This window comes from Nicotiana tomentosiformis, chromosome 6 (genome assembly GCF_000390325.3).
Source record: "Nicotiana tomentosiformis chromosome 6, ASM39032v3, whole genome shotgun sequence".
NCBI lineage: Eukaryota > Viridiplantae > Streptophyta > Magnoliopsida > Solanales > Solanaceae > Nicotiana > Nicotiana tomentosiformis.
The window spans coordinates 114027864-114099952 of record NC_090817.1 but is presented as its reverse complement, the minus strand read 5'-3'; the positions used below and the strand labels follow the sequence as shown (position 1 = coordinate 114099952).

The window sequence follows — 72089 nt, the reverse complement described above, 5'->3', positions numbered from 1 at the left end:
CGTACTTAGCAAAAATATCTAGACATTTTTACATTTGAAAAGGTGATGAATTAAGAAAATATAAAAGATGGCTAGAGTATAGATCCATCAACTATTTTATAATAGCGTAAAAGAAACTAAGCAAACTAATACAAAGAAAATATAAATCATACAACTGGAAAGATATTAACCAAGTTGGACTAGGACTCAAGAATAAAGTCTATAGAAGATTGAATTCAAAAAGATAAATCTAAATCATGCGAAAGGAAACATATTCAATACATTGTAGTTTGTTACTCATAATCACTACAATACCTTATCTCTTAGCTTGCGAGTGAATGTGCTGGAAATAATTTATTTTCAATAGGAGTAGTATAATATGTTTGGGAATTAGGATTTTGAGTTTAATTACTTGTTGGCTTGTAACTGTTTTCATAATTCCAAAACCTAAGAAAAAATTTAATGCTTTATTATTTTTAAAATTAATATATAAATATACTTTTCACATGTAAATTATTTGGTACGATTCGGTATTTTTTTGGTTTATTTTCATAAAATAAAAAACCTACACTAATTATCGGTACAGTTATAGATTTATATAAAAAGCTATGGTTTTATTAAAAGAAACCTAAAAGTCGGTTCGGTATGGTACGGTACGATCGGGTTAGTCAGTTTTTAAATATCTATTGACACCCCTATCTAAAACAAAAGGATCTCAACCAAACTGAAGGCTTGTCTGAAAATTTACTAAGTTGCCACATCAACCATCATTAGTTTCTGTATCTAAGCTTTAAAAATGAGAATCAAGATATTTAAGTTTTAATGTAAATATAAATAATTTTGTAACTGAGTTGTGGTGAAATTTACTTATTTAGAAATAATATAAAAGATATTTTTCAACTTGCAAATTTTAAATACTAACTTATTATTTAAGAAAATATATTTTGATTCTCAAAATACTAATAGTATTATTTTTTTTGGGAAAGGAGGGAGTACTTCTTAAGTGGGGAGTAGGGCTTCTTGTGTTACATTGTAAAGAACAAATAATAACTGCATAAATAGATATAATTCAAAGTTTGTACATAAAGTTGTATGGGTTGTTTTTCTCTAAAAGATTTGATCAACAAAATTTTCTGAAAAATTTATGTGGCCGGAAGTCTCTTTTCTAAATAAATTGTTTATGGGACAATTTGATATCGCCCAAACTCACACCACTAATTTAGGTTGCGAGGCGGTCAATGCAATAATAAAAATCCAACGCTAGTCGGGGTCGATTCCACATGGAGCTTAATGTGGGATTAGGTATATACCTAGTGTGAATGTATGACGTGCCTAAGATTACACTTCCATATTTTCAATTGTTGTTTCTACTTCTACTTTTACGCTAATGCTTGTAATTGTAAAGTTAAGAGACAATATTTTTTATTTTGGTTGTTTTTCAAGTTATAAAAGATCTAGGGTTGTGACTTCCGCCTAGTTGGTTACCTAACGGATTTAGCTAGGGTCGCAACCCTAGCTAAGGATTTAGGTAATCATGGAAAATGAAGAAATTAAAAAAAGAAACTAAGATAAAATGCATAATAATTGATTAAGGAAAAAAAATTTAATGTTTAAATGCTAAACTAGTACAAAGTTACCCAATACAGTAAATAAAAACGACTCTGAGTATTCAGGTGCACCCAACTTAACCTAAAAATGATAAAAAGATCTATTTATACCCAGTTGAAAATATCTGACAAAATTACCCTTGCGAAGGTTGTGCGGCCGCACAATTATGTGTGTGGTCTGCACTTTGAGATTGACTCGTCAGGTTGGCTTTCTGTGGTCGCATAAAAGTAAGATGCGGCCGCACTTCCTCTAATTGTGCGGACCGCATATTTCTGAGTGCGGCCGCACTCTTGCTCTTGGACTGGATCTAGGCTTCATTCTGCGGACCACACATTTATGAGTGCGGCCGCATTTTGGCATCCTACGGCCGCACAATAATAGTGTGGTTCACACATCTTCAAGCTCCCAAACTACAAGTCTCTGAATCTAGTCTTCTGCGGGCGCACAATAATTGTGTGGTCCGCACTCTGTGAAGAAATTCTATCAGTGCATCTTGAGAGTTTGCGGCCGCACGCAGTATTGTGCGGTCCGCACTGTAGCCCTTTTTGCCTTGTTTTGGTTCTTGTCCAATTTTACTCCTTTTTTAGTTGATTTTCACTCCTTTGGCTCATTTTCCAATATTCCTGCAAGAAAGTATATTTCATTAGTTCTCGGGAATACTTTAAGCATTTTTGAACTAAAACGTAAGTAAAAGAGAGTAAATAAGCGGTCAAAATCCCTATTTATCACAATTCCAACCAAAAAAAAAAAATTCAACACTAACCAAACCTTTATCTTGCACAGAAAATTTCTTCAAGAGATTTTCTTAAACATTGTCTTTTTTTTTCAACCCCTATTTTCTTTGCTTTTTTTCTTCTTTCTTATATACTTTTAAATATTTATTTAGTTTTAGAAAGTTATAAAAGCTAATGAATAGTTGAGTATAAGATTGATCCATATGTATTTCTTAGCTAAAAAATTAAAATTAGATGTATAGCAATTCATCGTTAGTGTACGAAATGAATAAATTATGAAGAAACTAAGAAAGTAGGGAACATACATATGTGTATAAAAGGTAAAAGGTTTTATTTATGCAAGGTGAACATGGTTATAAAACATGGGTCAAGTTGGGTTATGACCCATTGTGTAGCTCATCTTAGCCCAGGTACACTTTGGGATGAGTTGGGCAATGACTCATTTATTAACTCAGCACATCTTGACCCGCCTAAATTCAGCCCAACCCGCCTATTTGACGCCCTATGTCGCACCTATTATTTATTACAATGTTAGTAAATTTTTACACATAATTTATAGTCCGCAACGAAAATATTGAGTTCAGATGAACCTGATGCTATGATGTTGCATCTGCCTGACTCCAAGCATCATGATCATCATACAACAATGTATTCCATATTAAAAGTTATAAAGCAAATAAAACGTTCTACTGTAATATGTTGGAGCACAACTTGCTAACTCAAAGTTGTTTTTCATTTGTTTATTTGTTCTTTTATAATTTGCTTAATTACAAAATCAAACTAAAAAATATTTTTGTCATTTATCATGATTTATGACTATATCAAATTAATCAATCCCCGGAAAAATTATTTTTGATAAGTTCTCCGTGTTTGCTTTCCATCATTGATATATATATATATATATATATATATATATATATATATATATATTAAATTTCTTCTCATCCAACATGACTCGAACCCATAACCTAACGGGCGTGGGTGGAGGTGCTTAACCAACTAAGAAAGCCTCGCTTGTCTTGATATTGATCATTTTGAGCTACATGTCCTTGCTTAAATTGATCCGAATGTTAAAAGGACTAACTTGGATTATGCCCAAACTGGCCCTTAATGAGCAATATATGCTTAACCCAGTCAAACCTAGAGTTGTTGGATAGATTACATATGATTATATATTATAGGCCAAATACCTGTACGGGCCCTTAAACTTGGCTCCAGTTTCCATTTAGACACTTCAACTAAGGCCAGTACCTATTGTACACTTTAACCTAATGGAATATGTATCTATTAAACACCTCTCACTCACTTGGTTTAAACAGTTAAGTGCGTGTTGTTCTTCGGATGACTTGGTAAAATATCAAATTAAAGAGTGACATGTGGCTGCTCTCATTTTCCTTTTTCTTTATTTAAGGCTAAATAATCCAAATTGAAAAAGATTTACAAAAAAAATTAAAAACTCTACTCCCCCTTCCCCACACCAAACTCACCTTTTCCAGACGGCCATTTCTTTTCCCCTCTCTTTTTTTTCAAGTTATCAGCTTCTTCCTTGCCCATTTATGTTTCCATCTCTCTCTAGCCATGTCCAAACAAAAAACATATTGTTTTCTTGGTTGGAAATTTTTCATATTTGTAGATGTGCAGCTTGGCCGTAAAATTTCACATTTGGACGGAAAATGTTGATGCAGATGCAATAGTATGGTTAATCTCTATGTTTGCAATTGCAAAATCAAGTCCAAATTGCTTGTTTTTTATGTCTGAAATTGCTGGATTTTTCTTATTGGATGATTTTTCTATGTAAAATCGGATCGATATTACAAGGTTGATGTTTGAAATTGCTGCGTCTTTTCTTGTTGGGTTTCTTTTTACAAAATCGAGTATTGCAAAATCTATTCGAGTTTTCTTGATTATTTTTTGAAATTGCTGAGTTTTTTCTTTGTTGCTTTCTCTCTGCAAAATGGGTTTGACTTGTAAATAATTCAAATTTAAAGTGAATTTTAAGGTGTATCTCTGAAATGAAAAAGTAATTCAGATATAAAGTTTAACATTACTGCAAATTCGAGTTTGAATTTCAAGATTTATCTCAACCTATTTTAGTATATCATTTCTGGGTTTTACTCTTTTTTTGGCATGCACGAAATTCTTTAAAGTGAATTGATAAGTTAATCAATATTGGAAGTGAGATGAATCTGTAAAACGACTCAGGAAGAAATTAGGAGGAAAAGAATCTTGTGGTAGATGGAGGTAGCGATGGAGAAGATGAAGGAGAAGAAGAATAAAAAAATTATTTGAAGAAGAAAACAGAAAAAAAAATACAGGCCAAACATTTCTTCTTCACGCGCCGAATTTTGGGTACAAATCACACATCGTGCCACCTAGCATGAGGTGTTTAATAGGTACATATTATATTAAGTTAAAGTATACAATAGGTACTGGCCTTAGTTGAAGTGTCTAAATGGCCAATGTGGCCAAGTTTAAGGGGTCGTATGGGTATTTGGCCTATATTATACATATATTATATATCCATCTGACTTAATTTAGTTTTGTGGTTGGATGATTGGCTATTTAGATTAATAGCCTGTTTGCCCAAACTTTTTTCTTGGCCAAAAGTATTTTTTTGTCAAAAGTATTTTTTTCCCCTCAAAGTTAAGGAGTTTGGCCAAGATTTTTGAAAGAAAAAAGTGCTTTTGAGTAGAAGCAAAAGAAGCAGAAAAAGTAGTTTCTCCCCTAAGTACTTTTTTGAAAATTACTTTTGAGAAAAATACACTTAGAAGTACCTTTTAACAACTTGACCAAACACTAATTGTTGATCAAAAGTGCTTTTCAAATTAATTAGCCAAACACAAATTATTTCTCGCCAAAAGTACTTTTTGAAAAAATACTTTTGAAAAAAACACATCTCAAAATAAGTAGATTTTAAAAGTTTGGCCAAACGTGCTATAATAATTCTTCATAAATTAATTGGACAACCCTAGTCCAAATTGAGTGTGTCGGGTCTTCAAAATATGTTATAGGCCCAATAATTAAAGCCAATCAGCATCAACTTGACAACATGAACAGACATGGCGTTTTCCTATAGCTTCTCTACTTCACAATCTCGGTAAGACAAGTGCCCCAGAAAACGAAAAGAGAAAAAAGATGAAGCTCTCACTGAAACTTCAAGACCAATCTCAACCCCAAAACCACCAAAAACAACCACAAACTCACCCTCTTCTCCTCCGTGCCAAAATCCCCATTTCCATTTTCAACCTTCCTTTCCTTTCTTGCTTCTCCACTACCACCCACCACCCTTCTGATCTCTCCCTTGCTCTTGCCACCAACTTCTCTTCTGGTCCCACCCTTAAACTCTCCTACTCCACTGCCTCCCCTACCGCAACCACCCACCCCACCCACCCCACCCCTCCTTTAACTCTCACCCTCAAATCTGGAATTGGGGTTTTTGGGTCTCCCAAGAACTCACCTTTAGTCATTTCTGCTAACTTTTCCTTTTCCCCTCTTCAACCCAATCAAAATCCCACTTTTACCCTTCTCTTCAAACCCCAATTGGGTTCTTTTTCACTTCGTAAAAGCACTACTTCTGACCCGGATTCTAATTCTAGTGTTGTGGGCAAGCAGAATGGTGATGGGAATTCATTTGGGTTTGTTCCTTTGGAGAGGCCATCTAGTTTTAAGGACTTCTCAGTGGAGGATTATGCTAAAGATTCTGTCTTTAAGGGGATTGCTGTGATGGCTAAAACAGAAATGCCTTTGACGAAAAGTGTGACGATGGATTGTCGTTGGGGTGTGAATTTCCCTAAGGATTTGGGGAACAGGATGCCGTTTTTAAGTGTGAATAAGATTGGGATTAAGAGAGTTGATGAAGTTAAGGAGGTGAAGGAGAAGAAGGACGAGAATTTAGGCGAAACGGAGCTGTTGAAAGGTATGTGTTTTTGGATGAAAAAGGAGCTGGAGATGCTGCAGAGAGAGAATAGAGAGATGAAACATAGGTTTGAGGAAACTACGATGGGGACTGCGGTTAGGCATGGTGCTGGTGAGAGAGAGTTTGTAGGTGTGCAGGTGGTTGAGAATTCGAATTCAGGGGGATTTGAGGAGTGGAGGAATAGGAGGAAGAGTGGGGGAGAGAATGCAAAGAAAGAGGTGAAGAAGAATGCTTCGGATGGGAATCGGGCTAGTGATGTTGAGAGTGAGTTGCAGAAAGCTATTAGGGCTGCTTCTTCAACGTGAGGTTTGAATTGTCTGCTAATTAGCTCGAGTAAATAGTTAATGATTACTTTCTTTCCTGGTATGCAATGTATATGTGAATGAGCTTGCTGTAACTTAAGCGTGATACCTATCTCCTTCAGGAGGGTTAGATTGTTGAGGAATTTATAGTTTTGCCTCTCTCTCTCTCTCTAGATTATTGGAAAGGCTTCAGGTCCTCCTCTTGCAAGTACAGTTTCGAATTCTATATAGATTTACGATTGGTTTTCCATTTTATTTTCCTTTTAAGTTCATATAGAAGTAACAAGAACATCTGAATATAAACTGAGGGATTGTAGTTGTTTTGGTTTTTTGGTAGACTTAGCATATTTTCACTCGTAAAATTGGGGGAAAAAAGGAGCATATCAAACATGAGCATGCTTGTAAGACAAGGACATAAGCTACTAATATATGATATTGGGAGTACTAAGTAAAGCGAAGCTGATTTTTATGGTAAACCAACTTGAGGAAATGTACGAGATTGAATTACAAGACAATAAGATGTTTGTTGACTAAATCTACTAGTTGCGAAAACAAGTATTAGAAAATGTTGAGCTTCATCTTCATTTATTCCCTGTTGGAAAGCGATGTGACATATGTATAGTTGAAGTATCTATACCTTGCATTTAAGTATTTCCTATCTCTTAACAAAAAGCATCTCTTTTCTCGTTTTTGTAGTAAATAGAGATGACTACATTTGCTTCTTTGCTCATTCTGTTTGTGAGTTTATGTAAAGCCTTTCATCATGCATAGATTTCTATTAACAAAAAGTAGTACCTAAACATTATAATAGTAAAATAGATTAGAAGTTCAATTGTGGGCTCATACTATGTCTATGCTAGAAAGATATGGGTTTGATTGAAAAAATAAAGGTTTAGGATGAGATCTCTCCTCACTAGAGAAACACTAGTGGCTTGGATCAGACAGCTGCTAACACGCAATCTCTGTATGGAAATTCCGCATCTTTTCATTTCTGAAATCTTCTTTGCTACCAGCTTCTGTCTTTCGTTCCCTTCTGTCTGTACCCTTTCTTTGTTGTGCAAATGGGTAGGTACTACAACTCCAACTGAACTCAGAAATAACTGCAGTCTTGTCCCAAGCAACCTCACCCTACTCTACAGCCGATCTCCCCTATGCAATACCCTCCCACTTGTTGGCCACCAAGTCATGTGGTGACGCCAATGTCCTCTTTCAAACTATGGTCATGTGTAAATACGTTGTGCCCATACCATGACCAAATGAGCCAAATGTGTTTAATCATGATGAGGATATTAGTTTGGGATGTGCAAAGATCGCAAGATTGATGTTCAAGACTAACCAAATACCAAATTCCTTGGCACACAACAAAATTTTTAGCTTTATTTTAGTGTACTACTCATGGGTACGTATTTCTAAGGGAATGTTAGAGTAATTTCGAGTATGTTAGCTGAATGGTGGATTTACTTTTCTCCTACTTCCTACAAGTGGTGGGGCAAAGGGGATGGAATTCCATGTGAAGTATCGCTTTTGATGAAGAAGTTGCAAATTAGTAAGAGCCACAAAGGATTGGAAAGAGATTGGTATTCCAACAAGATGGAACTTGGTAGATCATTGAGACTTTGGAAGTGTTCCTCTCATATTCTGTATATTTTTCTCTTCGTCATTCTTATCTACTTCTCCTATGAGAAGAGTGATGTCTAATCCTATTCTTCTGAATTGCTTTGGGGACTTGCATTTCCTGAGTGACTGATCTCTATTATGAAAGCTATTTGTGGTACTCAAATAGATCAATGGTCCAGCTCCCAGAGACTGCTTCTAGCATATCTCCTCCTGACAATATGCACTACTCCTGAATGTTTTCCTGAATTCAACAGGATTGTATTACACATAAAAAGAAAAAATAACTTGTTTTTCATTTATGGCTTGGGAGTAATGCTCCTGAACCTGTCATTTGACGAAGAAAGTTTTTTTAGGAAATTATTGTATACCTCATTGTTTATCCGACCGTTCTGTCACTAGGATTTCGTGCCATATCTCGGCTAGCTTCATATTTGCTTGGATAGAAGAAGTGCACTATTATTGCTGCAATAATTTTTATGAAACTTTATGAACTTTGTGTGCTTCCGGGATAAACTTCTCTATTATCAGATGCTCCTGGGGGATTGCTTTACCATTGAAGACTGCATAATGCACTTCTATGAAGATCATGCCACTCTGTATACCTTGCAATGCTTCACCACCACTGTTTCTTTTTCCATAATTGGCAGCCTCTTGTTTATTTTTCTCCTCTTTGATACCAAGTTCTCCTTCCCACTTGCCTGTGCCCATGTGCTAAAATTGTATTTCTTGGGGCTGTGAGTATGTACATATCTGTTGTTGTGGCTTGTAGAAAATGGTATTTTGTGTAGTGATTTTGGAAAGGTTTGATAGAGGAAGGGTCAATCACTGCTTTGAAGCATGAAGTGAGAAGACACGAGAGATATGTCCTATATCAATAAGCTGCATGTTTCAATACCAAATCTAAGCTATTGCAAAATGTGCTCATTTCGAGCAATTGCAAAACTTGACCAATTCTTCCATTGCACTTTGGACGCCCCTTCACTTTTGAAGTTGTAAACTTAACATATATAAAAGTTTGGATATGCATCATGGTAATTAACGCTTAAGATGGTATCAATAAAAAAGAGATCAATGCCAGTTTTAAAGTTATGCAAGTCTATGAGAGATAAAAAATGTACATCTTGAATTTCTTGCTATGTATGGTTGTCGGACACTTGCACACTGATCGTCAGTGCTCGTCTAGTTGTTTCTTTGTTACGCACAACGTCGGTACTCGTCCATTTGTATTGTCCTCAATAGAATGACTTCAACCCATCGGTATCTTTAAACTATAAATACATGAGGTGTGTTTGCCCATTAAACTTTTATCGCTTAAACTACGTTTGATTAATATACATTCTTAATTTCATTTGTAATTTAATTGTGCTAAATTAATCTAGTTTGATGTCAAATCAAGAATACACTCATTGTATTTATCCGAATTTCCGTTGCATATGAGCCATTAAAGAAGGAACTGTTTTCTACTAAATGTTTTTTCAAAAATACATCTAGCTAAGAGTAGAGTAATTTCATCCGTCACATCACATTTCTCGGTGGTTTTTTTTTGGGTGAACTTCGTCAGAAGAGCTTAATATTTAAAAATTTCATCCGTCACATCACATGCTTCGGACAAGATCCATGCCCAAGGAAGATTCATCCCTCAATATATATTTATAGCAAGATCCATGCCCAGGGAAGATCTATCCCAAATATATATAATATCAACTACGCTCACTGTGGGGGTGCAGACTCCGGAGAGGCTCTTTCAGCCCAAGCGCTATAATAGCCAGATCCAGGCATAAATAAATAAACATAACTATCACTCAGAATCTCCAGTCTCTCGGGCTCTCAATGACATAAAAGAAATTAACCCGACATGATGATATGAAGTATCAATGAATAACAACAGAGACTGAGATATGATATGCAAGTGATAGATGTGACTGAGTACAACATTGTAAATTTAAACAAATAGTTCAACAACAATACGACCCATGTGGGTCCCAAAATATATCGGCGCGTAGCCAGATCATTATCTTTAACAGGAGTCTCGGTTCAATTTCTCTATCATGTGAAGGATGTGCGGATAATGACATAAATCCACGGAATCAATTAAGTCATAATTCCTATGATGCACGCTCACACACCCGTCACCTAGAGTGTGCGTCATCTCCAAGCAATTCATACAACATGTAATTCATGGATTCATACCCTCAGAACAAAGTTTATAAGTGTTACTTACCTCAAACCGTGTAATTTCTCATTTCGCTATGCCCTTGCCTCGTGAATTGGTCTCCGAAAGCCTCGTATCTAGCCACAATTAATCTGATTCAGTCAATACAAATCATATGAATTTATTCCATATGAACATACTAATTGTTCCAACAAAATCTGAAATTTAACTCAAAAATCGCCCGTGGGGCCCACGTCTCGGAACCCAACAAAAGTTATATAATATGAACGGCCATTCAACCACGAGTCCAACCATACAAATTTCACCAAATTCCGACATCAACTCGACCCTCAAATCTTAAGTTAAAGTCTTTGAAGATTTCTACTATTTTTAACTCAATCTTTACCCATTTGAACTCAACAATCTTTCCACAAACCTTATTGGTATGTGTATGTATATTTAATACTCTCACACCCAAAAATCATACTCTTAATCACCCATATTTTACTCCAAACCCGAAATTGAAGAATTGGGGAAAGAAATTCTTACCTCTTTGAAGCCCTAGCAAGATCCTTGTGAAATCTTAAAATCTTGAATAAGAATTGATGGATAAATGACTAAGTCTTCACGTTCTCTCTCTAAATTTCTCTCACCTTTCTCTAAAATATCAGATGAAATCCCTCAAAATGACCCCCAATAGTGTTTTATAAGAATGAGGTCGGATTTATAAAATCAGAAAAATTAAGCCCCGAAACACACTCCGCGACCGCATATGCGACCGCATAACGCTTCTGCGTCTCGCAAATGTCCGCGAAATGTGGCCTCCGGAACTGGGCAAGGCTGCCTCAGTCTGCAGTCGTTATGCGGTCCGTAGACCTGTTCTGCGGGCGCATAATGCACCGCAAACTTTCCTCCACACTTGCCCCACTCCTGATTCACTCTGCGGCCATTATGCGGTCCGCAGAATGATTCTGCGACCGCATAGTGGGCCGCAAAAATGATCCTTTTCTGGCAAAAAATTTCCTTTACAAAACCTTTGTACTAATTAATCTAACTCGGCACCACAAAACCTTTTCAACTTAAGTTTTAAAGCTTGGAACTAAGCTTTTCAAATCATTCTAAAATCTCACCAGACCCGAACCAATTACCCTGGCAAGTCGAATAACAACCGTAGAGCATAATTTGATCAGTAAATGAAAAAATAGGGTTGTAATACTCGAAATGACCGACCGAATCGTTACAAGTCTATAAGCATATATGGTGCTTTTTCTCTTAATTTTATCTTATTTGATTACCTAAATTTTATTCAATAAATAAAAAAGGACTCATTATGCAATTCAACCCTTCATTTCTACAAATGAGATTATAACTCTAACACTTATTTTTATATAAATAAATATTAATTATAGACGTATATGAAGAAGATGTGCATAATGTGTTGGATTTTTTAAGTAATGCGTGAACATGAAATGGAGGAAAAAATATATTTGAAATGTTTCTTTTTTTACAATGGAGCTTTGTCCTTCACTAGAAAGGAAGAGAAAGAGGGGTGTTCCTCAAACAAACTTATACCGATTGTATCATCATTGAGTTAGTTCCTTGTTTTTCTCATTTTGCCCTTTCTTTCATAAATAATAATACTTCTAATAGTTTGACTATATATATATATATATATATATATATATATATATAGTAATATTTTGAAGAAATTAATTTTACGATTGTTAATTACAGATACTGATTACTTATTCATTTTAAAAGATTATGTTTGGATCATATTTGGTTGAAGTTTGAAAATTAGTATTTAAGTTAAATTTGAAGTTGAAATTATGTTTGACATGAATTTTACTTACATAAGAAGTTAGAACTTTTGTGAGGGAAACATTACTTCCTTTTAGATACTCAAACAAAACTTTTAGGTTCAAAATCTTTTTATTTAAAACTAAAATTAAAATTAAAATAATAGATAAAATTATAAAATAAATATTGAATTGCAAATAATGTGTGTCCAAATGCCCTTATAACTGAAAAAAATTCTTAAAGTATGCATATGATTAAAAAAATCAGTATTTTCCAATACAAACTTTATAATAATGATATGAGATAAACGTGCAATGCACGTTCAGAGAGACTAGTATTATTATAAAAGCATGAATACAATGTCGGTTTACAAAAATAACCTTATAATAGTAAGCATAATAACTCATAATAAAAGAACATAACCAAAATTCTAGATATTAGCCTTATAATTCTATTAATTTTAGGACATAATACTACACGTTAGGAATTCTACATGATTATCTTTAGGAATCATATTAGTATAATTATTTCTGGGCTGTCTAATTCGTATAAAATTGAACAAGTAAATATTTTTAGTCATTTAATCATATTACTTTTAGGATATACCTCTTAAAAATTTCTATTACTAATTTAATTTGAAAATGTATTATAATGTCGTATTACTAATTTAATTTGAGGATGTATAATATTATCCAAATCCATTTAGAAAAATGAAAGCCTATGTTATTATAAAAGTATAAATACAATATTAATATATCAAAATAGCCCTAAAATATTAAATGTAAGAACTCCTAGGAAAAGCACATAACTGCAATAGCCTATTTTTGGACTACAATACCTTATATGCTAATTTTAAATATTTAAGATTTTAAAATTAATAAATTTTTATCTATTAAATTCTTATTAAAAATGCCACAACCCAAAATCTCACATGTCGTGATGTCGCCTATCTCAATACTAGGCAAGCCGACAAACTCAATAAACCACCATATCCTTGAAGTTTGAAAATATAATATTTAAATTCAGCGGAAGAAAACTCACAAATACAGATATAAACACTCCCAAAATACGGTGCCACTGAGTACATGAACATCTAATATTAATACAAGTATAACTGATAAAACACTATTTGAAATTATAGGACAGTACAATAACTGAAGGAAAGAGAGCCAAGGTCAGCGGACGCCAGGCAGCTACCTTGATAGTCTCCAACTGATAGCACTCTGAGATCTAACAGTCGCCATATCCGGGAGCACCTGGATCTGCACACGGGGTGCAGAGTGTAGTATGAGTACAACCAACTCAATAAGTAATAAGATTAACCTTTGGGCTGAAAGTAATGACGAGCTCAGCAGGTACAGTCCAGTATAAAAATAACAATATATAAATGTAAGCATGTTTTCAAGTTCAATAGTTACTCTCAGTACAAATAAAATAGATCAATTCTGAACAATATGAGGAATATGACATCTCCGTATCTACATGCCAATGTACATACTGTATGTGATGCACCTTAGTGAAAACTCTGTGTACTCACAATCTAAAATACTCAGTCACTCAGTACTGTATATGGTCAATCCAGCCCAGGGAAGATCCATCCCAAATATATATATATATATATATATATATATATATATATATATATATATATCCATCAACTAACAGTCAGTCACTCAGTATTGTATAAGGCCAATCTAGCCTAGGGGAAGATCCATCCCCGAATATCAATGATTCAGACAAGATCTATGTCCAGAAAAAATTCATCCCTCAATATAAATATTTCGGGCAAGATCCATGCCTAGGGAAGATCCATCCCTCAATATATATCTATGGCAAGATCCATGCCTAGAGAAGATCCATCCCATATATATATATATATCAACTACGCTCACTGTGGGGTGCAGACTCCGGAGGGGCTCCTTCAGCCCAAGCGCTATAATAGCAGATCCATGCATAAATAAATAAACTTAACTGTGAATACCTAATTTTTGACCACACCCTGATTCTATACTATTTTAGTGTAAATATTTTTTCTAGGTCTAATCCTGATATTTTAAACTTTTATTTTATTTTTAATAAGTTTTATTTGAGAAAAGTTAAAAATTACAAAAACAATATTCACATACTTATAGTATAAATCTTATTCCTATTTATAAAGAGAAAAAGAAAATTTACAAAAATATATGGTTTCTTTAAATTAGAATTATAATAAATAAGTTAGCTTAGCTTTAGTATATTTTGGGTGTTATTTAAATTATAGTGTAAATATTTAGTTTGCCTATATTATTTTAGTCTAAAAATTAGGTAGTTAATTTTTCTTATCTTTATATTTTATCGTTTAAAGAAAAACAAAAAGGAAAACAAGAAGAAAAAAAAAACTAAAATAAAACCAAAAGATTAACTCATATCTAATCTAACTGATCACTACCTACACACATCACTCCTCATTTCCCAACCCCCTTATCCCAATTTCCTTCACATACACACACGATTCCCCCCGTCCCTACTCTTCTTTTACCATCAACACACACATTCTATATATATAGCTCACACACTTCACAAATAAGAGGAAGAAGATCTTAGAAGAAGGAAAATAACGTGAGAGAGAAGAAGAACGAAAAGGCTGCTTTCTTCTTCAATGTTAGTTTCCATCTCTATTGTAGCAAAACCCAGAAATTTTCAGCCATAAAAATTCCATAAATCGAGCTTCAACTCCAACCCATATCACTAAATATAGCACCTTAAACCCACCTGAAATTAGTGTTGATTTCCGTTCGAAGTTACAGTCTTGAGTCCGTCGTTGGGTTGTATCATCAAATTTCTCATGTTCGTGATTGTTCGGCGCGTTCTGTCGAGAATTGTTATATTATAAATTTATCATGTTCGTGATAAATTTGTTGAGGTTTTAATTTTTAAGATGAAAAAGTCTTAAAATGAGGGTGAATGAGAAATGGAGGGAAAATGAAATTTTTGAGTAAAATTTTAAGTTTCCCCCTCTTGACAATGAGACATTGTCCCATAATGGAAGAAGAAAAGATTTTTGGTGGGTATATATATAATTGCTCTTCTTGTAACTCTTAAAGAGTTAAGAAGAAAGCAAGTCTCGCGCCGTCGTCGTCGTCGCTCGGCTTCGGCTTCGGCTTATCAAATTTATTTGTTAATAGTAAATATTAACGTAAGATTATCCGCATTTGTAACGGATATTTTTCAATCCGTGTATTGACCATTTGGCAGCCGCCTAATGCTCTTCCCACCATGAATGTGCTTGCTCCACAAACAAGCTAATGCTTGCTCCACCATGGAGAGTGGACGATTGGTCTTCTTCAACACTGGCTGCTATATATATGTGCAGCAGCTGTTGAACAAAGACACACAACACAACACACAACACACAAGACCAAGAACTCAACATACAATTGGCTATACATTGCACTCCTTCCTCTCAGAACTTCCATACGTTCTTCTGAGTATATACTCCTTCGTTCTGCATTGTTTTTAACTTCAAACAAAGCAACTGTAAGTGTGATTTGCTACCGAACTTTGTGTTCGCTGAAACACTGGGGTTTGAAGTACCGCTACACCAGTGTGTTATTCGTTCTATCCTGGGAGGAAATAATCCATTACCTTGGGTACTAGGAGGGGATTAAATTCCTTAAGGAAACACTGTGAATTCAGTGGGCTCGAATTATTTACTGTTTTATTACGTAAATTTATATTTTGCAGAATTAGAATTATTATTTACAAATACAGCTATATTGACGGGAAACAAAATTACCATCGATATCTTATTGAATGTGTTTATCTGTTTGTTTGAAAGCTATATGTTGTATCGTCCCTTCATCGTTGATTATCTTTTTGTAATATAGATATTTTGGTGTTATTGCCTACATGTGTGCTATTGCCTACATGTGGATGATATGCTGATAATGAGTAGTGACATTGCCAACATAAATGCTACTAAGCGTATGCTTAATAACAAGTTTGATATGAAAGACTTGGGAGTTGCTGATTTAATTCTGGGAATTAAGATCCATAAGACTCCTCAAGGTCTGGCATTGTCACAATCTCATTATATTAAGACAGTACTTGAAAAATTCAAGTACTTGGGCTTTAAAATTGCAAAAACTCCAATTGACGTAAATCTTGCATTAGCAAAGAATAAAGGCCAAAGCATATCACAAATGGATTATGCTCGTGTGTTGGGATGCTTAATGTATATCATGAATTGTACACGACCAGATATAGCTTGTGCTATAAGTAAACTGAGTCGATATACGAGCAATCCAGGTCAATCTCATTGGATGGCAATGAAACGAGTTTTGGGATATTTAGAACATACCCAGAACTTTGAATTGCACTACAGTAAATTCTCTGCGGTGATTGAGGGATACTGTGATGCAAATTGAATCACTGGTTCAACTGATTCTAAGTCCACGAGTGGATATGTATTCACTATTGGTGGAGGAGCGGTATCTTGGAAGTCGTCCAAACAAACATGTATTGCCCGCTCTACAATGGAGGCTGAATTCATAGCCTTAGATAAAGCCGGTGAAGAAGCTGAATGGCTCCGGAATTTCTTGGAAGACATTCCATTTTGGCCCAAACCGTTGGCACCAATATGCATACATTGTGATAGTCAAGCGGCAATTGGAAGGGCTGGGAGCGTTATGTATAACGGTAAATCTCGTCATATACGACGAAGACATAAAACCGTTAGGCAATTACTCTCTAGAGGAATTATCACGATTGACTATGTAAAGTCAAGTGATAATGTGTCGGATCCACTTACAAAAGGCCTAACTAGAGAGGTAGTTGAGAAATCATCAAGGGGAATGGGGCTATGGCCGAGAACAAGTCATTGTGGCGGTAACTCTACCTAGAAGACTGGAGATCCCAAGATCTAGGTTCAAGGAGATCAAACAAAGTCATTAATGACGGTTCAACATTGTCAAATAAAATTTTAGTCCGTTCTCGTGATGAGACAATGTTCAGTACCAAGGATAAAGCATTAAGGCTTTTTAATGATTTCTAAATTTGATACGGGGTATATCAAATAGTGTATCTACAGGATGACACGTTTAGGAATCACCTATGTAAGTGTGAAGTGTTAGCCGCTTCAAGGAGAACTTTGTAAGGCCAGTTCTCTACGCACTTATGAAACCAGGCGGTGTTCATGGCTGAAACGAACACAACAATGAGAACCAAAGACGGTTAAGGGTTGATTGTGTGACTTATGGTTGTCTAGGTATACACCAAAGATCGACGGTTCAAAGATATCAAATCTACCGATTGACCGAGTATATCCGACATAAGTTTACTACGGAAAGTTCAAAGGAAAACCTACTTATCCAGATGCGATTAATCCTTGCTTGTAAATCACACAGTTTTTTCATGCATACTTCCGTGATATAGCCATTCCCCATTCATGTGGGGGATTGTTGAGGTTTTAATTTTTAAGATGAAAAAGTCTTAAAATGAGGGTGAATGAAAAACGGAGGGAAAATGAAATTTTTGAGTAAAATTTTAAGTTTTCCCCTCTTGACAATGAGACATTGTCCCATATTGGAAGAGGAAGAGATTTTTGGTGGATATATATATAATTGCTTTTCTTGTAGCTCTTAAAGAGTTAAGAAGAAAGCAAGCCTCGCGCCGTCGTCGCCGTCGCTCGCTCGGCTTCGGCTACGGCTACGGCTTCGGATTTGAATTTGGATTTGGATTTGGATTTGAATTTGGATTTGGTCAAATGATCGATTGATTGATTAATTTTTTGGACCAAATTTATTTGTTAATAGTAAATATTAACGTAAGATTATCCGCATTTGTAACGGATATTTTTCAATCCGTGTATTGACCATTTGGCAGCCGCCTAATGCTCTTCCCACCATGAATGTGCTTGCTCCACAAACAAGCTAATGCTTGCTCCACCATGGAGGGTGGACGATTGGTCTTCTTCAACACTGGCTGCTATATATATGTGCAGCAGCTGTTGAAAAAAGACACACAACACAACACACAACACACAAGACACAAACTGAAATCGCTCAACAAATTTGGCTATACATTGCACTCCTTCCTCTCAGCATTTCCATACGATTTTCTGAGTTTCTACTCCTTCGTTCTGCATTGTTTTAACTTCAAACAAAGTAACTGTAAGTGTGATTTGCTACCGAACTTTGTGTTCGCTGAAACACTGGGGTTTGAAGTACCGCTACACCAGTGTGTTATTCGTTCTATCCTGGGAGGAAATAATCCATTACCTTGGGTACTAGGAGGGGATTAAATTCCTTAAGGAAACACTGTGAATTCAGTGGGCTCGAATTATTTACTGTTTTATTACGTAAATTTATATTTTGCAGAATTAGAATTATTATTTACAAATACAGCTATATTGACGGGAAACAACAATCTTAAGGAATTTAATATTTATTTCTGTATTTGTAGTATTCTAATTATTCTGCAAACTAAAACCTTTGTGGTTTGTGTACTCCCGTTTTGGAGAGTTAAGCCTTCGTGGCGTTTTGTTGGATATTAAAATCTACGTGATTTTTTACTCCAGTTTGAAACGTGTATTAAACGTTTGTTTGTGTCATTCTTTTACAGAAAAAATGACGACTGAAAGCGAAAACCAAGTTGTTCCGATGGTGACTGCCAACGCATCGACAAGCCGAACACCGGCGTTGGCACCGGCAGAAAAACCCGGAAAATTTTTCGGGATTGATTTCAAGTGCTGGCAGTAGAAGATGTTCTTCTACTTAACTACGTTATGTCTACAGAAGTTCATCAAGGAAGATGTTCCTGATCTGCCAGATAAAACTCCAGAGAATGAACGCTTTCTCGTGATTGAAGCGTGGAAGCATTCTGATTTTTTATGCAAGAATTATATTCTTAGCGGACTGGATGATAATCTGTATAATGTATACAGTAGCGTGGAGACGTCAAAAGAATTGTGGAATGCGCTTGAAAAGAAATATAAAACTGAAGATGCCGGGATGAAGAAATTCGTTGCCGCAAAATTTTTGGACTACAAAATGGTAGATAGCAAGTCTGTTATTACCCAAGTCCAGGAATTGCAAGTGATTATTCATGATCTACTTGCTGAAGGTCTTGTCATCAACGAAGCATTCCAAGTAGCAGCAATGATTGAGAAGTTGCCTCCGTTGTGGAAGGACTTCAAAAATTATTTGAAACACAAACGAAAGGAAATGTCCCTTGAAGATCTCATTGTTCGGTTGAGAATCGAAGAGGACAATAAAGCTGCTGAAAGGAGAGGCCGTGGAAATTCAACAATAATGGGAGCAAATATTGTTGAAGATAACAAAAAGAGGAAGAAGGCTTCTGGTCCGAAATACAACCCAAGCAAGAAGCGGTTCAGTGGAAACTGCTACAACTGTGGGAAAACCGGACACAAATCTACGGAGTGTCGTGCTTCGAAGAAAGACAAGAAAAGGGGTCAAGCAAACATGGTAGTAAAGCATGATGATGTTGATAACTTGTGTACCATGCTTTCTGAATGTAACTTGGTGGGAAATCCTAAACTGTGGTGGTTTGATTCAGGAGCCACTCGCCATGTTTGTGCAGTTAGAGAAGCTTTTGCTACTTATGCTCCTGCTGGACCCGGAGAGACAGTTTATATGGAAAATGCTTCAACAGCAAAAGTTGAAGAATATGGGAAGATATTTTTGAAAATGACTTCTGGCAAGGTCATGACTTTGAACAATGTCCTTCATGTTCCCGAAATGAGAAAGAATTTAGTCTCTACTAGACTTCTTGTTAAGTACGGTTTTAAGTGCGTTTTTGTGTCCAACAAGGTTGTCATTAGTAAGAATGAAATATTTGTAGGAAAAGGTTACCTCACCGAGGGCCTTTTCAATCTGAATGTAATGGTTGTGGAAAATAATAATAATATTTCAGCTTCTTCTTACTTACTTGAATCAAATGATTTATGGAATGTACGTTTGGGTCATGTCAATTATAAAACCTTGCGGAAAATGATTAACTTGGAAGTACTGCCTAAGTTTGAATGCGAAAAATCAAAATGTCAAACATGTGTGGAATCTAAGTATGTTAAACATCCTTATAAGTCAGTTGAAAGGAATTCAAATCCTTTAGACTTAATTCACACAGATATTTGTGACATGAAGTCAATACCATCTCGCGGTGGAAAGAAGTATTTCATAATTTTTATTGACGATGGTACTCGATATTGCTATGTTTACTTACTAAATAGTAAAGATGAAGCAATAGACGCATTCAGGCAATACAAAAATGAAGTTGAAATGCAACTTAACAAGAAATTAAAAATGATAAGAAGTGATAGGGGTGGTGAATATGAATCTCCTTTTGAAGAAATATGTTTAGAATATGGAATTATTCATCAAACAACAGCCCCTTACACGCCCCAATCTAATGGGATAGCGGAAAGAAAGAATCACACATTAAAGGAGATGATGAATGCGTTATTGATAAGTTCTGGTTTGCCACAGAACTTGTGGGGGGAAGCCATTCTTACGGCTAATCGAATATTAAATCGAGTGCCCCATAGCAAAACACAATCCATTCTATATGAAAAATGGAAAGGAAGGAAGCCCAACTTGAATTATTTTAAAGTGTGGGGGTGTTTGGCAAAAGTGCAAGTTCCTAAACTCAAAAGGGTAAAGATAGGACCGAAAACCGTTGATTGTATTTTCATAGGATATGCGACAAATAGTAAAGCATATCGATTTCTGGTTCATAAATCAGAAAATTCTGACATTCATAATAATACGGTTATAGAATCAGATAATGCTGAGTTTTTTGAAAATATATATCCGTATAAAAAGGAATGTGAGTCGTTTGGTGAAGGATCTAAATGACCTCGGGAAGAAACAAAAGAAAGTACATGTAATCAGGAGGATGCAAAATGTAGTAAACGTCAAAGAACGTCTACTTCATTTGGACCAGATTTTGTGACTTTCTTATTGGAGAATGAGCCTCAAACATTTAAAGAAGCTATGATTTCTTCGGAATCATTGTTTTGGAAAGAGGCAGTCAATAGTGAAATAGAATCCATATTGAACAACCATACATGGGAATTGGTTGATCTTCCTCCTGGAAATAAACCTTTGGGTTCTAAATGGATTTTTAAGAGAAAAATCAAAGATGATGGCACTATTGATAAATTCAAGGCAAGACTCGTAGTCAAAGGGTATAGACAACGAGAAGGTCTAGACTACTTTGATACATACTCTCCAGTTACAAGAATTACGTCCATACGGATGTTAGTAGCATTAGCTGCAGTGTATGGTCTTGAAATTCATCAAATGGATGTTAAGACGGCCTTCTTAAATGGAGAGTTGGAGGAAGAAATTTACATGGAACAACCTGAAGGGTTTGTGGTTCCAGATAAAGAAAAGAAGGTATGTAGACTTGTTAAGTCTCTTTACGGACTAAAACAAGCACCCAAACAATGGCATGCGAAATTTGACCAAACAATGTTGTCAAATGGTTTTAAGATAAATGAATATGATAAATGTGTGTACATTAAAAATGTTCCAAATCACATAGTCATTGTTTGCCTATATGTGGATGATATGCTGATAATGAGTAATGACATTGCCAACATAAATGCTACTAAGCGTAGGCTCAATAGCAAGTTTGATATGAAAGACTTGGGAGTTGCTGATTTAATTCTGGGAATTAAGATCCATAAGACTCCTCAAGGTCTGGCATTGTCACAATCTCATTATATTAAGACAGTACTTGAAAAATTCAAGTACTTGGGCTTTAAAGTTGCAAAGACTCCAATTGACGTGAATCTTGCATTAGCAAAGAATAAAGGCCAAAGCATATCACAATTGGATTATGCTCGTGTGTTGGGATGCTTAATGTATATCATGAATTGTACACGACCAGATATAGCTTGTGCTATAAGTAAACTGAGTCGATATACGAGCAATCCAGGCCAATCTCATTGGATGGCAATGAAACGAGTTTTGGGATATTTAGAACATACCCAGAACTTTGAATTGCACTACAGTAATTTTCCTGCGGTGATTGAGGGATACTGTGATGCAAATTGGATCACCGGTTCAACTGATTCTAAGTCCACGAGTGGATATGTATTCACTATTGGTGGAGGAGCGGTATCTTGGAAGTCGTCCAAACAAACATGTATTGCCCGCTCTACAATGGAGGCTGAATTCATAGCCTTAGATAAAGCCGGTGAAGAAGCTGAATGGCTCCGGAATTTCTTGGAAGACATTCCATTTTGGCCCAAACCGTTGGCACCAATATGCATACATTGTGATAGTCAAGCGGCAATTGGAAGGGCTGGGAGCGTCATGTATAACGGTAAATCTCGTCATATACGACGAAGACATAAAACCGTTAGGCAATTACTCTCTAGAGGAATTATCACAATTGACTATGTAAAGTCAAGTGATAATGTGTCGGATCCACTTACAAAAGGCCTAACTAGAGAGGTAGTTGAGAAATCATCAAGGGGAATGGGGCTATGGCCGAGAACAAGTCATTGTGGCGGTAACTCTACCTAGAAGACTGGAGATCCCAAGATCTAGGTTCAAAGAGATCAAACAAAGTCATTAATGACGGTTCAACATTGTCAAATATATGTGCAGCAGCTGTTGAAGAAAGACACACAACACAACACACAACACACAACACACAAACTGAAATCGCTCAACAAATTTGGCTATACATTGCACTCCTTCCTCTCAGCATTTCCATATGATTTTCTGAGTTTCTACTCCTTCGTTCTGCATTGTTTTAACTTCAAACAAAGCAACTGTAAGTGTGATTTGCTACCGAACTTTGTGTTCGCTGAAACACTGGAGTTTGAAGTACCGCTACACCAGTGTGTTATCCGTTCTATCCTGGGAGGAAATAATCCATTACCTTGGGTACTAGGAGGGGATTAAATTCCTTAAGGAAATACTGTAAATTCAGTGGGCTCGAATTAATTACTGTTTCATTACGTTAACTTATATTTTACAGAATTATTATTTACAAATACAGCAATATATTGACGGGACTAACAAAATTACCATCGACATCTTATTGAATGTGTTTATCTGTTTGTTTGAAAGCTATATGTTGTGCCGTCCCTTCATCGTTGATTATCTTTTTGTAATATAGATATTTTGGTGCTATTGCCTACATGTGTGATAAATCTGTAACTCACTGGATTTTCCATCTTTGTTTAGTTTTGTAGTATTTATGTTATTTTAGACAGATTTTGATAATGAAATGTAATGAAGAAGAAAAAAAAGTTTTTAAGACATTTTATCTAGCTTTTTATACATTTCTTACTTGAACCAATAAAGCTATTGTATGGCATGGATATAAAAGGACGTGAAAAGAGCATGAATATGAATTGTTGTTTGATAAACATATGTAAAAGTTAAGTGAATTGGCTGGAGGTATATCCTTCCGTTTTTGTTTGATGTACTACTATGCTTATGAACACATGCTTTTGTATTGCGAAATTTATGGAGTTTGTCTCCATATTGTTTGTTTGGATATAGTCATTAAGTTAGTTTCTGGGTTAATTAGCAATTGGAGTACTCGAGTGCCTACATGTTAAGAAAGGTTTGTTAAAATTGAACAAGTTGTTGTTTGGTTTAGTTGGCGTAGACACAAGTTTAGTAGGCAATGAACTTTTGATAGTTAATTTGAATTAATTGGGCCAAAATCAGAATCATTGGGCCCAAGATGAATAAGCTAGTCCATTACTTATAAATTAATAGATCATCCGAATCCTTCTAGAATAGTAAGATAAATGAATTGGCTAATAATTCCAATAACCGAATCATACCATTTCTATCCATAATAGTATCCATAAATCGTGACCTTCACAATAATTTCAAGCTTAGGAATGAATTACTTTAAATATGCTAGAAAAACTTTAGATATACTTACAATATTAGCCCATGTGTTCATACCCGAACCTTGGATTGATATGTTTAAATAATAAAAGGATCATGTACGCATTCCCGCGTCTTGATACATTTAAATTTATAATAATTATGTTTAACCATGTGTACATTCCGTACCTTGGTTTAACATCTAATTTCAAAGAAGTAACTTGTGTGCGTACCTCATCTAGGTCAAAGTAATTAATAAAATACAATAATTAATTAAGTGGTAATAGACACATCACAACCAGTAATATACAAGCATAGCCAATAATTGATTTAAGCCTTACATAAGTCAATAAAAGCGACCGTGCTAGAACCACCGGACTCGAGGGATGCCTTACACCTTCCCCTCGGTCAACAAAATTTCTTACTCAGTATTCTGTTTTCGTAGACCATAAATAAAGAGTCAAAACTTCCGTTTAATAAGGGATTCAAATAAAGGGTGACTTGGAACACCAAAACTCAATTCCAAGTGGCGACTCTAAATAATAAATAATTCCTTTTCAAAACGTCACTTTAATTGGAAAAACTCTTCTAACTCAGCCTCGTAATAGGGTTGCGGGGAAAAAAAGAGGTGTGACATTAACTATCACTCAGAATCTTCAGTCTCTCGGGCATCAACCCGACATGATGATATGAAGTATCAATGAATGACAACAGAGACTGAAATATGATATGCAAGTGATAGATGTGACTGAGTACAAAATTATAAATTTAAACAAATAGTTCAACAATAATACGACCCATGTGGGTCCCAAAATATATCGGCGCATAGCCAAATCATTATCTTTAATAGAAGTCTCGGCTCAATTTCTCTATCATGTGGAGGATGTGTGGATAATGACATTTATTTAATTATGCAACTCCACGGAATCAATTAAGTCACAATTCCTATGATGCGCGCTCACATGCCCGTCACCTAGAGTGTGCGTCATCTCCAAACAATTTACACAACACGAAATTCGGGGATTTATACCCTCAAAACCAAGTTTAGAAATGTTACTTACCTCAAACCGCGTAATTTCTTACTCCGATATGCCCTTGCCTCGCGAATTGGTCTCCGAAAGCCTCGTATCTAGACACAATTAATTCGATTCAGTCAATACAATTTATTGGCATTAATTCCATATAAAATACTAATTTTCCAATAAAATATAAAAATTTAACTCAAAAATTGCCAATGGGGCCCACGTCTCGGAACCCGACAAAAGTTACAAAATCTGAAAGTCCATTCAACCACTCCAACCATACCAATTTTACTAAATTCCAACATCAACTCGGCCTCCAAATCCTCAAATTTTATTTTTAAATCTCTAGGTTAAAATCCCCGATTTATACCTCAAACATACATAATCTAGTCGGATTATTCGATGATAATTCAATATTATGGTGTAGAAATGATCACAAGTAACTTACCTCAAGTTTTTCGTGAATTCTCTTTGAAAATCGCTCCAAAAACCGTTCTTGAAAGTCCAAAAATGGCAAAAACTCGAAACCCCTTCGAAATGTATACTGTCCAGGGGTTCCGCACCTGCGACTCACTTAGTCGCTTATGCTCGTCTCGCAGGTGCGAGAAACCAACCGCTTTTGCGGTTTGCCAAGGCCTCCACTGCCTCCGCTTCTGCGTGCTCGAAGTCGCTTCTGCGGGCTCGCATTTGCGAGGCTCAGTCCACTTCTACAGAGCTTGCGCTTCTGCGCCCATCCGTCTGCATCTGCGATCACGCAGGTGCAGAAATTTTCTCGCACCTGCGACCATTGCCTCACAGCCCCCTGCCCGTATCAGCGTTTACCAAGCTCGCTTCTGCGAGCTCGCACTTGCGAGCCAAATTCCGTATGCGCGATTGCATTAGTAGGCAACATCAAGTTTCAATTGTTCTAAGTCTAAATTTGATTTGTTAACCATCCGAAACTCACCCGAGACTCTCGGGACTTCAACCAAAACCAACAAGTCCTAAAACATCATACGAACTTAGTCGAACCTTCAAATCACATCAAACAAACGCTAAAACCACGAATCATACCCCAATTCAAGACTGATAAACTTTGAAACTTTCCATTTCTACAAACGACGCTGAAACCTACCAAATCACGTCCGATTGACCTCAAATTTTACACACAAGTCATAAATGACATAACAGACCTATTCAAATTTTCAGAATCGGATTCCGACCCCGATATAAAAAAGTCAACCCCCTGTCAAATCATTTTCAGGACATGCGTCCCTAAGTCCAAAATCACCATACAGAGCTATTGAAATTATCAGAATTCAAATCCGAGGTCATTTACACATAAATCAACATCCAGTCAACTTTTCAACTTAAGTTTTCAATTATGAGACTAAGTGCCTCATTTCACTTCGAATTCCTTCCGGACCCGAACCAACGAACCAGTTAAGTCATAAAATAACTGTAAAGCATAAATTGAGCAGTAAATGGGAGAACGAGGTTATAATACTCAAAATGACCGACCGGGTCGTTACAAAAAATATGTAGGAAGGTTTAATAAAATCAATTTCATAAGAATCCTCCGTATTGGCAATATATTACCACTACATAATGTCCAATACGAAGAAAAAATAAAAGTAATATTAAATAAAATGCATAAAGAGTTGAAATTGAGAAAAAAAAAATCCACGATAATATATTTTTATATAATATTTGAACTATTTTACTACTCAAATAGTAATATTTTTTTAATCTTTTTTTCGTGTAATATTGAAAATAACCCAATTATTAAACAACAACTAGGAAAATATTTAAGAATATAAATATGTGAGAAAGAGATAAAATGGTTGGTAAGAGTCAATACCACTAATGATTCTACAAATATAAAGATCTAAAAGTGAAATGTCATATCAATCTTTTACTTTTTTAAAATAAAATTTATGGTGGATAAAATTATAATTAAGATTAAATATTCAAAACAAGAGACGAACTAATATTAAGATCTGAATCAACATAGAATAAATTATTTTTATGTTAAAATCAAATAATTAAATTTTTTAATTAATTATTTAGTAAGAAAATCCAATTTAATTATTTTTTAAATTCATCATATGAGTAAAATTCTTAATTCAAGTTAAAAAAAAAACTTAGGGTACATAAATTTATTCCATAAAAAAGCGTTAGAACACAAAGTAAAAAGGTTAGTATATTATTAAGAATCAAAATGCTATACAAGTGTATGAGGAAGCACAAGCAAAACTAAATCCTAAACAAGAACAAGTTTTCAAGACTATATTATAAAGAGTCGAACTCTAGTATAATGAGATTATTCTTTGTAGATCCTCCGGCGGAATCGAAATAATATTTCTATGTCATGCATTACTTGCAAATATCATATCAAGAGGCATGACACTCTTAGCAATAATAGTAAGTGGTGTACCAACAACGATGTTATTGTGAGACCACCCACTTTAGATTTGATATACCTCTTCAAACAACTTAAATAATCATCACAAATATATCAAAGCAGAGCAATGATGCTAATTTTATAAGAAAAAATAAAATTGATAATATGGGATGAAGCACTTATGGTTAAGTGTCAAATGATCGAATTAATTGCCATAATTCTAGAGATATATTGGATATTAATGAATCATTTGGTAACAAATTAATGGTTTGAGGGGTGATTTATGTCAAGTACTACCAGTAGTTCCAAAATCGACAAAAGTAGAGACTGCAAAAGCTAGCTTGCCAAAGTTATACTTCTTGCCTCAAACGAAAAAGATTCAACTGACAAGAAATATAAAGTAAGAACAGATCCCGTATTCAATGTCTTCCTGCTTCGTGTTGGAAACGAAGAAGAGTATCCAATAAACGATGATTTGGTTCTTTCTGAATACTTGGTTATTAATCTCAATGGTAATAGTAGTGCATTTAATAAGAGAAATATTTCTATCATTAGATTAAAACGTAATTTGTGCATATCACATGATAGAATTAAAAAGATATCTTAGCTAGCATAAATGAATATGTTAATCAACAAAATAAAATGTTGATTGTAAAATTTTATAGTAAAAATAAAATATTTTTCAGTTTTTGAATCAGCAGAAAATGATACCAATAATTACTACCAAGAAGAATACTTAAATACTTTAATACCAAATGGCCTTCTACCATACATATTTGTTGTCAAGTTTCTTATTTCTTACGTATGTTGGTGTTATTGTATATATAAAAGACTAAGTTAAAATTGATCTTCCATTGTATATAGATCAATTTTGAAGAAAAATATGCATGTCATGCTACTGAAAAACTTAGATACGCCGAATTACTTATGTAATAGCACACAAATAGTATATAAAAGTTTTGACAATAACAACATACATGCAAAAATTATGATACTGGTTAATGTGCTTCCCAGTATATTCTTATCCCTGAATTCAACTTTCGTCTTCCGAAACTAAGGAATATCCTTTTAAATTTGTTTGAAAATATTTTTAGTATGTTTATGTTTTACAAATATAATAAATAAAGCATAAGGACAAACATCCTAAAAATTAGACTATATTTACCGCAATATATTTTCTTGCACGAACAATTGTATGTTGTACTTTAAAGTGGGATATCAAGATCGGCAACAAGAGTTGTGGTTAAGGCAGAGCAACCAACGCATTAGGAGGAAACATACACAAAAAATATTGTCCACAAAGAACTGTTCGTTAAGATACCATCACATTAAATACTTTTAAACTATAATATATAATTATCTAACAAAATTGATCATTTGTGTAAGTTTTGATGATGACCTTTTATTTTTAATTCATGTATGATTATTGTATTATTATACATAAAATTTCTCTCATTAATTAAATATTACTATTCTACGTGCAATAGATACTAGTTCATATTAATAAGAAATAAGTACTTTTTTAATTAGGATAATTAATAAGTTAAAATAGTTGTACAATGAAATCAAAAGCTGGTAAGGTAATATGAGAACTTAAAAAGTGATTTACTGTTATGAAACAAAAGGTGAAGGTGTATTTATAGGTGTATTTATTTTACTTTGCGGGAATTTGGACAGACAAAAGTGCAGGCTGCGTACCCACAAAGAAAAGTTGGGATGGCAACGTCGACGTCGACCGGCAAAACCGGCAGCAGCAGCAGAGATGGGTCAGCTAAAACGATGGTAGCTGATCAAATCACTCAGTCTATTCAGTCCACTTCCAATCTCCTCCATCTCATGCTTCAGTCCTCCCCATCTCAGGCACTTCCTTTTTTTTCTCTCTCTTTCAAATCCGTCATTTTCTAATAATTAATTATTAATCTGTTTGTTTGTGTTCTTGTAGCAAGTGATTTATTTGGTTTTTCCTCTAATAGCTAAAGTGTCTTCACGGATATGCCCAAAAATGCTATATGCAGCTCCATATATAATCAAGATTATAGTTGAACTTCAAGGCAATAAGCTTCTAATTAGGGATTTTTGTCGAATTACTTCCAGCTTTGCTCTATGTATCAGTGTATATTTTACCTCTATTGTATTGTCCCATCCATTTCAATTTATATGACACTCTTTTCATTTGAAGACATTCTAAGTTGTATGATGTCACTCCGCTAAGAATATTGTTCTATATAATCTTTACAATTCTCAATAATTCTAAATCATTTAAAGTTTTTGATCGAATGTTCTGGGTTAAGAATGTTTAAATAGATTGTGGCCCTAGTGTCTACCACGTGTCTTGCTGATAGATTTCTCGATGTTGGTTCAGGCAGAACTGATGAAGCTACCAAAGACTCTTTTTGCTAAGACACCTACAATCAAGAATACAGAGTTGGTATGCAGGACCTCATGTTGTTATAATTTATGAGTTTTAATTAAGATGAACCCGGAGGAAGCCTTCTATTGCTTTAATTTTACTCGTTGCAGGTATTGGAGCAGTTGCCTCAGGTGATTTCAGCATTGGATGCTCATATGGAAAACGGGTTACAAAGGTAAGCCTTTTTCGCCCATTCACGGCATTACAAACTAATGGTTGATGAAGTTACCTTGTTCTTTAGATTTTTTCTTTCAAAGTAGACTTTACATGCATCTCGGTGTTTGTACACAGTTTCAAGGCTTAAATGATCCAGGATTGATTGTAATTGGTATGCTGATCACTACTCAGAAAATTTATTTCCGCTAAAAAGTATACCTGGCCTTTACTTCAGAAAAAGAAAGTAGCTTCAGGGTCTGGAGCTAATTAGGTAATGCTCCAATGGAAAAGTTTACATTGAACAGCTCTCTTTGTAGCGCGAGAGGAAGGGATAAGAGGAAAGATTTGCATTATGTGTAAAGTCTAAAGAGAATGAGATCTTAATATAAATCAGTGCTTCTAGTCTGTTAGGGTTGCATAGAACCTCATCTTTGCAAGTTAGGCATTAAGATGTGATTTACAACTTTCTTTCAATAAATTACTCCAAACTTGCATGGACTTTCACATTTTTAACCATTAAGGTTTGTGTTTAATAGGGTAAAGTAGAACTTTTGCAGCTTCAAAAAGAAATTCAAGTTCTTAACTATCACAAAGAAAAATAGAAAAAGAAAATTAAGGTTCTTTTGAGATTTAAAAGTAGAACTTGAAGCACCTAAAAGAGCTTTTGAAGGTTATGGTGATTGGCGGATAATCATGATTATTCTGTTTTCCTATATTTGGTTTGTATGTTGAGAACTGGTAGAATAACAACCTGAGTGTTGATATTGAGGATCTAATACTTTGGCATCATTTAACCGGATAACTAGATTTAAAGATTACAGTCTTTCCATACTTGTAAGCTTCATAAAAATCTAAAGGATGAAGATTAATGGATAGATGGAAGAAGATGAAATTGACCACAGACTGCACATCAAGCTTCTGAGTAATACATTTTTCTTTCCTTTAGCCGGAATATGGTTTGACTGACACCAAATATTTGGCATAACCGGAAAGGTGAAGGTTGATCTGTCAAGTTCTTCATCTTCTATATTTCCTAGTATGGTGCAATTTCGGTAAATTTTTGTTTACATTGTAAACGGAGAGTGGCATACTTCATTGGCTGAGATAACTCCTTAACAGATATGTCCAATAATAACTCCTTAACAGATATATCCAATATTTGAAAAGGAACACTTTGATCAATCTTGTTCATGCTATTGTCAATCCACTTTCATTTTTGAGCTTTGTTACCATAGTAGTTACTTTGAACCATCTTTAGGGCAAGTTTTAGTGCAATTCCTTGTATAAGAGATGATTATCAGCTAATGATGATGAAGAGGCGATTCAAGACGAGATCAGATATCAGTCTATTTGATGTTAGTTTAGTCATACTTCCATATTGGCAATGCAAATTGCTCTCTTTAAGATGGAAGAATCGTTCTTCCATAAGTCAGTTGTCTTTGATCACTCAATTTTCAACTGTTCTCATGTCAAAGTTAATGATTGCAGTGTTCCGCAGCTGAAAACTGTAATGCAGCTGCTCTCAAACATGGAAAACGGCCAGCTCAAGACCTTATCTAGGGCTCAAGCCACACAGCAGGTATTAGAAACTTTCTTACCCCCCTTCCCCCACCCTCAAAAGGGAATCCCCCCACCCCCCACCCCACCCTGCCCCGGCCCCACCCCAAAGAGGTATCCTCACTCTCTTGTTGGATTATCATTCATTCATATATTATGGGGTTTATCTAGTATTACAACTGAAAAACTACCTAGAGTCGACATGTGTTAGTTTAGACTTTAGACCATTACTGGCACCTCTTTAGTTATAGCTTACTATGGTGCGAAAGTTCAACCACTTAATTGCTTTCAAATTCTTTGTTTACTGGTTGTGAGCAAAATTCCTAACTACCCAATTGCATGAAAAATAAATTTGTGGTGACAGGATTGCACAATACCGTGTAAGTGAGGTCCTTCCGACATTAACAACAAACCCAGTATTGTCCCACAAGTGGGGTTTGGGGAGGTAGATAGTACGCAAACCTTACCCCTACAGTGAATGTAGAGAGGTTGTTTCCATTAGACCCTCGTCACGAGGAAAAATTAGAATAGAGCAGTAGCAACAAGCAGTAACGAGAACAAGATAAAAGAAAACAAGGCGAAAGGAACAACATGTAGTGATAGAAATCTACAATATTAGAATACAAGACTGCCACTAATAGTACTTTTGGTGTTCTAAATTTATTTATTTTAGAAGTTCCATGTCTATGAAGAACCTTTTTTCATTTTTAATTTGTTATTATTTCTCTTTTGGTCAAGCTTGTGCTGTAGGAGACCCTTACGACCTTCCTGGGATTATAGTTTTTCAGATTTCTGGGAGTGATTCTGTTTGATATGGTATTTTTCTATTTTGGATTTAAACTGCTTCAGACATTGTCTCTCGAGCATATACTCTTTAGATGATTTATTTCGAGAACTAGGACAGTGACTGACTTATCTCTTCCACCTATATTTTCAGGAGACTGAATCAGTAAACCAATCTCCAGAAACCAGCTAACATTTTTTTGGGATGATGCAATAAAACCCTGGAACACTGGTCAAGGTTATAGTCATGCTATCCTGATACTTAAATCTCGGATATAAATACAGACTTGGTTGATATCTTTCACCAGTTAGCAGAAGGACTCTTAATGCTTCCGCTCCAGCGATGGTTTGCTTTTAACTTAGAGCTATAATTGTGTGTATACTATATATCCTAGAATTAAACTGAAATTTAATTGCTTTAGTACCTTGGCAAGTAGCAACTTTTAGTTTTCGACTGTAAGCACTAGTTTTTGCTCATATAAAATTTTGGTATTATATTACAGGTGCTCATGTAAGAATAACTTTACTTTCTGATCCGTCAACAGTGTCTATAGTTCTTGTCATTTCTTGTCATCTAAAATGCTCTTTTACTTTGTTTTCTGTGATTCCTAAACAACTTCGTTTGGTCATGCTTTTTGTGATCAATGTCTGCTGAGAAGTGATAAGTTTGTCTCGGTCATGGTCTGCATTGAATTCCCCACATCTTTGGGATCAAGGATCACATACTACTGTTGGATCAAATAATTTTTTTTAGCATTAGCTGTGTTTGATATGATCGAAATTATTTTTATGTGAGAAGTCTTTTGCTGGTGTTTGGTCAGCAGACAATGTTTTTCAAGGGGAAAGCGTTTTCCTTCATTTATGGAACGAAAGTTATTTTCCTACCAACTGTTTGAAGTTTGAACTTGCAATTTCACCTGCTTCAAGCCTCCAAATAATACTAGACATTGTTATTAGTCTTTAATACTTGAAACTTCGCCAAGATATTATTCAACGTTTTTTTGATAAATAAGATATTACTCAATTGCTAATACTATTATTAGTCTTTAATCTATATATTTTTTTAAAATTACTTTATAGGATAATATATTTCATGGAAAGCATTTTTTGTAAAATATTTTTCATGAAAATTGTCTTCTGTTGTAGCAAAAAAGTTTCTTGGCCTTTTATTTTAGCATTTCATTCATAAAGTTTGTGCGTGCGTATTTATTTTTATTGACATCTTAAGCCAGAGATGCGCAATAAAAATCACGTGAATTAATCGAGACACTTACAAACTAATTTCTTCCCCACCTTTATGAAAAAAAAACACAGATTTGAAAACAGTAATTACAATGTGTATATTTTTGACAAATAGGTTTTTTTCACAAATTGCAAGCCAAAAGCCCTTTGCCAAAAGCCCTTTTGTGGAACATTTGGAATTGTGAGCACCCAATTGCACTTTTGTTCCAAACATTCCCCGAAAAAGTAAGTGAACCAACACGCAATACAACAACAACCCAGTATAATCCCACTAGTGGGATCTGATGATAGTAGTTTATACGCAAACTTTACACCTACCTAGGGTAGGGAGGCTGTTTTCGATAGACAAATAGATTTTTTCCACAAATTGCAAGCCAAAAGCCCTTTTGTGGAACATTTGGAAGTGTGACCACCCAATTGCACTTTTGGAATAGTGTGTACGTAGGCTTTGTCCCTACCTAGGGTAGTGTGTACCAGACCTTATCCCTACCCTTGGGCAGAGATACTATCTCCGATAGACCTTTGGCTACCTCCCTTCAAGAAACTCCCCAACTTATTTTTGAAATTACTCGAACTTACAAACTCTTGATTAGAACTGGAGCGTGCTCACCGCTCCAGCAACGAACAACACGTAGTACTTGAAAATAAAAGGACAAAAACACGTTATATCTTCTTTTTTATTTCCTTAAAAGAAAGCAACACGTGAAGTAGTGCTATATAGCCACTATATAGAAGAAAGATTGTTGTCACTATCAAACCTAGGAGACAAAATCATCTGACAACAAAAGCAGCCCCACACAAATAAGAGAAGCAAAAACTCGGCGAGTCGACCTCTTTCTTCCTCAAGTCTCAACTGCCGATCCATTTCTGATTTTGATGGCTTCTTTAACTTTGCCATCGTCTTATTCAACTTCCCTCTCTTCTTCCTCTACTTGTCTCTTCTCTTCTTCTTGCTCCTCTCTCAGACTCAGACACACAGCCTTCGTTACCAAACGAACCCGGCTTCCCAGCTACGTAGTAGTAAGTACTAATTAACTTCCTCATTTTTCTTTCTCTCATTTGTTTGTCATGGTTAATTTCATTTATCTAAGCTTTGTTATTGGTTGATGATTAGTCTAAAAAATAAATTCAATGTAGTCATATGTAGTTATTCATCAGTCAGTCATTGACTTGAGGCAGAATTTCATGACCACTTTCAGTTAAACTAATTTGGTTATTGATCTTTTAGATGGAGGAGATGTAATGAAAGTAATCCTTTTTTTTTTTGGTTACTGTCTCTCTTTCCCCCCCTTTTCTCATAGTTTCTTATTTGGTTCTTGTTTATAAGTTATGACAAATGATTATGATGTGTAACATGTAATTTCCACCACCCTTTATTTTTATTATTATGCTTCTCTACTTTACTCGTTCTTTCCCAAAATAGTCATACTATAACTACTTGAACAATTTTTCTTGCATAAAAAGTATTTACCTTAAAAGAAATTGTGATTAGTGTACTATATATATATATATATATATATATATATATATATATGAAATTATAAAGTACCTAAAAATATCTCTAAAAGATTATGATATATTAATGATTAGTTTGTTATAACTTTGTACTCTGAATGCTGCCATTCTTGGAGTAGAAACTTTTACTGTTTGTCTATAGTTTGGAATAAGAGACAAAAGGTCTATCTCTTTGAAGGCAAAAAGACTTTCTTTTTCTTCACTTTGTCAAATGTCCTATTTGGTTGGTTCAAGGTCTGTGGAGCTAATGCAAATTAAACTTGTTTGTTTTATTAATGCTTGTCCATTTTTTTGTCTAAGAATTGTGAAATCAATAAGCCAGTGGATGAGAAGCCTATTATTCCAATTATTAATGACGAGACACTTTCAGCATTCTTGCAAGCGAAACGCTTACAGAATGCAGTTAAAAGTAACAGCACCAAGCTGAAGATATTTTCCGGAACTGCAAATCCTTCACTTTCTCAGGTAAATAATTCTATATATGACTATATGATGGACTTGGGGGATGCCTAGTTATCAGTAATGCCATATACTGACATTGTCTTTGATGTCACTATAAGGTCTTTCTGTCCACTTTTTGTGATCTCCCACTTTACTTTCTGTCCACCTTTTGTGATCTCCCATTTTAATTTACTTTTGTGTAACATTATCCCTATTCTCTTGAATGACACTGGGATCCTCTTATATATTCTCTGTAAATTTTGAACGATGAAAGGTTGGCTGTTACATTCAATATTTTCCAAGATTCTAAGTTGATACTTCGATAGACAGGTTGTTGACTTGTATCACGTAGTATCCCAACCTCTTCCCCACCCGAAAAGTTGTATACTGTTGTGTGCTTTGATGATGGAGCTTCTTAAGGACAAGGGTGGAAGTATAAATTTGCTCGGTTTCATTTTATGTGACATCACCCATTTCATTTTATGTGGCATTGTTTGACTGGGCATGATGTTTAAGATGTTAACTTGATAACTTATATGTGGTCAAAAAAGAGGGAAATATCACATCAAAGTTAAAGTGTGAATAACAACAACTATTACGCCTCAGTACCAATCAAGTTGCGGTCTAAATCCTCACTGACCATGTTTCTTCATTTAAACTCATATCATCCATAATCATACCAAATATAAGCAAAAGTAATACACACACACACATACATATATATATATATATATAAGGTTAAGATACTCCTAGTAAAGCATCAGAGCTATATAAACGTGCTAACATGACAAACATATTCCCAACTAGTTGATATACACCTATATTGATCTTTTTCTTTCATTGTTCCCTATCTTAAGCTAATTCTGCATGGATTCCAAGAAATTGTAGGTCTTTCAAGACAGAATAGTCTTATGAATTTGAATCCCGGAAAAAACAACTACACCTCAATTCCAAACTCAAGTTCGGATTGGCTATATGAATCACTGACCATGTTGCGCCACTTAAGCTCATCTAAGACCAATTTAAATTTTGAAAAGTGGTATAGAAATAGAATGCTAAACATTTTGGAGCTTCCTATATGGAAAGAGTGTCTTATAAATTGGAACATAGGGAGTAAGTTATTTTAAGACTTTGTTGCTTCTCCTTTTTCTTTTGTGTGTGGGGGGTGGGGTGGGGTATTGTGATGGGGGATATATGAGGTCTTAGTAGCTTAGTTTGTCATCATCTAACGTGTCAAACAAATACACATGACGTGTACTTGTCACACGAGTAAAAGGTCACTAAATCATGTGGAACTCCCTGTAACTGTATATTTTTCCTTCCCTTGAGCTTATTCCATTGTGCCTACATGGTTATAGTTTGTTATTACAGAAGATGGTTTATGTTTCAAGGTGGACACTGTTGCTTCAATTTCTCTTTCCTCGTGAAGTAAAAACTGAATTAACTGATATATTTCATACTCCAATTGATTGCCAGTCTTTTAAAGATTGTATGGGAAGTGAAGTAGAAATGCATTTTATTCAGTTTAATAATGTTAAGGATTACAGCAAACAGCCCCCTCCCCTCTCTTCTTTGTGGTCTTAATTTTCCGGTCCTATATATCAAGGTGATGAAAATTGAAATTAAAAAAATTAAGCAGGAAGACCAGTGAAGAAGGATGATGGATAACAAAAAAGAAGGATAATTGAGTAGTATTTCTTCATTTTACTTTTTTCAAAAGTTGCCACCGTCCTTATCTATGTCTAAAATGTTTAGTTGCTGCATGAATTGTTATTCGAGCTGTGAAATCCATTGAAATACTGTCAACTTTTATTTCATACTTATTTTCTCAGCTGATGCAGTCTTTTTCTTTATCGCTTAGGAAACTGCTTGCAACATGGGGCTTGAACTGGGAAAGATCAACATCAAGCGCTTTGCTGATGGTGAAATTTATGTCCAGTTGCAGGAGAGTGTTCGAGGCTGTGATGTTTTCTTGATTCAGCCCACTTGCCCTCCAGCCAATGAAAACCTCATGGAGCTTTTGGTGATGGTAGATGCATGCCGAAGGGCTTCAGCCAAAAGAATCACCGCGGTGATTCCATATTTTGGATATGCCAGAGCCGATAGGAAGGCAAGTTTCTTTTGTGTGCAGATTTTATGTTTGTTTAGTTTTCATATTTTTTGACTCCAAGGAGTTATCACTTGTTGAAAAGAAAAGGAAACGATGTTTGCAGCTTCTGGTCTTTGACATAAATAAATAATTAACAAAAAGGAACATTTTAAGTAGGTTTTTATTTATCATATTTTTTATGGCTTCAGACACAAGGTCGTCAATCCATTGCTGCCAAATTGGTTGCAAATATGATAACGAAAGCAGGTGCAGATCGTGTTCTTGCTTGTGATATTCACTCTGGGCAATCCATGGGCTATTTTGACATTCCAGTGGACCATGTGTACTGTCAGGTAATCTTTCAGTATGTTAGTATCATTAAGAACTGAAAATTTATTTAGCTGATAGGCAGTTTGCCTTTTCTGTACATGCTAGCCTGTTATCCTTGATTACCTTGCTAGCAAGAAGATTTGTTCCAATGATCTGGTGGTGGTCTCTCCTGATGTTGGAGGAGTTGCTAGAGCACGTGCTTTTGCAAAAAAGTTATCTGATGCACCTTTAGCCATTATCGACAAAAGACGCCAGGGCCACAATCTTGCTGAGGTATTTTCAGAGCTGGAGTTTGCGATTTCACACTTAATACAGTTTTCATCTCCTGTGGCATTCGGTTTCTTAATTTGATAAATATATGAGGTAGATGTATCCCAGTTACATCAGTGTGCTTGGTATTCCTTTTCCAGGTAAGTATGGGAAAACAAAATAGGTGAGACAAAACCTTTTCATAGTCTGATTTGGCTTGAGACCAAAGTGTTGGTCTTACACTTATTAGAGATGCCTGTACAAGCTGGGGTCTTTGGAGAGTTAGAAAGCCAGTGAAGAAAATCTGGCTAATGTTTCCTGCCGGTATTTTTGTGGTGCATATGGATATAAAGAAATCACAGGTGTTTTGTTGGATTTCTAACTCGCAACCACTCTCTGAAAGCTAGGTGTTTGACTAACCTCTTTTGCTGGTGCAATGTGCACAAATTCAACTAATATGCAATGGAGCTAATCTTAATTGCATTTTTCGTTGCATCCTCTGATGCTATCAATTAAAATACTTACCCTTTAAAAAAACACATGTGGGGATGTAGTTCCACCACTATATCATACTTTAGTCCCCGGTGTCGACCTAGCCAAGTTATGGACGAGCCAAGCAAGTTTCTTTTTCGTGGAATCCTAACTTCTTGAAGCCCTTTCACTCCTAATTCTGTTCTTTTTCCACTTTTTAAGGGATTAAAGGAAGGTAGAAGAGGCCCCCCTGATTTTTTGGGGGCCCTCTCTTGCCACTGAGTTTAGGCCCCATGATAAATGCTCTGTAAAAGATCTTTATGACTGGTAATTCGATAGTGGGTGCAATGAAGTTTCTTCCGTAAGGTATTCCATGTAGTTGAGCAATATAATCTTTAAACATGAAGTTATTCTTTCCCATATATTGAAGGAAATTTTTCGTCTTAATTATGTTTATCCTTGTGTGGATCTAACTTGGGTTCTACTATTAACTCATTATATTGGCCGAGTCCGAGTCATCTCATGTGTTAGTTTACAGATATGTATAGTGTAGTCTTGTCCCACATTGAAAGAGGAATAATATCTCCTTGTAGTGTATAGCTATAAATAGGGACATCTTGTATTGTATTTATCATCCAATATCAATAACATATTTTCTCCCGTGCTTTCTCACATGGTATCAGAGCATTAGTGAGAAAAGATCGTTGTGCGTCATTCCAGCGTTAAATGGGAAGAAAGAACTTAGTCATCGTGCAATTTTTCCGGTGACCTAAGGCTTGTCTAAGTGAAAGTCACTTTCTGTCGGTGTTGTGCTAAAACCAATACCACCACGAGGTAGATCATCCTCCGACGACCAACCCCTGAGATTTTATCCGGCAGAAAAGCCGCCACGCTCCTCCACGCGCCGGCAACAACTTTTTCGGCGAGGGTTTCGGCCATTTTTTCGCGAAGCTTCTTCATGACAGTGTGCTCTCCTCAAAATTCCGAGCCTACCTATCTAATTCAAATCAAATTCCGACCACTTTTATATTTTTCCGGCGGGAACAATGACCTTTCCGGCCATTTTTTTGAAAATATTTCTTCAGGATAGCTTGCTCGCAAAGGAATTCCGAGTCTATCCATCCTGGTTACGACAAATTCCGACAACTTTGGAATTTTCCGGCGAGCTACAGTGTTTCCGGCACAGATCAATGATCTGTTTTCCTGCTGTAAACAGTGTTTTTCAAGCTATTTCTTCAGTTTTCTCACAGGAGTTACTTATTTCCACTATTTCAAGTTAACCCTACTACTACAAATTGTAGCGATATGGGAACCGATGCTTTGAATAGTCGGATGGTTTCTTTAGCAGAGTATATTGAGTTCCTTCAGTATAAAGCATGTAAGCAGACATCTTCTGAGATAGCTTCTGTTGTTCAAACAGGTAATATCGTGACTTGTTTCTCCCAATCTTCATCCTCTGAGTCTTGGGTCATTGATTCAGGTGCATCAGATCATATTTCTGGTAACAAATCTCTTTTCACTACTATTTCGTATTCTCAATCTCTTCCAAAAGTCACAATGGCCAATGGGTCTCAAACCATGGCAACTGCAATAGGTCAAGCAAGCCCACTTCCTTCCTTACCTTTAGATTCAGTCCTTTATGTTCCCAATAGTCCTTTTAATCTTATAGCTGTTAGTCGCTTAGCCAAATCACTTAAATGCGCTGTTTTATTTCTTGATGACCATGTTTTTATACAGCAATGCAGTACGGGGCGGATCATTGGTACCAGGCGTGAATCAAACAAACTTTATTACCTTATCCTTGCTAAATCATATGGACTCACATCTTGTCTTCCTTCTACAACTTGTCCAGTTACTGATTCACCAGATTTATTACATAAACGGTTGTGACATCTTAGTTTGTCAAAACTTCAGAAAATGGTATCTGATTTATCTCACTTGTTAGCTCTAGAGTGTGAGTCATGTCAGCTCGGTAAGCATACCCGCTCCCATTTCCCTCGGCGTCTTGATAATCGAGCAGAGTCACCTTTTACTTTAGTCCATTCGGATGTTTGGGGTCCTAATCGGGTTAGTTCTACCTTGGGATTACGCTACTTTGTCAGTTTTATTGATGATTATTCCAGGTGCACTTGGATATTTTTGATAAAAAATCAATCTGAGTTGTTTTCTATTTTCCAGACCTTCCACGCTGAAATTCAAAATCAATTTGGAGTTTCTATTCGCACATTTCGTAGTGATAATGCCCGAGAGTATTTGTCTTCCCCATTTCAGCAGTTTATGAAATCTCATGGGATTATTCATCAAACATCTTGTCCCATCTTGTCCGTACACATCTCAACAAAATGAGGTAGCTGAAAGAAAGAATAGACATCTTATTGAAACTGCTCGTACACTACTCATACAATCTCATGCTCCGTTGCGTTTTTGGGGGATGCAGTTCTTACATCTTGCTATCTTATTAATCGTATGCCATCTTCAGCTATCCAGAAGCAAGTTCCATTCTCTGTCATGTTTCCCCACTTACCTTTGTTCTCTCTTCCACCCCGTATCTTTGGAAGCACTTGTTTTGTCCATAACCTTACTCCAGGAACAGATAAGTTAGCTCCTCGTGCTCTTAAGTGCGTATTTCTGGGTTTCTCGAGAACACAAAACGGGTATCGATGCTACTCTCCTGACCTCCAGTGGTACCTTATGTCCGCTGATGTTACCTTCTTTGAAACCCAATCATACTTCACAGGTTCAGGTCACCACTTAGATATTTCTGAGGTACTACCAGTTTCATCTTTTGGAGATTCAGTCACTCCAGCTCCACTACCTACAGCTCCAGTTGTAGCTCCACCACTTATAGCTCTAGTTGTAGCTCCACCACCTATAGCTCCAGTTCCACCACCTACAGCTCCGGTTGTAGCTCCACCACCTATAACTCCAGTTCCTCCACATAATCCAGTTCAACCTTATGCAGCTCCACCACTCTTGACTTATCATCGTCGTCCACATCCAGCATCAGGCCCAGGTGATTCACGCCCCGCATCAGATTCTGCACCTACTGCGGACTTGTCTCCTCTTAGTCAACCAATTGCACTCCGCAAAGGTGTACGATCCACACTTAATCCTAATCCCCACTATGTTGGTTTAAGTTATCATCGTCTGTCGTCACCTCATTATGCTTTTATATCTTCTTTGTCCACTGTTTCTATCCCTAAGTCTACAGGTGAGGCACTATCTCATCCAGGATGGCGACATGCTATGATTGACGAGATGTCTGCTTTACATGCGAGTGGCACTTGGGAGCTTGTTCCTCTTCTTGCCGGTAAGTCTACTGTTAGTTGTCGTTGGATTTATGCAGTCAAAGTCGGCTCGGATGGCCAGGTTGATCGACTTAAGGCTCGTCTTGTTGCAAAAGGATATACTCAGATTTTTGGGCTTGATTATAGTGATAGTTTCTCTCCCGTGGCTAAAGTAGCATCTGTTCGTCTCTTTTTGTCTATGACTGTTGTACGCTATTGGCCTCTTTATCAGTTAGACATTAAGAATGCTTTTCTCTACGGTGATCTTGAGGAAGAAGTTTATATGGAGCAACCACCTGGTTTTGTTGCTCGGGGGAGTTTAATGGTTGTGTGTGCAGATTGCGCAGGTCACTATATGGTTTGAAACAGTCCACTAGAGCTTGGTTTGGTAAGTTCAGCACAATTATTCAGGAGTTCGGCATGACTCGTAGTGAGGCTGATCACTCTGTGTTTTATCGGCATTCTGCTCCTAATCTGTGTATTTATCTAATGGTTTATGTTGATTATATTGTTATTACTGGTAATGATCAGGATGGTATTACTAATCTGAAGCAACATCTCTTTCAACACTTCCAGACTAAGGATCTGGGTAGATTGAAGTATTTTCTAGGTATTGAAGTCGCTCAGTCTAGCTCAGGTATTGTTATTTCACAGCGGAAGTATGCCTTAGACATTCTTGAGGAGACTGAAATGATTGGTTGCAGACCTATTGACTCTCCTATGGATCCGAATGCTAAGCTTCTGCCTGGACAGAGGGAGCCTCTTAGAGACCCTACGAGATATAGGAGGTTGGTTGGCAAATTGAATTACCTCACAGTAACTAGACCTGACATTTCTTTTCCGGTGAGTGTTGTAAGTCAGTTTATGGATTCTCCCTGTGATAGTCACTGGGATGCAGTTGTTTGCATTTTTCGGTATATAAAGTCAGCTCCAGGCAAAGGATTACTATTCGAGAATCGAGGCCACGGGCAGATTGTTGGGTACACAGATGCTGATTGGGCAAGATCACCTTTTGATAGACGTTCTACGTCTGGATATTGTGTTCTAGTAGGAGGTAATTTGGTCTCGTGGAAGAGCAAGAAACAGAATGTAGTTGCTCCATCTAGCGCCGAAGCCGAATATCGGGCCATGGCTATGGCGACGTGTGAGTTAGTTTGGGTCAAGCAGTTGCTCAAGGAATTAAAGTTCGGAGAAATCAGCAAGATGGAACTAGTGTGTGATAACCAAGCTGCTCTTCATATTGCGTCAAATCCGGTGTTTCATGAGAGGACTAAACACATTGAGATCGACTGTCACTTTGTCAGAGATAAAATACTTTCAGGAGATATTGTTACAAAATTTGTAAAGTCGAATGATAAACTAGCATATATTTCACTAAGTCTCTTACTGGTTCTCGTATTAGTTAACATGTGTAACAAGCTCGGTACATATGATGTGTATGCACCGGCTTGAGAGGGAGTGTTAGTTTACAGATATGTATAGTGTAGTCTTGTCCCACATTGGAAGAGGAGTAATATCTCCTAGTAGTGTATAGCTATAAATAGGGACATCTTGTATTGTATTTATCATCCAATATCAATAACATATTTTCTCCCGTGCTTTTTCACATCATGCATGCAAAGAAACTAAACTAAATCTTCACAAAATAATTTAAGTGATGTAAGGACTGCTGCTGCAGTGATCTCTCGCAGTATGCCTGATCTAGGCCAATGTTTAATGAGATTAAGACATCAAATAATTTTCGTCCAGTGGTCTTTTAGTTGTTGTCTGCATTTGTCTACAATGGTTCTATACTTTCCACCTCTATTTGTTTCTATATTTTCATGTATCGTTTGCTCTCTTGTGTGTGAATCATCAACCAAATTTTTTATTTATGTTTTATCACTTTCACCTTCTAGAATAAATAATAACTATCCACCTAAATAGGCAGAAGCCAGTAGCACACATGCTTCATAGTCTATGAATACAAAGAACACGAGTCAAAGAGTTTTCATTGTACTACACAAAGCAATAAAATGTGATGAACATGTTTAAGTTCTAGGTGCTAGGATCAGTTTCATTTTTTTGGTTGCTTTTCATGCATCCTATTGTGTCCTTGACTCCATGTCTTGTTGTTGCTTACAGGTTATGAACCTGATTGGTGATGTTAAAGGAAAAGTTGCAGTCATGTTGGATGACATGATTGACACAGCAGGTGGGCTAGATTACATATATTGGACACTCTGGCTAGCCACTAACTGGTCCTGATTTTCTCTTCTACCGTTTCGAAGAGATGTTAATGTCAACTGTAGTGATTTGAGTGTCCTTCTTTATTCGTTGCGTGGAAATATGTTACCTTCTATTATCGTCACTCTTAAGTTTGTGAAGTGTCTCAACAAGAACTTCCATCACAGTTTTTACATAAATTTCCTTAAGTTTCTGTTGCTCTTGCTCTTAGGGACTATTGCCAAAGGTGCAGCACTTCTGCACGATGTGGGAGCAAGGGAAGTTTATGCATGTTGTTCACATGCTGTTTTTAGGTAACATTACTTTGCTTTTGTACAAATATGTGAAAATCTTAGATATATTTTGGAGTAAGCTTTCAGCAGCGTTGTCATTTTGGTAAATATGGATCCATTTTTACGCACGTGATTGTATATGGTGTTTTAACATGCAGCAGGACTGTTGCTGTGTGAAAATTGTTCTATCCTTTTGGTTGTCCATGAATAATGGCTTTTCAGGGTTAAATTCCACTTTTATTGCAACAGTAGCTATTATGGAATGGGAGCATGGTTGATCCCTGTGCAAATATGGAATCACCATACTTATTCAAACTGACATATTAGTCTTCTGTCCATGTGTTGTGGAGTTAGAACTGATAATTGGTGCGAGATTATCCAGCATTACCTAATACAAGAGAAAAACTGGTGTAGTAGTCTTTTGTAGTTTCAAAGATTAGATAAAATGATTTCTAGATGTAGAGAATCCCATATGGGAGTAAGTTCAAATCATCATGTAAATATCTTCTCTCGAACATCATCCATATCGTTCAAAGCAAATTTAGGTGTTGAATTGGACATTATGGCCTTATGGGAGGTCTACCTTGTGTTAGACTTGTACAACATTGATGTCAAGACTAGACTTATGATGGCTCTTTTGTGTCTACTGCATACAAATGCTATTGCTCTCTTTCTCTGGCTTTCAACATTTCTGATAAGTTCTTTAGACTGGTTAGTAATTTAGTCATAATGCATATCGCTTGCTGTTGCCTTTATTAATCAACTGTTGCTTATTTTGTGATGGCAGCCCCCCAGCTCTTGAAAGGTTGTCAAGTGGCCTATTTCAAGAGGTTATCACTACAAACACAATTCCAGTGATGGATAAAAACTATTTCCCACAGCTGACTGTTCTTTCAGTTGCAAACCTTCTTGGTGAAACAATTTGGCGCGTGCATGATGATTCTTCTGTGAGTAGCATTTTCCAGTAGGTAGGAGTACAACCCCTCATTTACGCCTTCTGATTCACTAACTCGCTTGTTTAGCTTCTTCGTGCAACATTTTTCTTCAGAATTTTTCTCCCTTATTTCACTGGATCCTCCAATGGCATGAAATTCCTTTTACTTTCTCTACCTTTGGCTTTGTAGCTGCTAGCAGAGTGGACAATATCTTCTATAGTATTTTCACACTTGTTTTTTTTTGTAGCCAAACCTATAGAAACCATTACATTTTCAAATATTTTACTCTAGTTAAATTAGTAGGATCACGGTAACTAAAAGGGGCCAGCACTATAGAAATGAATGAACAGGAGTCTCACCACATATATATTTATGTGAGACTTGGAAGAATAAATTCTTTAGACTGGTTAGTGGTTAGGCTTTAGACTGGTTAGTGGTTAGGTGGTTTGGAAATGTGAGGAGGAGCACAGACATCCCGGTGAGGAGGTGTGAGAGGTTGACATTAGAGGGCCTACGGAGAGGTAGAGGTAGGCCGAAGAAGAAGTGGGGAGAGGTGATTAGGCAAGACATGGCGCAACTTCAGCTGACCGAGGACATGAACCTTGATAGGAAGGTGTGGAGGTCGAGGATTAGGGTAGTAGGGTAGGTGGTCTAGATTGTTCATACCGGTAGTATTAGTACACACTCTCGCATTCTGTTGGTAGTAGATTTCTATGACTACCCGTCGTTTTCTTTCATTTTGATCATCTTATTATCGTGTTGTTTTTATGTTGCTTTTACATGGCTTTTGGGTGCCGTCCATCCTTGTCTATCTTTTCATTAATGTGGTGCTTATGCTTTCCTGAGCCGAGAGTCTATTGGAAACAACCTCTCTACCTTCACAAGATAGGGGTAAAGTCTGCATACACACTACCCTCGCCAGACCCCACAGTGTGGGATGAGACCGGGTATGTTGTTGTTGGAAGAATAAAAACAAGAAAAATCTTAGAAATAGTCACATACAATAGATATCCTCTTAACGCAGCACAATCAATAAGTTTTTAATTTTGGGAAAAAGGAATAATAAAAAAGTTTTACACCATTCAAACTTCAAGTGTAAGAGCAACAGATCTCTCTCTCTGCGTATGAATGTATGTATGTATGTATTTGCAGACACACACACTTTACTATATAGATGAAGCAACAGGGCTCTATAGGTATTGTCAATACAGGTTTTTGGAGGGTCAAAAAATTGGGCAAAAATCTATTACTCCCTCCATTTTAGTTTAGTGACCTTGTTTCCATTTTGATCAATTCCAGAAAGTGACCATTTCTATGTTCGAAAAACAACTCAAACTAAAACTTCCTGTGTACCCTTAAGAACAAGTTCTTATAGCCACAAGAATATTATGACACTGCTTAAATAAAAAATTTCAAAATCTTCATCTTTTACTTAAACTTCGTGCCTGATCAAATATGGTCACATAGTAACAGTTTAAAACTGAAGAAACATACGATTGTTGAATAACTCCGACCACATAGTGTCAAACTCTTGTCCTCCTGGGCCAAATGTTTTTGTACTCCAACTACAACAGAATTTGTTAATAATTTCGTAGGAGTACATAGTGGACCGACCACGAGTCCACGACTCGTGAGCTTTTCAAACAAATGTTTGGCTATCACTCAGCAACAATTTTTTTGGGGGGCAAATTAATATGAATGCTAAAAACAATTACCCTTTAGTGAAACACTATTTGGACAGTCAAACTTATTTTGATATAAAATTGAGAGCTGTCACTCGCCAGCAGATTATTGTGAGTGACTGAATGTTACGTAAAGTATTTGGACGCCATCTGTATACTTTGATATGTTCCTTGTTAAAGAAAAAGAAAGGAAAAAAAGAATGTCTGAATACATATGCGGCTACTTAAACTTGTCCAATATTTTCAGCTAGCTACCTCAACCGAGGCTTGTTCTTATTAGATACTTTAACCTTATTGAATATGTGTATATTAAACACAAGTTAATCAATAAATAAAATATGGTGCGTGTATTTCACATGCATTGACGTGACAAAAATTATCAAATAAAAAAAGCCACATGGTTTTTGACTTTAATAAAACTTAACAAAACTTTTTGACATGTTTGTGTTTAATAGACACATATTCAATAAAGTTAGAGTATCTAACAGGAACAAGCCTAAGTTGAAGTATCTAGATGAAAATATTGGTATTCCGCCAAAAAGAATTGTTCCTTGTTTATGTGCTAAGAAAATTGAGAGATACAAGTACTAATCATGTTTATGAAGAAAAATACCTGAGTCCCTAAAGTTAGTCTTTACACTGTTCCCCTCGTCACAAAAGTATTTATATGATGGATAAATGTTGTCCAAATTCGCATTTGATGTTTTTTTTAATTTTATTTCATTATTAAAAAAGATTATTGAAAAGTTGTACTCCCCGAATATAGCCCCACAACGCCATTAACCCAATTCATTATTCCAAAGGCAATCAACATGGCCCACTCAACAGCCCAAATATCCCGAATTTGGCTACAAAGGTGACGCTACTTTTTGGGATCTACTATTTACAAGAATTTCTAACATTTCTCCTGCTTAATCAAAGCCATAAACGTGGCCCATTCTATGCCGCACAACAAAAACGAAACAGCACACGATCAAGACCTTTATCGGATCAGCGAAAGGATCTTTCTGTCAGGTCTAGTCAGCGCCACGTGCTTTGTCTGATTAGAGCGTGTAATTACGACCCTTGCTCGTGCCTCTGCGTATCTGACCCAGCGTGGCAATAGCCGTTTCAGCGGGGGCGGAGAGAACCGTTGATGCGTGGAGGGACAGTGGAGATGCCTTGTTTGGAGAGCGCGTCGAGAACACTCTCCGTGGAAGGAGGTTTTAGGCCTATGGGCAGAGGCAACCATGGCTTGTTTATTGCCTCCTTCACTACCTTATCAATCACTTCCTCTGCCTGCAAAAATCCCACATAGCATTTCAGAGTAATTTTTATAACTAACACCATCTATGGCACGTAAATTCATTATGAATGTATGAAAATATTTGGTACTAGTACGTTTGTTAATTTGTAGTGTTTTTTTTTTAGAATTTGTGCGAATGCAGAAATTTCATTAAGAGTGTTCAACGTTTAAAATTATGTATTTTTAACCTATATACCACCTCCCTGCCCTTACGCATGTTCAACACGGGTATTTGTTCTTTTTCTTCTCTCCTCCTCGCTTTATTGGGAATGGAAAAAAAGAGCAAAAAATGCATTTGAACCTAAAACCTCTTTTTTTTTTTTTTTTGGCTAATAACCTAAAACCTCCTTGTTCATTGCATTCCTTCGTTCAGCAAGCACTACTAGCAAAAGAATTCACAAGGCTAAACTGAAATATTTGTTTATTGATTTTTGTTCTCCAGTTGCAAAAGTGGGGAAAATATATTTTGTCAGTATAAGTCTCTCCTAGTATACTAACCATAGAGAACTCCCGATATCTGAAATTTAAATCTGAGTTTATATAAAACCATGACAAATTGACAATAGTAAAAGGGACAAACTTACCGGGTGAAGATCAACTGATTTCCCTAGTGTGCTATATCTATTCTGTATTCCCTCAACCCTGTGTAATCCAGTTGCATTCTGCAATTTCCAACCAATGGTGAAGAGTCATGATTCATGAACATAGTCCAAGTGGTCATTCACATAGAATAGCCAGTTTATATTGCTGAATTGAACACAAACATTTAAAGAAGATAGTAGCACCTACGCATTTACCTGAAAATACGATGGACATGATCCGAAAGATGGAGGCGTAACAGGGCAACCCCATACATCAGCATATAGCTGCAGATCATCAAATAACAGTTTTTTTTTTTTATAGTTCTTTGAACTCGGAATTCAGTGAAACACTTACTTTCAGCTAAACAGAAGTAATTTAGTTAAGGACATAAATATTACCCCTGGATGAGGCTTCCAGTGCCAAGTCTGGGACGGTTGCCATCCAGGATAGTAAGGCGAACCCCACATATGTGCACCATTTGGGTAGCTACCTGGTGCTACCCAGGGGGGATAGAATTGACCAGCGGCGGGTGCATGATTTGATTGATATGTTGGGAAGGCCATGATAGGTTTATGTGGATAGTAGCTCCTCTGTACTGAATCTCTAGGTTGAGGACGAGGCCATCTTTTCTCATCTTCCTTTGGCAAAATTTGCCTCCGTTGCATCCTAAATTTCTGCATGGAATTTAAAAGGCGATACTGTTCTTAATTAAGCTGAACAAAATATCCGTAAAAACTTTGTAAGATGACACCAACTTTTACTTGGCTTGACAGGCAAAACAGACTGGAGATGACAATGTTTACTAATCTTTCAAATCAGAACATTTTTCGTGAAAAAATTTCAGCCAGAATGTTTCTCATCCTACCAAACAGAGCATGGTTTAGACAAGTTAGGACTTCTTTTTGTTCCTTATAAAGTTATGTATCTTGCTCCCTTCCATCCAACAGGCAAGGCTTGCTTTTGCATTCATTTTCACGTATTGAAATAACTTGAATTAAGAAAGAAAAAAAAGTCTATTAAATCACCATAGAGCAGAAACTCAACCAACCTGGAGATGGCTAGCTACATTATGTCTCGTCAAACCTTCTACTTTCATCAGCTCTAGTATTCGAGAAGGAATGGCTTGATCTATACCGAGTTGCTCTACTGCTTTAACAAATTTCTTGTGTAGTTCAGGTGTCCAGTCTACCTGGATATCCAAAAACAAGTGATCCAAAATAAAGCAGGATTCTAAGATCTATGCTCAGTTAACTACATAATGCTAAAAAAAGCACAAGCCAAACCTATTCTGATTACCAGCCAAATATCAAATTCTATTTATTGTTTTAACACTAGCAGTCATGGACACCCAATACATTATTACTAAGATTGTCAGTCATAGAATTAGTCAGCACTTGTTCCATCTTACCTTCATCTTTTTCTTATTAGCTTTTGTCCCTCTTGAATTATGGAGACCAGATGCTTTACTAGGGTCAGCAGAACGAGTACTGCCATTGCCCGGGCAGTCATTACTTGGTGAACAAGTAGCAATGTGATCCTCCATCTTCTGATCAGCAGCAGAATCATGCTCCTCTTTTGTGATAGCCTCTCCTAGTCGCCCTGGAGAATCCACCAGGGCAGTAGTCTCAGCAACAGAATCGCAACAAGTAGTTTCGACAGATTTTGTGTCCCCTTCATTCACCTCACTATCTTGTTCAGTTGACAAGATAGTATGATCTTGGAAATCACCATCGTCCACTGACCTTACTCCTTGTTTCTGTTGCGGAGTTGAAGGAGCTGGATATTTGTCACAGCAGGATGGTGGTTCTTTTTGGTTTTCCACCATTGAAGTGAAAGGCTCAGCTCCATTAGAATTTTCATTATCTGCTTCACTCTTTACTGGTTGGAGCTCTAGCATGGACAAAAGAGATTCTTTAACCGGCTTAAGCGACTCAGAGATATCCTTTCCTCCAGAATTAAATGCCTGTTCCAGCTAATAAAAGTCAGATTTTCCTCTACATTTAATAAGCTCAACAGTCTGAACTAAGTTTAGGAAGAACCTTGTGAACTACATGCTGCCATATATTTCTTAGTTTATCATCTGATAGTGGTTTCTGAAGGAACTCAACTGCACCAAGCTGCAAACATCAAAATTTCTTTTGATATAATTTAATATTTTTTCACTTAATTACCCAAAAAATTGCATCAAATGAAAATGTGAGAGACGAGATCTCACCGCTATGCACTTCATCATGGTGCTAATAGAGTGAATACTTGACACCACTGAAAAAAAGGGATTAAAGTTGTTCTATCAGAAATATTTCACACTGTAAGAGCAAGTAAAGTTTCTAAGTTTTATTGTTTCATGATATTTCTAAGCAGAGATAATTTGTGCTTTTCACAATATTGTTTTATGGTAGGCTGCGTTCGCCGTGGAAGCAGCTATTAATGCTTGCATTAGATTAAGTTGTCTATATCACACCCTTGGGGTGCGGCCCTTTCCCGGACCCTGCGTAAAAGCAGGATACTTTGTACACTGTGTTGCCCTTTTTTACAATATTGTTTTATAAATCGAGAATCACTTTAAAAACAAAAATGATGAAAGATAAAAAAAAAAGGAAAAAGCAATGACTTAACACTGGATTTATCTTAATGAAGTAAGTATCAATTCCAAGAACTTAGGACAAAGATACAACTTTCACTTATAACAGTTGGTAACCACAAGGATAACTAGTAAATTTAAGAGTTTAGCACTTCCGATTATGCCTCTAATTACAATACAGAAGCACTTACTTATAGTCGGCAGATCTTTAGCACTTTCGAGAAATTTGAGACCTCCATCGTTGTTGCCAGCAGTTACCTGTTGACAATTTACAGACACATACATAAACAGTAAGAAAACATTGGCCTTGGTTCTGGTAATAAACCACTATAAAGTGAAAATGGACAAGGAGCACTAAAGCTGTTTTAGTTGCAGCATATAATAACTTAAGAAAATCTGTTTCTCCATAAAACATAAATGTATCACAATCCAAGCTTAATGTCTACATGAAAACAATATGAAGTTGAAGGGTAAAAGTTCCTAGTGTAGAAAAAAAAAAAGCTTTACCTCTACAATGGCTAGATGGAATACTTCCAACTTGCTTGAGATTGCAGACAAAGCTTCAGTCTCATCGCAGAACACGTAAACTGCAAGGACATGAATGATTTCGTCACATGTATGAAGATGAATTTTCAGGAAGGTTCAACAAAAGAAAAAGATTGATAACATTTTCAAATAGAAAAATAGAAGCGACTTATATTGATCAACAAAAGCAAGGATAGCAGCATATGTTGTAAATGAAGCATTGCAACAGATGGAATATCCCAAACATGATCTATCCAATCATTAAAACTTTGCACATATGGTTCGCCTCAAGGCGTTTTAGAGGCTCTCTCAACTCGAGAAGAGTCTTTGCCTTATCAAACATTGCTGGGGATGAGTAGCAAGTTGAGGACTACAAATTAAAGCAGATTCATCCAAAGGCCATAAATAAGAAGAAACTTCTAGGAGATGTCGTAAGCTAATTCGAAAATGAAGGAAGACTACCAAAAGCCTTTGTTACTTGTCAAATCAATCACACTGATAGCTTCAACACTAAGCTGACATTTTGTATAGATTGGTAAATCACTGGTTACTAAACCAGTATACTGTAGAGGCAACTGCTGGCTGTCTTTCAAAAGTCAAAGGAAAAAAAAAGGAAGAAAAGTAAATTAACAAAAATGGAAGAAAGAAAGGAGATCTTACCAATATAGTTCATTTGCTCAAGCCTTGATCTCATCTCAGAGGCAGAATTGCAGTCTTTATCAAGAAGAAGAACTTTAAGTCCTTTTGGGAAATCATTCCAACCCAATAATTCATTCTCAGTGCAAACCATTTCTGAACTGGCATCCTTTTCAGGCAGCCAAATTAAAGAGCCTCTAATTAAGATGGTCACTTCTCATCTATCTGCAGACCCAAAATTCTCCTCATCTATCAAAAGCTGTAGAATTTTCAGTAGAAGCATTGAAAAAATTCGTAGTGCAAACCAAACATGATATCATATACTATTTGGTTTAAATTTTCAAGCTAATACATTCAATAATTCCCAGAAAGGAGAGAGCATATAATTAAGTAGTACAAGATATATATCAAAGTTCCTCCCCTGGAGAGTAGAGTACTATGCTATTAGGGAGAGGACATGCTGCAACATATATAAAACAACAAAAACACAAAACCCCGTGTATGAGATCTTCAAATATACTAACAAAGCAAAAGACAACATAGTACTAAACCATGTGAATACACAAACGTCACAATCCCAACATTTGTTTCAAATTACTTGATCAAGAAAAGGAAAAAGAGAAAGCTGTGCATATATGATTAAAACAGAAAATTAAAAGAAAGCTTTTTAATTAGTTTTTCATACCCTTTGATGCATGGATATGTACTATATGATTTTTTTTTGGAGATAATAATAATGCATATAAAAAGAAAAACAAAACTTGTATACTACATATACATTCCCAGTACCTCTGGGAAGTGAAAAGGAAAGTTTAGGAGACCACCTCAGTTTCTAGTATTGTTGTTTGTTTCTTGATTGGGATGTTCTATTGATTGTATATTTAATTTGCATCGACTATGTAGCTGGAAACTGGACAGGGAAATAAACAGAGATATAAAGGAGAGAGAAAGATGGGAGACAGTGAGACTGAAAAAGAGAGAAAACAGTATTATGTATTCAAGAAGAGAGAAAAGAGAGAAGGGCTGCGGGGATTTAAGTGCAGTTACTGCTGCTGCGGACCACAGTATATGCAATTGGCTACCTCACCATTGGTCAAAAAGTTTATAAGATATACTCCCTCCGTTTCATGACTGGACACAGAGTTTAAAAAAAGAGAGAAAACTTATTTAAGTGGGCACAAAATTTAAGAAAATAGAGAAAACTTTTGAACTTGTGACGTAAAATAAAGCACATATATTTTGTGTGGCTATAAATCATTGCATAAAAGTAAATTGTTTCCAAATAAGGAAATGGATCATTCTTTTTTGTACGCACTAAAAAGGAAATAAGTTAACATAAATTGAAACGGAGAGAGTATGTTATATGTAGGAGTATCTATAATGCAAGTAGAAATGACACCACATAGCTACTATAAACGGCGTCAATTTAAGAATTAGTCGATGCGTCCGAAATTTTTAATTTTCAGATGTTTTGAATTATTCTGAAATTAAAATTTTTAGTTTAAAATTTTAGGACAAAATAAATACCGACTAATCTCTATATAGCATCCCTTATAATGACTATATGTGCACTTGATGGTGTGACTAATTCAAATTCAAGCCGGATAAATACACTAAAATGATAAAACACTCTCGACAAAAAGTTTTTCTATTCAAACATCCTTAAGAGCGGAGAAATCCAATCATCTCAACATACTTCTTGGTGGTAGCACTTAAACTCTTAAATATATTGGGTTTACGAGGAAAAGATCTCTTGAATTTTTTGTATTTAAAACATCAACTACAATTTTCTTTCAAAACCTCTTTGGCTTAAAAGATTAAATGTACTTTTATTGATAAGCATCAAGTGCTAAAAATATTTTAAGTACTAAAATTAATTTTATAAATAAATAATTACGTGTTTGGATAAAAATGTCGAAACTAATAATACACAATTGGTATATGTCATAAAAAAGATTGATAAGCAAATTTTTCATTAAAATAACTGACCATTAAAGGATTTTTTTTAAATATAAATTTAAAATTATATTTACATGAAAAGGTACTAACAACAATTTTGGGGCAGTGGCGGAGCCAAGATTTTCATCAAGGGGAGTTAAAATATAAAAAAATAAACTCACTAAGAAGTCAAGGAGTGTCAATGTGTAGTATATATACATATTTTATAAAAATATTACCTAATTACACAGTATAATTTTTCGACAAAAGGGTATCGGTTGACACCTATTAAATGCATGTGGCTCCGCCACTGTGGGGTGGGGGGTTAAAGTTTTTATATCGCGAAGGGTATTTTTAGGACTACAAAGTATATTTGAAGTAAAAAAAAAAGTTAAATCGATTAAACTAAAAGTATTTTTAAGTTGAAAGGCCAACTCTTTAGTTTTAGAAAAAAAGTTGCAAGCATTTGGTATGTCGGTATTAGGGGTGTATATGGACCGGGTTGGTTCAAATTTTATCAAAATCAAACCAAATCAATTATATCGGTTCGAATTGGTTCAGTTTTGTCAGATTTTTGGGTTTTTTTGGTTACGTGACTATTATTTCAATCTTGCATTATTAAAGTTATAGATAAAATTTTGATAAGTGAATATATGTTTACTAAAAATTAAAAAAATAAATATATGATCTATTAAAGTGATCTCATGGGAGAATTATTTTAGTAACACATAGTAGTTTATTTTCTTAATCGTCTACCAATAATTTTTTGTTGATGTACGCTTTCAGGGTTAGCAAAATTTAATAATTAAACATAAAAATCAATATGATACCTAAATAATGATATGTTGTATGTAATTTTAGATTATCGAAATATCACTTCAAATTCGAAAAACATGTAATAAATCTTGACATATGAATATAAAAGAACAAAGAGATGATTGACACATTTCAATCTATTATTTAAAGTAAATAAAAATAAATGTACTTTATAGTTCTATTAAATATTATATCCCAATCTCAAATATTTCTAGACATCTTTTAAATAAAATTCTATACAAAATCTTAAAATTATATATAAAAAATTATATATTTATATGTCGGCTTGGTTCGGATTTTTTACTCAATATCAAACCAAATCAAACCAAATCTAGTCAGATTTTTTAATTGGTTTGATTTGACTTTTCGCTTTGGTGAGATTTTCCGGTTCGGTTTGTACACGCCTAGTCGGTATTAGCACTGTTTTTCGAAATAAAACCTCACATTTGACACCTAAAATACAGCATATTACACTAGCAAAGAGATATAGTTTTTGCACTTCAATTCGACAATTTATACGCAAAGCGTAAACTTTGAATGCGTTCCTTTATCTTTTCTTCATTAGAAAACGAAAAAAAAAGTGCTCATTATTTACTATACAGCCTTTTCCCCATCGCCTTTAAAAGATAGGAGTTCACTTTTGGCTGTTTATTGGCTTCAAAAAATCCAAACCTTTTACCACCTTTTCAACTCAATAATGCAACACTTTCAACTTACCACTTATGATCAAATCAAGCTTTTTCAGTCATTTCTCGTTGCTTTTGTTGTTTATAAAGCTCATTAATTATACTGTGTTCATAATATTTTGAGGAGGATAAGTTGGTCTTTAACTCTTTATATACGATCCAATAGTTACAAAACATGGAAAAACTAAAAAGATGATTATTGTTCTTTTTGTTACAAGAAATATCAAATTATGGTGAATATTTACTCTTCCTCCGTGATATTTTTCTTAAATGCTTACTGACATATTCAATGACATATTTTCTATGTTTAATGACATATTCAATGACATATTTTCTTCATTTTTTATGCCTATATAAAGGCCTTATAATAAATAGAAAAATACACACAATTGAAGAAGATATAAGAATATCTTCTCTCTTTCTCTATATATCTCTTAGTTTGTTTTTCCTTGTTCTATACTGTTATTTTGAGTTATATTTTATAACACGTTATCAGTACGATACTCAACCGTCTCAAGAAGCTCTTTGAGAAGACTAAGGTATAACTTTTCTCCTCTTTTAATTATGACTGATATTATGAAAAGAAAGTTCGTTGTCCTTAAAATTACGGGCAAGAACTATATGACATGGGTGTTGGATGCTGAAATCCATTTAGATGCAACGGGTCTTGGAGACGCCATTAAAGACAAAAAATAAAGCATCTACATAAGACTGTGCCAATGCCTTGATTTTCTTGCGATATCACCTTGATGAAGGGTTGAAGATAGAATATCTCACAGTCAAAGATCCACTTGTTTTGTGGAATGGCTTAAAGGAAAGATATGACAACTTAAATTTGGTCACTCTTCCACAAGCACGATAAGACTTTAAGTCTGTTTCTGAACATAATTCTGCGATGTTCATAATTACTTCTAAATTAAAACTCTGTGGACATACTATCACTGACTATGATATGCTTGAAAAAACGTTCACAACGTTTTATGCCTCCAATATGGTCTTGCAACAGCAGTACCGAGAGAAAAGTTTCAAGAAGTACTATGAGTTGATTTCTCTTCTCCTTGTGGATGAACGAAACAATGACTTGCTCAAGAGAAATCACGAAAATCGACCCACTGGGTCTATACCATTGCTTGAAGTGAATGAGGTGTATTCCCATTATTCTAAGCGTGGAAAAGGTCGTTGCCCTGTTCGCGGTCGTGGCCGTGGCCAAGGAAAAAAATTTTCTGGTGTTAATCACCCCCCAAATAAAAATAACCACTAAAAGTAAAAAGGGCCAAGGGCAAATGGTTCAGAAACTGAATGTCATCGTTGCGGTAGAAAAAGGCATTGGGCAAATATTTGTCGTATACCAAAATATTTGGTTGAGTTTTATCAAGCATCTCTAAAGAATAAAGCCCCTGAAGCTAATTTTGTCTATGAAAATGAATTTGACATCACCCACTTGGATGTGACAGATTTTTTTGAGCACCCTGATGAAAAAATAAACCACTCGATCGGTGATGAATCTATGGTTAAAGATGATTGGGCAGCTTGATTTTTATGTTTTTCTATTCGTAGTATCTAATGAATAAACATCTTGTAATTTTTATTGCACTTAATAATACTTCTTATGTAGTTTTTAAAAATATATGTATTTCCGAAATTTTATAAATTTCACAAACAAGGAGTAATATCTAAGTAATTAGTGTCCTAGTCTCACTAATCTTTTAACGCTTTTTGATTTTTCTTTATGTTACTTTAATTCTCTTTAAGAAGATGTTTACAAGCACCCTGGAACAACTTTTGTTACTTCACCCTTAATTTATTTTCATGTACATGGATGAAATATTATGAATAAAGAAAAGAGAAGCACCTAAGTATGTTCTTTTCTTACATGAATCAATTATTTTTCACGCAATGTATAGGAAAATGCAAATAACTTATACATGTAAATAAATTTGTTGTAGTTGTATTAGTCATATGTGTAATGTACTTATAATTGTATTATATTTGATGCGTAATTATTTGTATAATAATTAGAATTTGTCAGAAAATGCATTAAAAGGTCACTATTGAATTATTGGTTTAACTTTATTTTTTTTCTTTTTTCTTTAAAAATACTAATATTTATTCATATACTTCTTTTGTATGTCAAACCATGGGAAGCAAATATGGATATCTTTCAAAGCAAACTTGGATCAAAGTTCAATTGTAAAAATATTTGCTTAATTGATTCATGTACAACACATACAATATTCAAAGAGAAGAAATATTTCTCTCATTTAAGTATGTGTAAGGCAGATGTTACTATAATTTCTGGTAGTAGTAATCTAATTGAAGGCTCTGGAAGAGCTAATATAACTTTGCCTAACGGAACAATACTTATCCTAGAGAATGCAATGTTCTCCTCCAAGTCCAAGAGGAACTTGTTGAGTTTTAAAGCTATCCGTCGAAATTGATTTCATATTGAGATAATAGATGAGAATAATCTCGAATATCTCATCGTTACCAAGAATGTCTCTGGCCAGAAAAGGGTTATTGAGACGTTCCCATCTTTATCTTGTGGCATGTATTGGACAATAATTAGTGCAATTGAGGTACATTCTAAACCAAAAGATTTCTAATTCTAATACTTTTGTACTTTGGCATGATCGATTGAGACATCATGGATCAATTATGATAAGACGAGTTATAGAGAACTCAAATAGGAATCCATTAAAGCATTTAAAGATTCTTTTAAATAATGAGTTTTCTTGCACTTCTTGTTATCAAGGCAAGTTGATTATTAGATCATCTCCAACAAAGGTTGGGATTGAGTCCCCTGCGTTTTTGGAACGTATACAAGGGGATATTTATGGACCTATTCACCCACCTAGTGAGTCGTTTAGATATTTTATGGTCTTAATAGATGCATCTTCTAGATGGTCTCATGTGTGCCTATTATCATCTCGCAACCTGGCGTTTGCAAAATTAATAGCACAAATAATTCGATAACGGGCACAGTTTCCCGATAATCCAATTAAGTCTATTCGACCTGATAATGCTGCTGAATTTTCATCTCAAGTATTTAATGATTATTGCTTATCAATTGGGATAAAAGTGGAACATCCTGTAGTTCATGTTCACACTCAAAATGGCCTTACAGAGTCTTTGATTAAACGTCTGCAATTGATAGCAAAACCGTTACTAATGAAAATAAAATTACCCACTTCTGTTTGGGGTCATGCCATTTTGCATGCAACAATGCTAATTCGTCTCAGACCGATAAATTATCATAAATATTCCCCGTTGTAATTAATTTTGGGTCATGAACCTAATATATCACATCTAAAATTTTTTGGATGCGTTGTATATGTGCCTGTAGCACTGCCATATCGCACCAAGATGGGTCTCCAAAGAAGGTTAGGAATATATGTTGGGTTTGAATCACCCTCCATTATTCGCTACCTCGAAATATTAACGGGAGATTTATTCACTGCTCGATTTGCAGATTGTCAATTCGATGAGGCATTTTCCCCAAAATTAAGGGGAGGGGGGGGGGGGGGGAATTGGTAAAATCAAACGGAAAATTTCGTGAAAAAATCCATCATTGTCTCATCTTGATCCACATGCCTCTATTTGTGAAAAAGAGGTACAAAAGATTATCCATTTACAGAAAATAGCAAATCAAATATCAGATGTATTTACGGATCTAAAAAGGATAATGAAATCACATATCCCTACAGAGAATGTTCCAATCCGTATTGATGTCCCTATTAGAAAATCTTCTAGTGTCATAGCTGATGAGTCAAAAGCACGCCTAAAGCGTGGCAGACCATTGGATTCTAAAGATCGAAATCCTATAAAAGGGAAAATAAATGTTCAAGATGACACTATGAAAGAGTCTCATAAAGAAACCCATGATTCCTGAGATTCATGAGGATATCGATGAGCCTGAGACTCAAGAAAATAAGGAACTATCAATAAATCCAATCGATATTGAGATAAATTTGAATCGATTGAATATAGTGGTGGATTATGTCTTTGCATACAATGTTACATCTAGCATTATGCAAGATAATGAGGATTTTGAATCTCAATCTGTTGGAGAATGTCGACAAAGACGTGATTGGCCAAAATGGCAAGAAGCAATCCAATCTGAATTGGATTCACTTGCGAAACGTGAAGTTTTTTGGTCTGTAGTCCAAACACCTAATGGTGTTAAACCTGTTGGCTATAAATGGGTCTTTGTAGGTAAAAGGAGTGAGAAAAATAAGGTACAAATATATAAGGCGCGCCTTGTTGCACAAGGATTTTTACAAAGGCCTTGTGTCGATTATAAAGAGACGTATTTTCCTGTTATGGATGCTATAACGTTCCGTTATCTCATTAGTTTTGTTGTCCATGAAAATCTTGACATGCATTTAATGGATGTGGTTACAACCTACCTTTACGGCTCACTTGATAATGAGATATACATGAAAATTCCTAAGAGATTTAAAATGCCTGACGTACATAAACCAAAGTCCAGGGAAATATTTTCAATCAAATTGCAAAGATCTTTGTATGGTTTAAAACAATCAGGAAAAATGTTGTATAACCGCCTTAGTGAATATTTATTAAAGAAAGATTATATAAATGATTCTATTTGTCCATGTATTTTTATAAAGAAAACAACATGGGAGTTTATTGTACTTCTCGTATATGTTGATGACATAAACCTTATTGGAACTTCTACAGAACTTCAAAAGGCAATTGATTAGTTAAAGAAGGAATTCGAGATGAAAGATCTCGGAAAGACAAAATTATGTCTCGATTTGTAAATTGAATATTTGGCAAACATGATTTTTGTTCATCAATCTGCCTACATAGAAAAGGTATTGAAACGGTTTTACATAGATGGAGCACATCCATTAAGTACTCCGATAGTTATTCGATCACTTGATGTGAATACGGACCCGTTCCGACCTCAAGAAAAGAATGAAGAGCTTCTTGGTCCTGAAGTACCATATCTTAGTGCAATTGGTGCACTAATGTATCTTTCTAATACTACAAGACCTGACATAACTTTTTCAGTTAATGTCTTAGCAAGATATAGCTCTGCTCCTATAAGGAGATATTGGAATGGAATCAAATACATATTGCGGTATCTAAAAGAGACTACCGATATGGGCTTATTTTATGGCAATGATTGCAATCCCAATCTTGTTGGTTATGCCGATGCTGAGTATTTATCTGACCCACACAAGACTCGATCTCAAACAGGCTATGTGTTTACATGTGGAGGCACTGCAATATCTTGGCGATCAACTAAGCAATCAATCGTGGTTACTTCATCTAATCATACTGAGATAATTGCTATTCATGAACCAAGTTGAGAATGTGTATTGTTGAGGCTGTAATATACCTTATTTGAGACAAATGTAGTTTGAAGTGTGACAAACTATCCACAATTTTGTATGAAGACAATGCAACATGCATAACTCAATTGAAGGGAGGATTCATAAAAGGAGATAGAACAAAGCACATTTCACCAAAGTTATTTTTCACACATGATTTTCAAAAGAATGGTGATATCAGTGTGCAACAGATCCGTTTAAGTGATAATATGGCTGATTTGTTTACCAAATCTCTACCGACGTCAACCTTCAAGAAACCAGTGTACAAGATTGGGATGCGAAGGCTCAAGGATGTGAATTGATGCTCTCATCAAGGGGAGTTAATATGCGGTGTACTCTTTTTCCCTTACAAGGTTTTGTCCCACTGGCTTTTCCTTGCAAGGTTTTTAATGAGGCAACCAAAAAGCGTATTTCTAAATATGTGTACTCTTTTTCCTTCACTATGATTTGTTTTTTCTCTAATAAGATTTTAACGATGCACATTATCTATGGACATCCAAGAGGGAGTGTTATAAGAAATATCAAATTATAGTGGATGTCTACTCTTTCTTCATGATATTCATCTCAAATGCTTAATGACATATTCAATGACATATTTTCTATGTTTAATGATATGTTCAATGACATATTTTCATCACTTTTTATGCCTATATAAAGGCTTTGTAATAGATAGGAAAATACACACAATTGAAGAAGAAATAAGAATATCTTCTCTCTTTCTCTATATATCTCTTAACTTATTTTTTTTTGTTCTATATTGTTACTTTGAGTTATATTTTATAACACTTTTCATTTTAAACTTAGTTAAATTAGAAATGATCTGACTCGCCCTTTGTTTTTATCTTTTTATTTTTCTATTTAGCGTAATCTGTCACCTTGGCTGCTTTTCTTTTTTGAAAAACTAGCGATTTTCAACATTAAAAATTCTTGAAAAACTTGAATTTCTTATTTATACGCAGATTTTCGAGCAAAAAGTGTCTGATGATTCTGTTTTAGTGCGTCAAAATAAGAGAAGGATTTCAATTTCTATGTCTTTTGTACCAAAAAAAGGAAATAAAAATAAAGGTTAAGCTATATTATCCGAGCTGTTTTATTCTGAATATTGATGGTGATGAGTTACCAAAGATATGATAGTGAAACAAGAAATTAAGGTTAGTAAAGTATTCCTTGGATGACTTTCATTTGAAAAAATCCTAACATGATTTCATTTTTAGCAAATTTTCGACCGAAACATATACAAATTTTCCTGGTGTTAATTAAGTGGATGGAATAAAAAATTGACCAATCACCAACCAAGTAATAAATATGTACAGTGAATTAATTCCAAGATTAATTAGTTGATCCTGGAGGACTAAAAGAAAAATCTGTATTTGATTTACCATCAAAAGCATAATTATCCGAAGTAAATTAGATATTTTAGTCATAATTGTGTATTTTAGGCACTGTACTTTCTTTTTGTGGCATTACGATTTCTTTTCATGCATCAATGACTTGTTATATATGCATGAATCACTTGATGCACATACAGAAATATAATTGTCAAGAAAATGAGGTAAATAATTAAGGAGTACAAAATAAGAAAGAAGTGTCTAAACATGGGATGTTGCACTAGGAAGTTGGCCCAATTTTTTAGTTTTAGCCAACCTATGTAGAGTAACTTATTTAGAACATTTGTATTTTGAAGGGACTTTGGACAGAGGGCTCCGGTCAACGGAAGAGATTAATGAGAATGCGCAATACTTTCTATTTTGTCTTTTTCCTAAGCTAATTTACTAAAAAGGATTTAATTATATATGCTTCTAGTATAAAAAAATGTACTTAAATTATTGGTGTAGTTTTATATATATGTTCTTTATCATTTACCATCATTTATAAGTTATCAATCAATGCTTGTATGAATAGATCCTTGTAATTGGTTTTTGTGCAACACACGGTGTGTAAATAATCTTTTAATTGTCAGTTAATTAAGCTCTTTTAATAAAGCAAAGTTCTATGTCATTTTGCTTTTAATACTCGTGCGAAACGAGCATAGGGTAAATAAAATCCCCAACATGTGCAGATATCGGCCGGGTAAAATTCTCATTGAACTAAAAACACTGTCGTTGATATATATATATATATATATATATATATATATATATATATATATATATTGATAACTGTGGTGTCCGAGCCAACTTGCGTGCATCTCGAGTTCTCGATTAATTTCACGGGATACCTGTCACTTCCCACTAGCAACAAGAACCAGGTAACTCTATCCACCAAGGCTTGGATAGATGGAAAAAAATCACCTAGTATTTTTTTGCCTCGGATGAGATTTGAACATGAGACCTTATGGTTCTCACCCTGTTTACCCAAAAAATGGATAGAGTTGAATTTATACGTAGTTCTAAGGATACGTGATATAAATTGATACAAATCGGAAAAAATATGTAAATGAATATCGAAATTAGTTATAAAAGAAATGAATGCAAACCGAGTGAACTAGTTAGCTTAAGTCTTCAAGTTTTATCACTTCCAAATTGAGTGAAGAACGATTGGTAGAAAAAATAATATGACTAGATATCAAAAGCCAAAGAAGATAATATTTGTTCTTTTTTCTGTATATCTCATAATGAATATGTGAAAATGAAATCCATCCCCTATTACAAATGATAACCACTCTTAATATAGTGGGGGAATCCCATTTTGGATATAATTAAAAATACATAGTGGAGATCCCATGATAGATTAATTAATTAGCTTTTCCTTGATTCTAGCAATGATTTCCGTCGAGATTTTCTCCCCAAATGCGGCTATAACACCTTTTTTGTTTCTTGGCCCGATCTCGATCTTGGCCGATCTCAACCCTGAACGGTCTCTGGGTCTCGAGCTCGACCTTGACTCGGTCTCAATCTCGGCCGGTCTCGGTATTGATCGGTCCCTGGGTCTCGAGCTCGACCTTGACTCGGTCTCAATCTCGGCCGGTCTCGGTATTGATCGGTCCCTGGGTCTCGAGCTCGATCTTGACTCGATCTCGATATTGATCGGTCTCTGGGGCTCCAGCTCGACAACCTAACTTCGTATCATGGCTCGATATTACAATGATGAACCTTGGACCATCATGTTCCAATCTCGATCAGTCATACGAAGGGCAGAATCGGTTTTGACCGTATACAGATAGTCTCCCCGTTTCTCGGAAAGAAGATGGTGAGAAACGATATGAATTTCCGAACTTCGACTTGGTGGTTAATGATGTCAGCGACAAGCTCGATTATGACGTACGCGACAAACGTCCCGTCGGTCCAGTTACCAAGGCCTTAAATATGCGTCAGTCGATGGTCGGCCACTACTAGTTTTGAACCGTCGTTGTGAAACCAATAAATAGCTCCTTTCTTCATCATTCCAAACTTTTACTTTCAAATCTTTTTCATTCCTATCTTCATAGTATTTTTTGCCTTCTCCAAAGCTCCCTATTTCCAGGTTTTCAAATTTCTTTGCTTGTTTTTCTTAAAACACCAAATACTTCAATCTACATTCTCCTTTGTTCACAAAAACTAAATGGCAAAAACATCTAAAACTGTTCCGCAGAAAGAGGCTGCTTCCTCATCTCGGCTGGCCGGTGAGAAACCAGTGATGGAGCCACGCCTTGAAGAACTTATTCCTGGGGTGTGTGTTATCGGTCGAGAAACCCTCATCGGTTGCTGGTTGATTACCCACGTGGAAGGGTACTTGAGTGTTTATACTTATCCTTTCACGTTGGGTCCCCTCGATCCGGTCATCGTCTATGTTTGTAAGAAATACCAGGTGACCCTCGGCCAAATTCACCCTTCTTTCCGGAGGATCCTGATACTGCTCCGTTTCTTTGTGATAAAAATCGACGGGCTTCCCTTCACCCTCAACCACCTCGTAAGATTATATATCCCTCGACTCTATACAAGTGGGCTGATAAAGCTTCAACGCCGGTCCACCAAGGTGTTCACCTCGAGTATAGATGAAGACAAAGATCGGGGGTGGATGGGCCGGTTTGTTCGGGTGAAGACCTCAGACCTAATCCTGGCAGAGAGTATGCCATTTCCTGAGAAATGGAATATGAAATGTAAGTATGATCCCGTTTTTAGTTTTTGTTATTTTTACTTCACCGTTTTTTCTTATCAATGTTTTTCTCGACGCAGCCGTTGCTTGGATGCCGGGTGCGGTTCCCCACCTCGAGAACTGGGTCAGGAGCCTGGTTTCGACGTCAACATACGCCGAGCGTATCACGACCCAAACTGTAGGGCCGCGACGGGCACCCGGTGCCTAACTCAACCGAGTACCAACGTAACGTATCATTCTTATCATACTATCATGAGTAAATGATCCGGAAAGGCCGTCATGAGATAACTAGAATTAAACATAAGAGAATACTCTATATGGGATGACCCAACATGGTATAGAAGCTTATGCATGTGACATACGGGCTTATAAGGCCGACATGATCATTTGTATACTCAAAACATAGGCTGACAAGGCCATACACGTATCCATATACATGACATCTGTCTACAAACCTCTAAGAGTACATAAACATCATAAAGGTCGGGACAGGCTTCCACCATACCAATAAATACATGTCCAAATCATACTGACCAAATAGATAACTCCGGAGCAAGTGGAGTGCACCAACACCTTCCGCTGAGCTGATAGCCTACTAGGAGGACTCTCAACCTATCTATTGGGACCTGCGGGCATGAAACGCAGCGTCCCCAGGTAAAAGGAACGTCAGTAAAAATAAAGTACCGAGTATGTAAGGCATGACAGTAGTATATAAAAGACATGAAAGAAACATGGTGTAAAGAACTCACCCTGTAATTCTGAATAGTTCTGTGAATCATGAAAAATTTATAATGACATGCACGTGCGTATAAATGTCATACCATGCATAGTTATATGCGTACATAACATCATCAAGCCTCTAAGGACATCCCATCATATCATCTCAGCCACTATGCGCGAAATCATCAACGTATACCAGTTGATCAGGTGGTGGTGCGAATATAATGCCATAACCTTTTCCCATATCCCATATACATATAATATACGCGTATATAACATCATCTGGTCATGGGTCAATGTACATATATAAATGAATGCAATGCATAATAAAGTAAGTCAGTAAGATCTATCAGAATGTCATAAGATCAATATGCCTTCGGTTAATATCATGAAATAAACGTTATCAACTTACGTATTTTCTGAGACCCATGAACAAACGATAGAATAATAGGACACATGGGGAATCAAGAACATAGGCACCCCTAGTACTTCTAAGGAAACGTTTGGCCAAAATAAACTTAGGTTTTATTTGGCAAAGACATGTTTGGCCATAGATTTTGTCACGACCCAATTTCACCTATAGGTCGTGATGGCGCCCAACACTACAGCTAGGCAAGCCAACTAATAAGTCATGTGTACATTGGTTAAACTTATATTCCAAGAAAATAATAAAATACCAACTTCTACCAATGTGTGTGTGTGCCAAGACCTGATGTCACAAGTGCATGAGCATCTAGTAGATTATACAAAACTCCAAATACTGTCTGAAATGAAATAGACAGAATATAAATATAAGAAGAGACACTGGTAGCTGCAGAACGGCTCAGAAAGGCAGCTCATCACTATGCCTCGGGATGACGTGGGTATGTGATGATAGGTCCTCCACTAGTACCTGTCTAAGATACTGCACAAAAAGTGCAGCAAGTGTAGTATGAGTACGTAAATAACGTGTACCTACTAAGTATCAAGCCTAATCTCGAAGTGGTAGAGACGAGATGGCCGACTTTGACAATCACTATGGGTCAATAATAATAACTGAAATATAACTAGAATATTTAAATCAGCATGATTTACAGAATTTACAATAATTTGTTTAATCAGCAGAGATAATCAAATTCCTTCAAATGTAACAATTCTCAATATATTAATTAAATTCCTTCAATTCAGAAAAATTCCAATTTATCAATTTAAATCTCATTTACAGGAGTAACAATTAATTCCATAAACAAGCAAGAATAATAATTCATTAAATTCCAAGGATTTTCCAATTTATTAATTAGCTTCTCAAGCTGAAATAAATTATTAAAGTATCGTGTAATTATTATTATTAAGCACGATTTCTGCCGAGGACGTACGGCCCGATCCAGAGTGCCGTGTACAGTGTCGAGGGACGTGCGTCGCGATCCATAGATGCATCTATCCTGCCGAGGCGTTCGGCCCGCTCCACAAGAAAGGAGGGCATTTTCTTATGTGCCTCCGGAAGGACAATATGTTTATTATAAGATAAATTTGGGAGGAGAATAATTTTTTTTGACAATTAATTGATTTAAATAAAAATCAAGCCTATGAGATTTCCATCCTTTAATATCTTTATCAAACAATTCACAATATATTTATATATATTAATTAATATTAATTAATCAAAGAATACAATTTACACAAGTAATACATGTTTTGAGTCCTAAACTACCCGGACTTTAGCATTAATAGTAGCTACACACGGACTCTCGTCACCTCGTGCGTACGTAGCCTCCACAATTAGCAACAATTATTTAATCTTAATCACCTATGAGGTAATTTCCCCCCCACAAGATTAGACAAGAGACTTACCTCGTCTTGCTCCAATTTAATCCACTATAAGGCCTTTTCCACGATTATCCAACTCCGTCTGGCTCAAATCTAGCCAAAATAATTCGATACAATCACTAAATATTATAGGAATCAATTCTATAAGAAAATACTACATTTTAAAGAAAAGATCCGAAATTAATTAAAAATTCGTCCGCGGGGCCCACATCTCGGAATCCGGCGAAATTTATGAAATCCGACAACCCATTCAATTACGAGTCCAACCATACCAGTTTCACTCAAATCCGACTCCGAATCGATACCGAAATCTCAAAATTACGTTTCTATGAGATTTCTAAACTTTTTCAAATTTCAATCTCAAAATACTAATTAAATTGTGAAAACAATGATATATTCGTGTATATTGATCAAATCCGAGTTAGAATCACTTACCCCAAATGTCTTTCCTTGAAAATCTGTCAAAAGTCGCCTCTGTTCAAGCTCAAGTTTGTCAAAAATGGCAAATGGGATGAATGCCCTCTTTTTATAAAACTGCCCAACAGCCTTCGGAACTGGTCCTTGAACTGAGCCTCGATCGCGGTATCGAACATGTGCCTTCGATCAGGGCATCGAGGTTGTGCCTTCGATCAGGGCATCGAGCTTGAGTCTCGATCCTAGCCCTCGATCCATACCTTCGATCATGCCCTCGAGCCTTGCCTTCGATCGCGACTTCGATCACAGGCTCGAGCCTGGACCTCGATCATGGCCTCGATCAGGGTATCGAGGTTGGGACTTTGATCATAGCCTCAACCATGGCATCGAGCTTGAGCCTTCGATTGTGACCCTCGATCTTGGGTCTCGATCCTGGCCCTCGAGTTGGACCTTCGATCATGGCCCTCGAGTTGGACCTTCGATCATGGCTTCGATATCTGGGCTCGATCACAACCCAGAATGTCCAACAGAAGAGGAAAAATTGCAGCAGCTTTTTAACTCGAATTATTTGATCCGTTAACCATCCGAAACTCACCCGAGGCCCTTAGGACCTCAACCAAATATACCAACAAGTCCTAAAACATCATACAAACTTAGTCAAACCTCTAAATCACATCAAACAACGCTAAAACCATGAATCATACCCCAATTCAAGCTTAATGAAACTAAGAGTTTTCAACTTCTACATTCAATGTCGGAACCTATCAAATCAACTCCGATTAACCTCAAATTTTACACACAAGTCATAAATTACATAACGGAGCTATGAAAATTTTCGGAACTGGATTCCGACTTCGGTATCAAAAAGTCAACTCATCGGTCAAACTTCCAAGCTTAAGTTCTTGTTTTTAGCCATTTCATGTCTAATTTAACTACGGACTTCCAAATAAAATTCCGAACATGCTCCTAAGTCCAAAATCACCATACGGAGCTGTTGGAATCATTAATATTCTATTCCGGGGTCGTTTTCACAAAAAGTTGACCGAAGTCAAACTTAGTACCTTAAAGCTAACTTAAGGAACCAAGTGTTCCGGTTTCACCTCAAACACTTCCAAATCCCGAACCAACCATCCCCTCAAGTCATAAATCATTACAAGCACCTACAGAAAGTTTTATTTTAGGGAATGAGGTTCTAAAAGTTAAAATGACCGGTTGGGTCATTACACTCTCCACCTCTTAAACAAACGTTCGTCCTCGAACGGGTTTAGAATTATACCTGAAGTGCTGAATAAGTCTGGATATCTGCTCTGCATGTTTTCCTCGGTCTCCCAAGTCGCATCCTCGACTGGTTGGCCCCTCCACCGGACTTTTACTGCAGAAATCCTCTTGGATCTCAACTGGCGAACCTGTTTATCAACAATGGCAATTGGCTCCTCTTCATAACCCAAGCTATTATCTAGCTGAACTGTGCTGAAGTCTAACACATGTGTTAGGTCGGCATGATACTTCCGGAGCATAGATATGTGAAAAACTGGATGAACTCCCGATAGGCTGGGAGGCAAGGCAAGCTCATAAGCAACCTCCCCAACTCGTTTCAACACCTCAAATGGGCCTATAAACCTTGGGCTCAACTTGCCCTTCTTCCAGAATCTCATAATTCCCTTCATCGGTGAAACCTTCAAGAGAACTTTTTCACCTACCATAAATGATATATCACGCGCTTTCTGATTCGCGTAACTCTTTTTTCTGGACTGTGCTGTACGAAGTTGCTCCTGAATCAACTTTACCTTTTCCAAGGCATCCCTTACCAAATCAGTACCATATAACTTAGCCTCACCTGGCTCAAACCATCCGATAGGTGAACGACATCGCCGACCATATAAAGCCTTAAATGGAGCCATCTCGATGCTGGATTGGTAACTGTTATTATAAGCAAACTCGGCCAAAGGCAGGAAACGATCCCACTGACCTTCAAAGTCGATCACACATGCCCTGAGCATATCCTCCAAAATCTGAATTGTCCTCTCTGTCTGTCCATCGGTCTGCGGATGAAAGGCTGTGCTGAGCTCTACACGGGTCCCCAACTCACTCTGTATTGCTCTCCAGAAATATGAAGTAAACTGAGGGCCTCTATCTGATATGATGGAAATTGGCACACCGTGTAACTGAACTATCTCCTGAATATAAATCTGGGCCAACCTCTCTGAAGTATACGTAGTCACAATAGGAATAAAATGTGCCGACTTAGTCAACCTGTCAACAATCACCCAAACTGCATCAAACTTCCTCAAGGTCCGCAGCAACCCAACTACAAAATCCATAGTAATTTGTTCCCATTTCCACTTTGGTATGGTCATCTGCTGGAGTAGGCCACCTGGCCTCTGGTGCTCATATTTAACTTGCTAGTAATTTAGACACCGAGCTACATACTCAACTATGTCCTTTTGCATTCGTCGCCACCAATAATGCTGCCTCAAGTCACGATACATCTTCGTAGCACCTGGATGAATAGAATATCGAGAACTGTGTGCCTCTTCCAGGATCTTTTTCCTCAGTCCATCCACATTAGGAACACATAGACGATCCTGGAGTCGCTGAACACCATCCGCTCTAATAGTAACTTCCTTGGCATCACCTCGTAGTACTATTTCACGAAGAACCACCAGGTGTGGGTCATCATACTGGCGAGCCTTGATCTGCTCAAATAGTGAAGATTGGGCCACAACACATGCAAGAACTCGGCTGGGCTCTGAAATGTCCAGCCTCACAAGTCTGTTAGCCAAGGACTGAATATCTGAGGCTAATGGCCTTTCCTCTGCTGAAATGAAAGCCAAACTACCCATACTCTTTGCCTTTCTGCTCAAGGCATCTGCAACCACATTTGTTTTGCCCGGATGATACAAGATAGTAATATCATAATCTTTTAGTAACTCCAGCCATCTGCGCTGTCTCAAATTTAGGTCCCTCTGCTTGAACAAATGCTGCAAACTGCAATGATCAGTGTAAACTTCACAAGACACCCCATAAAGATAATGCCTCCAAATCTTAAGAGCGTGAACAATCCCAGCTAACTCCAAATCATGTACCGGATAATTCTTTTCGTGGGGCTTTAGCTGACGCGAAGCATATGCAATAACTTGCCCTTCCTGCATCAATACACAACCCAAGCCAACGCGTGAAGCGTCGCAATATACTGTATACATCCCCGAACCGGAAGGCAACACTAACACTGGTGCTGTAGTCAATGATGTCTTGAGCTTCTGAAAACTCACCTCACAATCATCGGACCATCGGAATGGGGCACCCTTCTGGGTTAATTTGGTCAAAGGTTTTGCAATAGATGAAAAACCTTCCACGAACCGACGATAATAACCTGCCAAACCCAGAAAATTCCTGATCTCAGTCGCCGAAGTAGGACGATGCCAATTCTGAACTGCCTCAATCTTTTTGGGATCAACTTTAATACCTTCGCCCGATACAATATGTCCCAAAAATGCTACAGACTCAAGCCAGAACTCACATTTAGAGAACTTAGCATATACCTTTTGTTCCCGCAATGTCTGAAGCACTAATCTCATATGCTGCTCATGTTCCTCCTTACTGCGCGAATAAATTAATATGTCATCAATGAAGACAATGACAAACAAATC

At 36.1% G+C, this 72089-nt stretch overlaps 4 protein-coding genes and 1 long non-coding RNA gene across 11 annotated transcripts; 4 read left to right on the top strand and 1 right to left on the bottom strand.

Annotated features, from left to right (window-relative positions):
* Nucleotides 1-5456: 5456 nt before the first annotated feature.
* On the top strand, nucleotides 5457-6542 carry LOC104088207 (uncharacterized). The gene has a single exon (XM_018768101.3). It carries the CDS (start codon nucleotides 5457-5459, stop codon nucleotides 6540-6542), a length of 1086 nt encoding a protein of 361 aa, XP_018623617.1.
* Nucleotides 6543-18738: 12196 nt separating this feature from the next.
* Nucleotides 18739-19747, top strand: LOC138894998 (uncharacterized). Its single transcript, XR_011409183.1, has 2 exons — nucleotides 18739-18955; nucleotides 19433-19747. It is a non-coding gene; the product is annotated as an uncharacterized lncRNA (long non-coding RNA).
* Nucleotides 19748-29090: 9343 nt separating this feature from the next.
* Nucleotides 29091-32843, top strand: LOC104105907 (tobamovirus multiplication protein 2B). 2 transcript variants are annotated; one of them, XR_688455.4, is made up of 6 exons: nucleotides 29091-29234; nucleotides 29737-29802; nucleotides 29895-29959; nucleotides 31429-31519; nucleotides 32236-32313; nucleotides 32435-32843. XR_688455.4 is itself a non-coding variant. In XM_009614338.4 (5 exons), exons 1-5 carry the CDS (start codon nucleotides 29091-29093, stop codon nucleotides 32471-32473), a joined length of 405 nt encoding a protein of 134 aa, XP_009612633.1. In that variant the 3' UTR covers nucleotides 32474-32843. The 2 variants fall into 2 exon arrangements, 1 of the variants encoding a protein (XP_009612633.1); XM_009614338.4 differs by lacking the exon at nucleotides 32236-32313.
* Nucleotides 32844-34264: 1421 nt separating this feature from the next.
* On the top strand, nucleotides 34265-45511 carry LOC104105906 (ribose-phosphate pyrophosphokinase 1-like). 2 transcript variants are annotated; one of them, XM_070177700.1, is made up of 8 exons: nucleotides 34265-34539; nucleotides 35338-35502; nucleotides 37340-37588; nucleotides 37777-37920; nucleotides 38003-38170; nucleotides 44029-44098; nucleotides 44342-44423; nucleotides 45190-45511. In XM_070177700.1, exons 1-8 carry the CDS (start codon nucleotides 34399-34401, stop codon nucleotides 45368-45370), a joined length of 1200 nt encoding a protein of 399 aa, XP_070033801.1. In that variant the 5' UTR covers nucleotides 34265-34398; the 3' UTR covers nucleotides 45371-45511. The 2 variants fall into 2 exon arrangements, with proteins under 2 accessions (XP_070033801.1, XP_070033800.1); XM_070177699.1 differs by having other exon boundaries at nucleotides 34265-34542.
* A 2271-nt stretch (nucleotides 45512-47782) lies between these two features.
* Nucleotides 47783-53652, bottom strand: LOC104091854 (two-component response regulator-like APRR2). Of its 5 annotated transcripts, none has more exons than XM_009597294.4 (12): nucleotides 53418-53652; nucleotides 52653-52853; nucleotides 51975-52054; nucleotides 51659-51725; nucleotides 51102-51148; nucleotides 50926-51003; nucleotides 50295-50849; nucleotides 49935-50075; nucleotides 49285-49560; nucleotides 49102-49170; nucleotides 48889-48966; nucleotides 47783-48297 (listed from the first exon to the last, which is right to left on the bottom strand). In XM_009597294.4, exons 2-12 carry the CDS (start codon nucleotides 52780-52782, stop codon nucleotides 48130-48132), a joined length of 1689 nt encoding a protein of 562 aa, XP_009595589.1. In that variant the 5' UTR covers nucleotides 52783-52853; nucleotides 53418-53652; the 3' UTR covers nucleotides 47783-48129. The 5 variants fall into 5 exon arrangements, with proteins under 5 accessions (XP_009595589.1, XP_009595586.1, XP_009595587.1 ...); XM_009597291.4 differs by having other exon boundaries at nucleotides 52653-52887; nucleotides 53453-53652; XM_009597292.4 differs by having other exon boundaries at nucleotides 52653-52877; nucleotides 53453-53652.
* Between the last annotated feature and the right edge of the window lie 18437 nt (nucleotides 53653-72089).

Excerpts from the sequence above, each read along its gene's own strand:
- LOC104105907 (XM_009614338.4), top strand. The coding sequence starts at position 29,091 with ATGGCAACGTCGACGTCGACCGGCAAAACCGGCAGCAGCAGCAGAGAT. Across the intron at positions 29,803-29,894 it reads CAATCAAGAATACAGAGTTG|GTATTGGAGCAGTTGCCTCA; the intron begins GTATGCAGGACC and ends TACTCGTTGCAG. Across the intron at positions 31,520-32,434 it reads GGGCTCAAGCCACACAGCAG|GAGACTGAATCAGTAAACCA; the intron begins GTATTAGAAACT and ends CTATATTTTCAG.
- LOC104105906 (XM_070177699.1), top strand. The coding sequence starts at position 34,399 with ATGGCTTCTTTAACTTTGCCATCGTCTTATTCAACTTCCCTCTCTTCT. Across the intron at positions 34,543-35,337 it reads GGCTTCCCAGCTACGTAGTA|AATTGTGAAATCAATAAGCC; the intron begins GTAAGTACTAAT and ends TTTTTGTCTAAG. Across the intron at positions 44,424-45,189 it reads TGTTCACATGCTGTTTTTAG|CCCCCCAGCTCTTGAAAGGT; the intron begins GTAACATTACTT and ends TTGTGATGGCAG.
- LOC104091854 (XM_009597294.4), bottom strand. The coding sequence starts at position 52,782 with ATGGTTTGCACTGAGAATGAATTATTGGGTTGGAATGATTTCCCAAAA. Across the intron at positions 50,076-50,294 it reads CTAATAAGAAAAAGATGAAG|GTAGACTGGACACCTGAACT; the intron begins GTAAGATGGAAC and ends TTGGATATCCAG. Across the intron at positions 48,967-49,101 it reads CATGTCCATCGTATTTTCAG|AATGCAACTGGATTACACAG; the intron begins GTAAATGCGTAG and ends TGGAAATTGCAG.
- LOC104088207 (XM_018768101.3), top strand. The coding sequence starts at position 5,457 with ATGAAGCTCTCACTGAAACTTCAAGACCAATCTCAACCCCAAAACCAC.